Raw genomic sequence first — 72,089 nt, forward strand, 5'->3', positions numbered from 1 at the left:
CACTAAATCAACTCTTTTTAGAAGGATATAATGCCGGGTAAGCATTTTACGGCGTTCAGTAGAAACGCTCCATTGGAAGCGTTTCTAGATTTCGGTTTCGTATCGGAGCGCATCTACGCGCCCGCGGTCCTGCTCCCCAGTGGTTGCGACGCGCAACACACATCGGCCCTACTTACTCAATTCTACGAGGGAGGCGAGGGGGTGGCTTCGCGCCGCGACCATCTCCCTATTCTATGTGCTCTTGGCCGTATAACTTACCTGCACAAACCGCATAAGTGTAGCTTTCACGGCTTTTCTTGAACAAATCTGAAAGAATAAGTAGAAGAACCCTGTATATATATATATATATATATATATATATATATATATATATATATATATATATGGTGTTTTTTTAATTCTTCCCGATTTCTTTAAAAAAAGCCCTGAAAGCTAACCTTATGCGGTTTGTGCCGGTAGGTTACACGGGAAGGCGGACATTTTGTGGCTGCCTAATCTTTGCGATAAGTCGGCTAATTATTTAAAATGGGTTAATTAACTTTTTAATTAGTGAAAATAGACATATGGTTCCAATTAAAAACTTGTAGGGAATCATCGAAAACCACTAAATCAACTATTCTTAGAAGGATATAACGCCGGGGGCTGCATTTTACGGCGTTCTGTAAAACGCTCCATTTGGACACGTTTCTAGATTTCTGTTTCTTATCGGAGCGCATCTTTGCGCTCGCGGTCCTGTTCCCCGGTGGTCGCGGCGCGAAGTCACCCCCTTGCCTTCCTCGTAGAATGGAGTAAGTAGGGCGGATGCGTGTTGCGCGTCGCAACCACTGGGGAGCAGGACCGCGGGCGCGTAGATGCGCTCCGATACGAAACCGAAATCTAGAAACGCTTCAAAATAGAGCGTTTTTACTGAACGCCGTAAAATGCTGCCCCGGCATTATATCCTTCTAAAAAGAGTTGATTTAGTGGTTTTCGATGATGTTCAGCAGGTTTCTAATTGAAACTATATGTCTGTTTGCACTAATTCAAAAGTTAGTTAAAACATTTTACTTAATTAACCGACTAATAGTTGCGACTATCTCCTTATACTATGTCCTCTTGGCCGTATGTCTCACATGCACAAACCGCATCAGTGTAGCTTTCACGGATTTTTTTAAACAAATCTAAAAGAATAAATAAAACTGTATATATATATATATATGTATATATATATATATATATATATATATATATATATATATATATATATATATATATATATATATATATATATATATATATTTATTGATCTCAAATCCTCTATCCTGGTATATCATAAAATGAACATCCCTTAAAGGGGTAGTGAAACAAAATTTTAGCGCCGATCTTATTGCATAAATATGGTTAGGGACAGGCACCACCTCGGAAATATAAATATTGCGCGGTAAAACACAGGAGAACTAATTTTAAACATAATTAAACGATTTCAAATTCTCATCTGGTGGATGGGGGGAAGTTCTCGTGACATCACTTGTGCCAAAATAGCAGCGCCGTTCTGCGGCAATACGGCGTGCCGGCAGAATTCGCCTAGGCCTGAACGCGTTTGCAAAGCCTTGGCGGAGAAAGCCAAAGCTGGCCAAAGCGTAGTTGGCCACAGTGAGCTCGTTCTCGTTGCGGCTCTTTGCACGACACGGCCAACACGGCCCGAACATGCTTCTGGCACGGCCGGTATTAGTTGCTGCGAGTCGCGAGTTGCAAGCCGACGTTAAAAAGGATATGTTTGAACTACGAGGGTGTCAGCAAGAGCCACGCAAATGCCAAATACCTGTTCACACTCGGAGCGGACACGCGCGTTTGATCGAAGTGCTGGATTCGCTCTGTTAGACCGCGTTTCGGTAAGCGCTTCTGGACCGATCTTTTACGATTGAATCTCGATACTGACATGACACTCGGCAAAGAAAGGTTAGACCGACATCGCGTAGCTCCCACGAACTGCTATAGCTCGACACTGACGTAGCGTCGAGTCAGAATAAAAATGGCATACTAATAACAGAGTGTACATACCGAGTTGCCAAGGTAATCCGTATGGCGTTTATTTGAGCTCTATATCACACAAAACAAGGAGATAGAATCAATGAGAGTCCCTTTTCGACGACAGCGTTCGTCACCGCTGTCTCGGAAAACAAGGAGATCGAGATGACAAGGGGAAAATATTGACCTCTGAAATTTAGTTCAGGGATCAAACTACTCATCCGGTAAGGGTCCCAAGGGTCGCGCGGGCATATTCCATTCAGCAGGCCAGCCGGTCATGGACAGACGGTCTTGGCCAAGGACCGCCGGAGCAACGGTGCGCCGAGTCGATGTTGCTGCTAAACCTACTATATTCTGCCGAGCTCGCTCGGTCGGCAGAATCGTGGCTGTTGTAGCTCTTCTCGTGTGTTTGTGGATCCTGCGTTCTTGATCGTCGTGGTCTGTTTTAAGTACTCCTTCCTTTTTTCTTGCTGGTTGAAGTCGGGACGCACGAGAAGAGCACGAAGAAAAATAAATGTCCGTTGGTGGCCGATACCAAGTAACTGAGCGACGCTGTCGGCCTTGTTGATTTGATCGTAAAAAGTGCGTAAGACAGCTTCGGAGCTGTCGTAGGATTCTGTCGTAACCTGCGCAAAGGTTACGACAATTTCGTTTCGAGAGCACGGGTTTTCTCTCAAATTTGTCGTACGCACTTTTTTCGTCGTGAATTCGCTTTGAGAATCCGGCCTCGGAGCTGGTTTTGTCAGTGCTGCCGTGGTTGCCGACTTGCCGTGGTCCCGTGGTGCAGCGTGCGTGCAGCCCTTGCACATCTCAAACGGCCACGTTGTCACAGGTCGTAAATCGTCGACGCGTCACCAAGTGGCAACGCTCGTAACCACAACATTCACGCCGTAGCCTTTCCCGACTGGCACAAGTGACGTCACGAATGCGCCCAATATCCCAAGACGCATCGCGCTCTCCGATGGCCGATTTTTGAGCGCGCGCCCAATCGGGCCCATTAGGGTGAAAAATATAGCCATCCGTTCAAAATACAAACGCGCGATTATGATTTATGAATATCATTGATCATATTGAACCTATTTCTGACCATAATAGGTGTATTTCAAGTTTCGCTTCAGTATCCCTTTAAGAGCTGCGCTCTAATTTCGCATTATGAAGAAGCGTAAACGTCTGTAATTTGTTTTCTTGGTTTTCTTCTAGTAAATCATATACTTGTAGTCAGCGCCTCTCCTGTCATGTATGTTTCTTTTCCTTGTTCTTGTCTTAAAGAGCTACTTTCCCCTAATCATGTAGACCAGCTACCAACTATACTCAGCTCACTACCGCACTACCGTAGATATTGTTGTGGACAATTCAACAAAGTCAACAAGAGTAGGTGGCAAGTTTGAGTGCGAAGTGTGAAGGGCCGGGCGTAGGTCCTAGCAGGATAAATCATCTGTAGTAATGTGGTGAGTTAAGCCAGTAGGTATATTGACATCATATAGTACGGTGTTGTAATATGATAACTGTCGGTGTTTCAAGAGGTTGTTTTTTTGTTCTTGAAAAAGTCCTTTCCTTTGTCGGAGTTGGTTTTTGAGTGTGATTTTTCTTCTTCAGCAGTTCACTGGCGGCTTATTTGCATGTCTGACCCCAGTACGGTGAAAGACCGGGTTTCGTTTTTTTCTTGCTTACGCCGTTTTGTAGATTGCGATCGGGCGGTTGTTCTGTTAGGTGATTTTAACTGCGTTGTCAGAGCAGCAGACAGAACGCCGTCTCGACAGTGCGCTGATTTAAGTGCGGCTGTTCTGGCGGAATCGCTCGAAGATTATGATCTCATAGACGCTGGCACCGTTAAAAACGACACGTGCGAGATGCGCTTCACAACTTTCAAGCTTCATCTCATGCTCGGTTCGACAGAGTGTATGTTTCAGCCTCTATGGCCACGTTGTTAACAAAGTACCGCGTCTCACCCCAATGTTTTTGTTTTTTTTTCTTTTTTTTCTGGTAATTGTCTAATTTCAACAAAACTCGGTGAAAGAGCGCAACGAAGGCCAAGTTCAACTGGAGGCTTTGGAAATTGAATATAAAGTTTCTGAAGGATGATGCTTTACTTGAAGCAGCAGGTAAAACTTTCAGAAATGTTTTTGAAGGACGGGAGACCGCCATTTTTGAGCCGTGGGAACACGCCAAGCAGGAAATTAAGATGATCGCTCTCGAGAGATCTGCCGTTTTGGCGTTTGCGGCGCACAGCAGTGAGCGTGAGATGAGCGGGAATTTTCTAACGCTTTTGAGTGCGGAGTGTGAAGGGCCGGGCGTAGGTCCTAAAGACATACAAAGCGTTAGAGCACAAATAGAAGAGTTGCATAGCGAGCGGCACCGGGGTGCCATAGTTCGTGCTCGGTCAGAAAAATACGCAATGAGAGAGCAACCTACAAGACGAGCCTTAGCGGAGGAAAAACGCTACGCACTCCGCAATGAAATCGGCGAGATTGAGTACGTAGCACGAGCCCAGACCATAATCGGAAGGCTTTTTTGGACCATTATAGGAATCTTTTTGAGAGCCAATCTAATTTGGCTCTCCATCTAATTGAGGGCATTCTTAAGGCCCTCAATTAGACGCAGAGGAGCAGGAAAGGCTCGAACAGCCTATTACGCTGCAGGAGGCGGAGAGGGCGATCGACGACTTGCCGAGCGCAAAAACGCCGGGGCCAGACACGCTGGGGGGAGAGTTTTGCTAAACGTTTAAAAACTTCGTTGCTAGTGGTTTGCTAAGTGTAATCTCCGAAGCGTACGAGCGTAAGGGGTTCTCACCGTCGTTTGCCCGAACGTATACTGTTTTAAACCCCGAAAGCGCCGATGTTGACAAGCTTAGAAAAGTCACCGGTTATCTACGGATAACGCTGTGCAACGTCGATTATAAAGTTTTCGCAAAACGTTTGGCGCGCCGTTTTCAAAGCATCGCCTGCGAGATCATAGGCGAGCACCATACTTGTGGGATTCAAGGGCGGTCAATAGCAACAAATGTTGACGCTGCGCGCGGTTGTTTGGAGGCATAAGACAACGGCATAGATCACGTCGCTATGCTCCAAATAGACCTTGACAAGGCGTTTGACCGCGTTAAGGTGCAACCCCACCGATCAAGGCAATATGATTATTTTTGAGAGCCTTAAACTTTTTATGTATGGTATGCCGAAATTATATCCCTTGTACCAAATTAAAGAGCTGCCATCCATTAACAATCCAATGTCTAGAAAAGAGGGTTATCGTTAGCAGCCTCTTTTCCATTCATATTTTAGTGGGCCTCACTTTAAAAATTTAACATTTATTTTCTTTAGCTACAGTTATCCAATTTATACGAAACGTTATACGTCTAGCCTATCGAACTTTACAATCACAAAAACTAGATATTTAACTAAATGAACACTTCACCTCTCAAAATAAAAAAAAAAAATTTAAAAATAGCATTACTTTTCTGCGTTATAAAAACGTATGTGTGTCAAAAAAGCAAATTTTGAGACATTAAAGTGCGAAGCGTTTCCTGGTATTGCATTGGATGAAATTTACATATCGATAGGTTGCACGCTTACTTCATTAAAACTTTTCCCATTCAGTTACGACCAGCCACAGTTTCGTGATAACACACACATTTCGCCAGCTAACCAGGAATGGTTTTAATCGTGTTTCTCGACGTGCACCATTTGGAGCGCTACATGTCAGACCAAAATAACCCCCAAGCTCTGGGTGTCAGACGCCTGAAGGCTTGCACGGAGCACGGGCTAGCGATATCAGAACAAAAAGCGTGACGCTGCATGTTTGTTTGTGTGTTTGTTTATTCAGACTTTACAGTCTCCGATAACAGGGCGGGCAAAAGGCAGATATGCTCTACTCTGCCCAACGTGGCCCCGTAGCTGGTTAACAATGCTCAGCTCATCACCAAAAAAAAAACAAAAAAAAAACACGCACACAAATTACGAACAATAAACAGTGAATAGCAAAGAAGTACACAATCTTTATACAGTAGTTTCAACACCGTTGAGGTAGTTGAATATGGCAAAGAGAAAGGGAAGGCATTTATAAACAATAGAATTATAACATGAATTCACCCCAAAAGTGGTTTAATTTATTACACATATGTGTTTAAATATGTATTTCATTGCGCATAATAGAAGGTACTTTTTGAATAAATAGTTATACATGGTTTTAGACCCAGAGTTTGGAATAATTTCTTGAATGTTTGGATGTTTGATTAGTATATCAGGTAATTTGTCCTCGGCAAAGGTATACTCTATGTGTCATGTGGAGGCAGGCGCATACGCCCGTACGTTCCACAGTGCATCGGTAGCTTTTTCATTAGAAAAGGAAGCCGCAACGGGATTAAAAGCATGTGTTAATTCCAGAATTTCTCATCACGCAGGACAACTTCTATACGGGTGTCGCCTGATGTGATACTACGAGAACGCAGCACCTAATTTTCCGCCAGACAATTTGTAGAGTACAGACGTGTAGTTTTCCGCCAAATTAGTTGTAGAGTTCTCAGTAAGCGAAGAAGCTTTATCGGCGAAATTATTTGCAGTCCTCATCAGGTCTCTTTGTAGCGTGTACGGTAAATCTTCAAATGTGGTTGACGCTTGCTGCTGATGCTGTTGACAGTAGTAAGAGGACCCAGTTGCCATGCATTCCAAATATATATCTTGGTCCATTTCGCAGATTGCTCGCGAACTCTGGAGTTGTCTGCTTGAGCGTGTGGGTTGCAGAGATACTAGCTCCCTTTGATGCGGCTGTCAATCTTTATATCTCAATATTTGTCAAATGCTTTGCGTGACTTCCTCCTAAGCTTCTAATGTCACAGTGTGACTTGCTGTAGTTCTTAATGACGTGGTTAATGCAAGCCACCATTGTTATCAGCCTTCTATATTCAGCACTGGTTTTGAGGGCCTTTTCGACATTGGAATCTTCATCCCCACAACTCTTCTGTATTTAGGCCATGCATCTCGCGGCTTTCTCAAAATTCTTCGGCGTTGATATCAGACTCCGTTGCTGTTGAAGGCCCGTGCCACTTCTGAAGCAGTCATGATTGCGTGGAGTCTCGTTCTTGCTTATGTAAAAATTGCAAGTACTGAAATACTTGTTACAAACAAAGAGGTATAGGATTGTATTTGTTTGTGAGCCAATGATGACAGAAACACCTGATCTTAACGTGTATCGGTGGCCCTACCTGCGGTGGGCCTATCCAGCTTTGACGACGACCAGTTATGTACGGCAATCCATTCTCAATGTAGTCTCCGGATTCGCACTCCATTTTGTGGCCTTCTTATCCAGCCATGACCATTTCAGAAAGCAAAATGTCTTCTCACTCCAGCCTTACACTCCCTTAATATTTGCTGAATGCTTTCGGCGGCATGCAAGGAATGTTCAGGAGAGAGAATATTTCTTCTATAGAGCTGAACTCATTTCCGGTGCATAACGTACCCATTGCAGCTGCCTCGTTGCTGTTTTCAGAATTTATATTTTGGAATCGGCGGCCAGTTTTCGGCGTTCAATTTCATTATTTAATTACACAGTTTTCGCTTATTTAATTTTTCAAAGGAGTTCATTTTATTATTTTTCGTACTCATAGAGAATGTCGCTACGCTTATTAAAATATACAAAATTGAAAAGTCAGTTGTTAAGGCTAAACTCCATGAAACGAATATGCGGCAAATCACCGACGAACTTGCCCCGGCGGCATTCGCTCTTGCCGCGGCGTTAAAATGCTGGCTGTTCGCCGCATATCTATTGTACGCGTCTGCAGTTGTATGCAGTACAGGCGAAGCTAACAGCAGGTGAGGTGAGGAAAGGCAAGCGCTAAGAAGGCTTCCCAGGAGGAGAGAAATCTCTCTCTTACGTTACCAGTGCTTTCCTGTTCTTCCCTTGCCCTCCATTGCCCTCCTTCCCCATCCCGCCTTTTATGTGCTCACTCTTTTTCTCCTCGCCCGGCGTTGCCTTCGCCTGCACTGCACACAACACAGTTACACGAATTATAGATATTATTAGTCCGGTGAACGCCGCTCCTGGAAGCGGCCGACGTGCAGCGAAGGACACGAGCGAATCAGGACGTAGCACGCGGTTTGGCTTCCGCTGCACTGTACTTCCGCTTGGCAACGATACAGTGTTACAGACCAAGCATGCTCTCCGCTGCGTCTGGGCAATCTCTTTCCCAACAAGCACTTGAAAGCCTACAAAGACTGAAAACTACATCATTATAGATTATGCTCGTTTCGTCGAACCTCCTTATGAGCCCCGAGAAGTCTGCGTGGCGTCCCTTACGGCGGAGCGGGGTGACGTCTCGGAGAGTACAGAATTTTTGCCCGACTCGCTCCGCTCGACTTGTGGACGCTGCGACGACGTTAGCTTTCGGCGCGTTCGTTTCTATTTAATGTTTTCTGTGCGCAGTTTTTGCAAGAAGTGTAATTTTTTATATGTGCCTTTATTCAGGTATGGCCTCTATCTGCAGGCGAAATTTCAACCAACATCACAGCCATTGTTGACAGGACAAACAACGCATGAATCGCAGCTGGTATATGAAACTGAGCAAATACGGACACAATTGCAGGAGATTCACTATAGATTTGCATCTTACACATTCAATTCTACTGATTGTCTGAATGAATTGGTAGGAATTACGTTTACAGTTTTGTGTTTTTTTTTTTTGTATGTTTTTAAACAAAAACGCCGAAGGAGAATAGCTGCATGCTGCTCGCGCAACATGTTAAATGTAGTCTGGGCCATGGAGAGAAAATCACGAGTGAAGCACCCTAAGTACAGTGGCAAAGTAAAGAAAGAACGAAGACATGCATATAGAGTTATTTGTTTATATCAGTTTATATTGCTCGAATTTGACCTTTGCTGGATTCAGATAGTATTCAATGGACTCTTCAAGTAATGTACACCAAACGTAAGTGAAGGTGTCAAGCCCGCTAGTAGTCTCTTAGGATCTAAAATTCACATTTAAGCTAAACCAAATTGTCCTGAAGCTAACATACCAGAAGCTTTAATCACAGAAACTTTCATTCTTCACAGATTCCACATTATCTGCTATTAGTGCAGCATCTACCACTGGACAGCCGTTCGATTGCTCGATGCTCCTCCTGTTTTCCTTTGTTGTCAGAGAGTTCAGCTGCAGGGAGTTTGGAGGCTGAAGAAGCTTTTGGGCACCTGCAGCAATCTCTTTTAGTTGGAAATGAGAATTCATACTAAACGGTGTTTTTTTTCCAATACATGTTGCTGGAATAAAGGAAGAATGTTTGAAAAAGGTGTATACATTCCAAAGTACGGTACTATTGCTGCGCATATTTTGGGCAGCTCAATATATCTCCTACAGAAAACATGGGGCTATTCGGACGCTTTTCCTTTCTACCATACACACTTATCTCCAGTAATTGTGCGTCTTCTAAAAATAAAAGACGCCTGCATACGTGTACGAACTATATCATAATTTACGAAGAAGCTACATTGCTGTGAAACAACCCTGTTTTGCGAGCACTTAAAAGTTCTTCACACCGATGGCCTTTAATCTGCCAACCAGCCCACGCAGAGTGGCGCGCGCACAGTCGGGGTCGTGAGCCAATTTGCCAGACGCAGAAGAGCCTTTGATATAAATGCCATTTCAAGGGCCTGCAAAGGAGGATGTGGTATACTCCGAAATCTTGAAAATGCTAGGAATTGCACTCAGGAGTATGAAACACTTACGCCGCAGCTTCACCGACCCCTCGTACGATTGCCTTGTGCGGCGTGGACCAACAGGGAGGTTCATCGTCGGAACTGCCTCCGCCGATAGCTTTCGGGATTTTTAACCCAATTATAATGGTCAAAATGACAAGCACGCCTATAGAAGGTACAGAATGACGTCAGTATCGGCCTAACCCAGCGTATTGTATATCGGGTAAACAAAGTCCCGCTCCTCGAAGTACTTCCGGCACACAACGGCCAAGCCAGGAAACCAAGGCAGGGAAGCGAGCTGGATGCGAGATCGCGAGGCAGAGTCCTTTCCCTGACGACACGGCACACCTCATCCAATCAGGGCGCGGCGACCGCAGCGACGCTTGTGTTCGCTCTCGGGGCTAATTGGAAAGGCCAGTTCAAACAGGTCCCTATTGGAAAACCCCAATATGAACAGCGTATTATGTATATTGGTAAACAATATCTTTTTATTGCATTGCAATACAATATAGACAGTGTATTGGAAAACATTACATTTATTGTATTGTATTACAATAAGGATTTGTTATGGGATTCCAATATCCACAATACGCTGAAAATATTGGAATCCAATACCATATAAACCCTTATTGAATCCCCATGTGTCGTATGGGGATCCAATAAGGGTTTATGATTCCAATATAGTCAGCGTATTATGGATATTGGAATCCAATATATTATATCGGCCACCAATAAAACTATATACGAGTTGGAATATCACGTTCAGCGCAACATTTTTCCGCAACGCAGTCTCTTCTTGTGTGCATTTCTGAGTGATAAATTAAAAAAATGTTGCTGTTGTCAATTTGTGAATAAAGAAGCAAAACACTGGACTTATCCATACCAAATATAGTTAACATATTCCTGAACTGGAGGATCTGGCATTTACTGCAAAAGAAAGTTAATTGTTTAGGACTCTCATTCAAAAACTTGATGTTTGAAAACAGAATGTGAAATCCTCACCTTAATGAAAACAGCACCTGCTAGCTGTAGCCATATAGAAACTGCAAAATAAAAAATTGTGATTAGTTTGCGACAAGTAGCAATCCTTCACCAAGATTCAAAATTATGTCTGCGTTTGATTGTGGAAAAATATGCTTCAATGCCACTGCCACAGGTCATTCTGAGCTCGGTCAAATAAATATACGTATCCACTCGTCTGGCTTTACTATTCCTACTTCGCACCTAACTAGAGTATCTGGAATGCTCACCTTTGAGGAAAAACGAACTGGTGCTTGCTTGCTTGTAGGCTGTGGAAACTGGAAGAGAGATTTGCGGTTAGTTGCGTCCAAGTAGCAGTTACTTTCAGTAGCCACGTAAAGTACACTAAGTCCGAAAGATTCAAAATTACATACGCAGGACATAGATATCCTCGTGCGACGTAACTGGGCACGTGTCAATGTCGCCCGCTTGTATTACAGAAAAATAAGCTTCAATGCAGGAGCTCCCAGTCGTTCTGAGCTCCGTCAATTAAAAATGCTGTACCGGTCGTATGGCTTCAGTATTCCTGCTTCGGGAATCTGGAATTCTCGCCTTTGAAGAAAAGCAAACTGGGACCCGCTGGCTCTTAGGCTGTGGATACTGCCAGAAAGATTTGCGATTAGCTGCGTCTAAGTATCAATTTCTTTGACCAGCCACCTACAGCACACTAAGCCGGATAAATTCAAAATTACATGTGCGTGACATATTATGCCTCTAGTGACAAAACTGGGCACACGTTTTGTCGCCTACAGCAACACTGAAGCCAGCCAGACAAGCGGTACGTCACCTTTAATTGACGGAGCTGAGAACGAGTAGGGACGCTTTCACTGAAGCTTGTTTTGCTGCAATACACACGTGTATTGCAGCAAAACAAGCTTCAGTGAAAGCGTCCCCAGTCGTTCTGTCAATTAAATATGCCGTACCGCTTCTCTGGCTTCAGTATTGCTGCTTCAGAGAAATCTAGAAAATCTAGAATCCTCACCTTTGAACGAGAACTAACTGGCGCCGGCTGGCTTGTGGGCCATGAAAACTGCAAGAGAGATTTGCGATTAGTTACGTCCAAATAACAGTTTTTTTTAGTCGCCAACTATAGCACACTCAAAATTACATGCACGAGGCACAGATGCCTCATGCGACGGAACTCCCTTTGTTCTTGTTTTCTGTCAACTATGCTCACCTTCACCACTCGCTTCCAATTTCTGCGCTACTTCTTTAATCTCGATTCCCTGGTTCCCAAAGGCCATGCCATGGCTTGCGCCAGTCACGGATCTGTCAGCTCTGCGACTGGCGCTATTGTGGCAAAGACGCCACAGAACCTGGCGCTTGATGTCCTCTTTCAATATTTTGAGCACGGCTCAAAACAGGTGGATGGGTGTCTGGTATGCTCTTTGCTTATTTGCGGATCGTTCCGAATCAGAGGGTAGGCGCTTCTGCGACCTGGGCGCATGCTCGGTATTTTACAATAGTTGAAACCAAACTCTGCTGGAATCTTGAAACATAACAAACATAATGTGCACGCCAAAAGGCATAGCAACTGAAACACCCACCATCTGTCTATTTTCGTTTCTTGTCCGCAAGAAGCTGTCGTATATGTAGCCTCCCTTGCTTAAGCCGTTCCTCCCTAGTGTCCCGGTTGGGTCTCGTCCTGATGAATCGTCGGTGGAGACCTGAGGAGCGGTCAACATCAAATTAGACCTTTTTGAGACAGAACCATATACTTGCTGAGAGGACGTACACCCAAACAAATCTCAGGCATGTCATTTATAGTGCGTTTTAAATTGAGATGCGTGATGTAAAATGAGACGTCCATACTGACGCACCCCTTTTGCGAACCCAAAATTTTGAAGGCCTTGTCCCCCTCGCTAGGGGGACAAGGCCTTCAAAATTTTGGATGAAATTTTCACCTTAACATCCCGACTAAATGCCCATCCCTGAATATTTGACCACCACACTTTTAGAAAAAAAAAATTTTTTTTTTAGAAAACACCGAGTCATTTACCACCCCTACAAACGCCTGAACCAAGCATACTCGTACTGTGGCTTGTTTGCTCCGTGCCGCCCCCAAGTTAATTCGGGCTGACAATGTTTTTTTTTGTTTTTTTGTTTTGAAATGGAAACCACATTCTTAGTTTTGGTTTGTCTTGTAGAAGCACGTGGATACTTTTATAAAGCTTCCTCCCTATGCGCTTCCGAGTCAACATTTTTGCAATGGCCGACCCCCGGGCTTTGTTTTTGCGCTCCTTGATGAATGCTGAAACTCATATAGGCGGGCAATAGCTCGCCTTGAAAATACTTGCTTTTGGTGGCCGAGAACAAACTCGTGTTCCTGATTGGCAGCCACTTGCTGCCAAGAACTGCTGCACATATTCTAAAGATTAGTCTAACACAGATGCTTTGGCCGGACAGAGACACAAAAGCCTGAAACAAGACCACTATACAGACCGGAAATAGAGTGTCTGTGAGGAATGAAACAAACAACTCAGATAGGCATCAATCACTCACCTTGAAAACACTTGCCATGTGCGGCAAAAAACAAACTTCTGGCCTTGATTGGCTGGTTCTTGCCACCAAGACCTGCATGTATAAGAAAGAACCCGGTCTTAATTAAACTTGGGTGCTTTTGCAGAAGAGAGACAACAAAATACTAATGCAAGATCACTACACATAGGAAATGGCATCCAAAAGGAATGAAACACAAAACTGATATAGGTGGGCAATAGCTCACCTTGAAAATAGTTGCTCTTAGTGGCCGAGAACAAACACGTGTTCCTGATTAGCAGCCATTTGCTGCAAAGTATACCTGCAGATAAGCTAAAGAACCGAGTCTTAGTCTAACACAGATGCTTTGACCGGACAGAGACACAAAAGCCTGAAACAAGACCACTATACAGACAGGAAATAGTGTCTGTGAGGAATGAAACAAACAACTCAGATAGGCATCAATCACTCACCTTGAAAACACTTGCCATGCGCGGCAAAAAACAAACTTCTGGCCTTGATTGGCTGGTTCTTGCCACCAAGACCTGCACGTGTAAGAAAGAACCCGGTCTTAATTAAACTTGGGTGTTTTTGCAGAAGAGAGACAACAAAATACTAATGCAAGACCACAACACATAGGTTATGACATTCAAGGGGAATGAAATACAAAACTCATATAGGCGGGCAATAGCTCACCTTGAAAATACTTGCTCTCGGTGGCCGAGAACAAACTCGTGTTCCTGATTGGAAGCCATTTGCTGCGAAGAATACCTGTAGATATCCTAAAGAACCCAGTCTTAGTGTAACACAGACGCTTTGGCCGGACAGAATACAAAAGTCTGATACAAACCACAAAAAGCAGGAAAAAGTGTCTGCGAGAGATGAAAAAAGACCCAAGTGGAGAGGCTCGTTCTTTTTCACGTTAGTCAAATAGTGTAGCTCATTTTGCTAAAACGATGCATATTTGCTAAAAAAAAGTATCTATATTTTGCCCCATTTAGCAGAGTTTACTGCCAAGGGTACCTGCACACCAGAATAAGTCAGAATTAGTCAGTTTTTTTTTCTTCTTTTGATGAGCGACAACAGAATCCTAAACAGGTGATGAAACAAAATATGAACCCAGCAAGACAGGCTAGTTTGCCTTGATGCAAGCACAGTGCCTCGGCCAACCAAATGAAGTTCTCTTCTTTATCACTTGTCATATTTGGTGGGAATAGTAAAGTAAATGAAGATAAGGCAATCTCTCTTGCAGCCGACAGCTGCAAACAAAATTGATATACCTCGATGAACCACCTGGAAATAAAATTGGGTGGTGGCCAAGTGGTTTAAGGTGTCAAATTTCAAACTTACAGACTGTAGTTTTGGTTTAAGTCCTCCTGGTATATATTTTTATCCTTATAACTATATTTACATATCTTTTTTGTATTTTTGAGGCACAAGTACTTAATTTATGCGCTAATTCACCTTTAGAAGCGTTTTAATTACACTCCATGCCTTTCTAGTGCTCGTAATTGATTCTTGGTGAAAGCGGTCTTAAATTTTTCTTTTCTTGCTGTCGCTGCTGCTTGCTTTCTCACCTTTAGAATGCTGACAACTCGACACAAAAGTAATGAAAAATTTGTTTAAAATGTCATGAAGATCAGCATCTCTAAGCTGTACCCCTGCTTCATGCCCCGACCATGCCACCATACCATAGCTGAGTGCAGTGACAAATGGTCCCCGGTTTGTCACCCGACCGTATATGGGCTTACGGTGTGGCGCGACTCATGCAGCACCTATGCTTCGCGATGGAGCCAGTGAGCAAGGTGTGACACACTAGAGCTGTGCAAGCCACAGCTTTACAGCCTGCAAAGCCTGGGAAGATCCCTCTCCCTTTGCAGAGCTGAAATTAGCTCACCGAGAAGCTATTGCAATCACAAGAAAGCCACAGAGTGTGAATAAAAGCATTTCTGAAAATGAATTAGTGTGTAAATTATGCATCTATATGTTAAAACTTAAAAAAAAGTATATATGTATATATATATATATATATATATATTTAAATACTAAAAAAGGCAAAAAAGAAAAAAAATGTTTCCACGTGGGCTTGCACCCAGAGCTCCACGGCCCTTGAATTCAGTTCCCTAAAGCCCGCTTCAGACTGAACAATTTCGCCCAGCAACTTCATGTCGCAACACCAGCAACACGGGCCGCCGGCGTTCACATGCAGCAACCGAATTGCTACGACTAGCCATCATCATCATGAAATTTTATTTTTCTTACAGTATTTAGACGCACAGTTATATCCTAAAAACATGTTTTTATATCTTTAAATTGCGCTGAGAGTACTAACTCACCTTTTTGAAAGAGTTTATTTTCAAAAATGATCCATTTCAAACCAGAACTAAGTCCTCAGTTCTCATCATCACGACCACAGGGGTGTCACGTGAAAATATTGCATTCCCGATTGGCTGCTGCCGCTTCAAACATCTCCGAGTAGACAGAGTTGCTCGTCTGCTTCGAGCCGGACCTGATCTCAGCAAATCGTGTCGATCTAGGGAAAACTAGGGAACAACCCGCCAGCAGCCCCAAAATTGCTGGAAAGGTTGCCCCGTCTGAAGCGATCCTATACTCTGTTTCATACATAGAGTGCAACGCAGTCAAAGCTAGCGCACCGGTTTGCATTGCTGACCGTGCCTATGTTCGCCCCATAAGATAGTGCGTCCCCTGCAAAAAAAAAATTTAAAAAGTCGAAAAATGTGCCTCCTCGGGGCTAGTAACTGATAGGGGCGTTATGATTTCAACGGAGCACAAATGTTTTTTAAGAAAAAGGAAAAGATAATGTAAACCACCTTAAATTGTTTTCGTGTTCATCCGTGTGGCAGCCGCTGTGGGCTTTCGGGTTGTGTGGCACTGGCTGGTTTTGAGAAGATGGCGTCTTACGCAGCAAGCTCAAGTACCTCTCCTGCTCGGATGTTTTCGAAGATTCGTTGTGCGAAAATCTTGAAAGAGTGCAAGCAGATGATCGCCGATGTGTACGGGAGTATAAGAACACATTCCCCGGAGAATTCGGTCGTGAAGTCCTGGAGGCGGTCATTAACGACACTGGAGTGTGCCCTGTACTGTCGCGAAGTGCAAGGCGCAGTGCCTATCTGGCAAGGTGGCGTCCCCGAAGCAAAGACCTCGCAACGTGAAAGTTTCGAGCACGGGGACCGTCAAGCATGACGAGTTCACACAGAACGCCATTCGCCTGAAGGTGCATCGCAAGTGCTCCGAAAGGGAGATTCCTACCCTTGACAGCTATTTCAAAATAAACTGTACAGGCCACAACTATTGTCGATTAACGTCTTATTATAAATTTTGGGACAAGGCCGCTATCAGGGCGATTCCTCATTCCACGCTGCACGAAAGAAAAATATAACTCGGTGCTGGAGGCAAACAACACTTGCAAAGCGGCAGACCAGATGGTAGAAATCTGGCCTCTCGGCGACTTATAAATAAACATCAGGGAGGAGGAACTGAAATATGCACTTCATCAATGCGCACAATCTTGCACAAAAAGTATGTCTAAAAAATAAAAAAAAGAAAACCAAAAAACTTTGCGCGTAAAACGGGTTCGAACCCCGGCCACCGAGACGTCAATGTCGCCAGAGCAGCGCCTTCTACCGCTCGTCCACGAAACGCGCGGAGTAACACTTTTTCTATTTTTTCATGCGCACCACTTTAGTACCTTTGACAGCGTTGCACGCTAAGTATGAAACAGAGAATAAGACACCCTATTGTCTGGTACAGAGGCCATTTATGAACGCTTGGGTGTTTAAACGATGTACTACAGATTTTACAAAAAGAAAAAAAAAACATTGGGTGTTTAAACGTTGTACTACCCTTTTTTCAATAGAAAAAAACAACAATAAAAAAACACATTTCCGACGAAAAAGTTAAGGAAACGGAATGTACCATTATGTTCAGTGAAGTTTGGTGACAAGACTCGGGACTCGAGCAGGAATGCAGTTATCCTTGGTGTGACCCCATGAGACTGTCTTGCTGCCTTTGCTGGGGTTTATCTAACTGAAGTACCTGTACGAAAAGTAGAACACATGTGCATACCACACATTATTCACAAGAAAATTTGTCAATGTCCAAAATGACCCATGAAGAAAATTATGCAAGGAATTTTCATGCTGCGTTGGCCGAGTCACCTCTCGTGGCCAATGTTTCATAGCAACTTTAATTGTAGTGGACAGTTGTAGGGTATATTACGAACAAAGTGCAATTTGGTTTTGTAGGAAACTATAACACACAAAACGACACTTGACTACAGTATGTTGAGGTACCTCTAAACAAACTCCAGGGTTTCATGGTGCCTCCTTCAGATACCTGATGTTGAACATGAAATATGTGCACCAAGGAGTGAGCAAACAGCGACTTCAGATTTGTCTCTAACACCAGCGACATGTCGCCAAGGAGTGCAACGTGTAGAAGGTCGTCTAGAAGTGTGCCAAGATGAAAAAGCAAGATGTAACGATATCAGAATAAGATCACACCAACGAGGCACCATTGTGGTGAGACAATCTACGATGTAGAGACAGTAATCGGGAGTCAATCGACGTACGGCCGCGATTTACTTTGCGGCGACTGAAAGGAAACGTGGCAAAAAAAAGAAGAAAAGTTGTAAAATTAAAAAAACGCGTTTTTTTGTGTTTTTTTTACATTATTCGTTGAGCGCAGCCGGTAGCAGAGCAGTTGGGCGGCGTCACGAAAATCTGACAGACTCGCTAGCTTTACTCAACTTCGTACGGCGCCAGTCGGCACCACAGATGAATGGTCGGCACTCTTAGTCTACCAGGGAAGAAAAAAGTACGAGCTCAGAGCCCAGCGTCGATCGCGACTTTCGTAAAGAGAAGCGACGGTAACACTTTGGCGACTCGTGAGCGTTAAACAACGCCTCTTCGAACGAGCCCACGAATCCAACACGTCGAACGGCTTGCGCCGGTAAGCACGCTGGAAGCCAGGGGGCTGGAGGTTGAATATCCGAAAGAGACGAGGCGCTGGTTTTTACGTCTATTTCGCACATGAGATAACTAGATAGCGAAGCTAGCCGAGTATAAACACTGACTGACGTTACATCAGAGTACACGCAGTCGAAATGACGTCTGAAACAGAGCACAGCCAGACGCTTTCAGCAGGGGACGCATGTGTTCAAATAAGCTGCGATTTCAAAACATCATGTCTCCCTTCTGTCCTTCAGTGTTCACTTTGATCTGTGTATACCAAAGCACTCAATGCTGCCAGTAATAAAGTCGTCTGTACGTACCTTTCGAAGCGATTGAAAGTGCGTTGGTTTTACTTGGAACCCACAAGCGAAGTGCGCGACGAATTTGACGAGTTGTCATCCGTCGGTCCTGCCATCGCCGCCGTCTCGCCAGGTTGGCGCGGTCGCGGTCGCTGCGCAATGGCGCAATCGCGCAATCTCGGCGGCTCGGCTAGGCTTGGCTGGATCGGCGGATTCGGCCACTCGGCGGATTCGGCCACTCGGCGGCTAGCTCAGCTCAGCCGCTCAGCCACTCGTCTGGCTCGATGGGCTACTCGCGGCTCGCTCCGCTCGCCTCCCTTCGGAGTTCGAACTGCCTCCGAAGCTCGAGCGCTCGAGCTTTCGCGCGCGCGGGTTGACGATGGAAACTTTTCTCATAAAAAGAGTCTGTAACGTATCGTTTGATGGCGCAAATGCACGTATTTTTCCCGTCGTTTTTTTACAGTGTGTGAATCTTGCGAAACATTCGACGAAGAGTGGTGGGTGAAATGTGCTCGTGTGTGGTTGTGGATTTTGTGTACGACGTAGGATTACCCAGAAAGGTGGGTCAATATCGATAAATGTGCGGGTAAGAAGCACGTGACCTGTCAAGCCCATTAATCCTCATTATTTTATCGTGCGAACTGACATTGTCACGTATCGTGTTCGATTTGGGTTCCAACATCGGTAACCTAGCTTTTGTTGCATTAAAACTGCAATAAACATTTGCTTAAAACGATCACTCCAATGAGCACGTCGTTATTGGGCTTTCTCATTGAAAGGTAGGTCGCGGGTGTCCCAGCTAGTTATTCTGAACGTTTTGTGGTTGTCTAGCATTTCAAGCGCTCGAGGCTGTGTGTACTGTGTGCCGTACGTATGTACACTTGCGCTTTCGATCAATGTGAATGTTTTGGCAACGCGGAACGTTTGTGTTCTTTGTGTATCCACCTCCAATATCGTTCTCTCTCGTATTGCCGTGTAACTCCTGTTGTTCTACGATATCATTCACGCGATGTCGTATATGTGGGCGTACCGATATCCACATGTTGCTCCACGGGCGATCAATACTGTGTTACGTATCCTCTTAGTCCGCGGTATATGCCGACGTAATTCATGTTGGTAATTTGGAATTCGTTCTGAGATTTATCCACGCGATATTGTATTCTCCTTTGGGCCCGTGATCGACGACCGATATTTATATATCGTGTGGCCGCACAGTATGTCCATGTCGGTCACCAATATGCACGCGGTGTCGTATTCTATTCCAATAACCGTAAGTTCTGTCGGGATATTGTGCTTCGATATCGTGTTGTATACCAATAACCGCAAGTTATATCGGGATATTGTGCTCCAATATCCTGTTGTATACCAATAACCGCATACTATATCGGGATATTGTGCTCCGATATGAATTCCCGTCGTGCGTATTGGGTTAATGGAATAACAATAAGTTTTTATTGGTTTCCATAAACTTCATTGGAATACAATATTTCCAATAAGCCGAGTTCATATTGGCCTTTTTCAATAGGGGTATCAGTTTCAAACGTGGTTATTGCTCCAGTTTGACCAGTTTCATAATGGTTGAATTGTTCAAGGTGGTTCGAACTGGTCACACTGGTTGACTGGTCATGGCGGTTGAACTGGTCATACTGGTTGACCGGTCATGATTGTTGAGCTGGTCATAATGGTTGAACTGGTCATGGTGGTCAAACTGGTCACACAGTTTGACTTGTCACGCTGGTTCGACAAAAATATTTTCTTTTGTTTACGCCACCACTGCGCTTCGGGAATCTTTATTATGCGCAAATGTAGACACAATACGCCTACTACAAGCATCGGCTGAACATGCATTGAGCGCATGCAAATACACGGCACATACAAACATCAATACAACGGCACACTAACCCGATCACTACTTCCGAGCTCTGCGTTTCCGTCTTTTATACTGGTCGTTTTGAACGTACGGAATTTCTCGGTGACCGCCTAAGCAATAAAAATATTTCGAGCATGTTGATTTTTTTCCAGCAATCTCAAACCACTGTATTTTGAACGGCTCAGGAGATTAATTCCTTACTAAAAGGTAAACGGTCGATCATACCGTCAATATTTGAAAGCCAATAAATGAAAGCGAGAAAGCCAATAAATCAAGTGAGAAAGAGGGGTCAAACTGGTAGTTAGTTGGACCAGGTAGGCCAATATGGTGACCAGTTTGGTCAATCTGGTTACCAGATGGACCAGTTTGGCCAGTCTGGTGACCGGTTCGACGTCTGGTAACCAGGTCGGCCAATCGCTTGACCAGTTCGGCCAATCTGCTGACCAGCTCAACCAATCTCGTGACCAGCTCGGCCAATCTGCTGACCAGTTCGGCCAATCGGGTGACCGGTTAGACCAATATGGTGACCGGTAAGGCCAATCCGGTGACCAGTCAGAAGGCAATCTGGCGACCAGTTAGATTGATATGGTTACCAGTCAGACCAGTCTGGCTGCCAGTTGCACCTATTTGATTTGCTGTTAGACCAGTCTGACCAGTCTAAATACCAGTTTGACTAGTCCAAATAACAGCCTGACCACAATGATGTTCAAACTCGTCTTTCCAATCGGGAGTTGTTTTGCGCCTTTTACGAATGGGACGTGTTTAAACGAAGCTTGATAAGGGGTTGCTGTTTGTGCACCTTTATTTTCCACCTTGACAACACTGACAGTCGCGCTGTTCGCGTCGACGGCGTTCGCAGCTTGCCCGTCTCATGGAGTTCAGTGGTGAAAGAATAGCGAAAGCGCGTCGTTGTAGATTTATGTCGCTTGCATTTCGCCGTAAATGTTTGCTTCATGGAGTCCAACCTGTACGGTCCACATTGTAAACAAAATGTTTAAAGGGTTAGTGCAAGGATTTTAACGTTGAAGAAATTTGCAGCTTGTATTTTTTATATTAATTTCACAAGTAAAAAAGGAAGTGGTCCACCTTCCCCTCAGTACTACAATTTCGCTGAATAATCGCAAAAAAAAATATTCACCGAATTACGGTGCCTCTTTATTTGAAATACACAGAAGCCAAACAAAACCATTCCTCCTCCGCTGCTACACTGGCCGTCAGCGCTTGGTGAACCGTTTTTTGTCTCGATCGCTTGCCGCGACATTTGGCGATTCCAAGTTATGAACAGTAAACAAACGCGAATGGAGCGGCTGGGGGATTCTGCAGTCAGAACCACAGAACCCAACGGGAAACCGGGGGTGGGGGGCTATCGCCGGTGGCACTCACTAGAAAGGCGGCGTGAAACGGAAGGTGTGCTCCGACCTTCAACTGGTTTTGTTTTTCTAAATATAAAAATCATCCGCACAAGAAAAAAATGCGTGTTACTTGTTCCACAAACAGCACATTAATTCCCCAAGTTAACTGGAGAAAGTCAGAAAATTTCACATAGTCTTTTCCCCTTTTAGTGTCTTGATCGGTTATTATGAACATTGAGAATACCCTCTTCCCATTAGTACAAAGGATCGGAAAAGCAATTTTATACAGTGCTGCACAAAACATGACTAAAAAGACGAGAAACAGAGAAATTACATCGGCTATTTCTTGTGGAACACACCACATGTGCTGAACCAATATTTTTCGAACCACTTTCAAACTGTCAGTGTTAGCTCGATAAACTCTAACCTGAACATACCTGACCCTTCATTGCGCCGTAAAATATCTTTCCCTTACCTATTCAGTTAGATTTGTCCAAGCCAACTGGACCCATAGCGCCTGTTGCTTTGTTCGACCATCGTATATTTCATTTCGCATCGACCACCAGTTTAATTTTCGCGTGACGTGCAGCCGCATAAATTTTAACTTTGGTTCCTTCCCCCCCAAGACTTCGACCTACTGGAATCACATCCCTGCTTCCACCGCCTTGATCACCAATGCCGGGTGCTTCAAACTGGCCACTGATAATAATTTTGCATAGTACTTTTACCGTGTTAGGGGGATGGATGAACGAGTGGGCTAGCCCACACCATGCAGCTCGGAGAACGTAGAGCGAAAGCTCGCGCTCCAGAGCCCAAGGGTCCTGGCTTCAATCCTTACCTTTGCCCATTTCGATATGGATGAACATCGTACCGGCGTGCGGTCGTGTATCGCTACTGCGTGATTCGCGGTAAAGACACCAGGCTAGCGCAGTTGTACTGCACTGGCTAAATTGCTCATCTACACTGTTTGGAAAAATAACACACCAAGGCGTGTAAACCGTTGTCCCATAGCAGACAGGTCAAAACGCGTGTTGGTTTTATACGCAGCCATGTGTGTTTGATGAAGAAAGCATATACAAATAACACTGGGACAGCACAACCACATCTTTCAAGATGTGGTTGATGAGGTAGATGTGGTTGTGTTGTCCCAATGTTACTTGTTTATTCTTATTTCATCCATCACTTGAACCAACACGCTCTTTTTCAAAGCATATGTGTTATTTGTCTACACATGAGGTGCCGTGTAACCTTTAACACGATAGACCGTGTCTGCTTTCCGCGAAACACGACTGAGCGTGTTCCTCATAAAACATGGCGGCCAGCAGCCGAGAACAGGCGAGACGAGCCCTGCGAGACGCGCGGCTTTCCGCCGAAATGAAAGCACACAGGACACGCTTGCTCTCGTTCGATATCTTTTGTACACATTAAATACAGTCTTCAAGCGCTAGCATCGGGCCTACACAAACGGCGTCGCTGCGTAGGACCCGCCGACGTAGCTACGTGTATGGGGAGTACGTACGTGCATCGGCGGCGTCGGTACAGCGACCAACATTCGCTGCGACTGGCTACGACGGGACTGCTAGACAGACAAACGAATGCCGAACTTAGATGGATAAATAACTCGAGAACATATTCGGAATCGGGCGGTAACTTGCGCCACCTAGTACGATTGCTAGCAGCTAATAAAAAAAATAGACTTTGTCAGTACGCTGCGAACGACCACGAGTAGATAGCAACCCTTCATGCATCACAGACAACATGAGGACCACATCTTACACAGCCCCGACCACTGATCTCAATGACAATCGCTGGATCGCACTTCCCGCTCCCAAGAGTGAAGCCACCATACGGCCATTTTGCTCGTAGTCGATTTGCGGTCTTGCTAGCGTTACAGAGGCTGGCGGCAGCGTGCTGAAGACACGTTTTCTACTCATTCGTTAACATTCGTCGAAGAAGATTTTTAAGACGCTATGTCAGGGTTGAGAATTGCCGTTAAGCATACTTAGAAATTTTCACTAAATCGCAATGCAGCAGGAAAAAGCCACAACTCGTTGAAAGCAAGATACGCCGGTCTCGCGGCGAGATCAAAGCTTCCTTGGCATGCCGAAGGACTGGGTCTCTGTAAGATTGTATACTACTTATTTTGTAAACTTATTTAATTGCCATAAGCGTCTAGTAAACAAACAAAACAAAAAACGCGCCGCTGATGCCGTTCCCCTTTAGCTTCCCCTCTCCACCGTCGCCACTGGACATCGGATCAAGCTCGTTCATAAAGTGCGAGTGCCGTAAGTTACAAATACAGTAGTCAAAGTAAAAGTACAACGCTGCTCCGAAGGTACATACGGCTTCACACACGTAGCACTCGTAAAACACATACACACGGCGCCAAACTGAATCTTTATCGGTTCCCGAGCGTGCGAAGCCACAGAGACGCAGCACTTCGGCATGCCAAAGAAACTTTGATCAGGCCGCGAGACCGGCGAAACTTGCTTTCGACGAGTTGTTAGTTTACATACGGCTTCACGTACATTGCACTCCCAAAACACATCCACATGGCGTTGATTCTTGATCGGCATCCAAGAGTGCGAAGGCACTGAGACGCAGCACTTTGGCGTGCCAAGGAAGCTTTGATCCCGCCGCGAGACCGGCGAAACGTGCTTTCGACGAGTTGCGCCTTTTTACTGAGGCACTACGCTTCCGTAAAATTTTCCACGTGTGCGCAACGGCAAGTCTCAATAGTCACACAGGGTCTTATAAACCGTCTTCGGCGAATGGCGGCAAACGAGTAGAAAGCGTGTCTATAGCACGCTGCCGCCAGCCTCTGCAGGGCTAGCAAAACCGCAAATCGTCAACGAGCAAGAGGGCCGTCCGGTAGCTTCACACGCGCTGCAGCGAACAATTGCCCTATTGGAAAAACCAGCATGAAAATCAAACTGGTCAAGCTGGTAATTAAGGTGGTCAAGCTGGTAATCAAGGTGGTCAAACTGGTCAATGTGGTAATTAAACTGGTTTAGCTGGCAATCAAGCTGGTTTAAGCTGGGCAAGCTGGAATTTAAGCTGGTCAGTCTGGTCTAAGTAAAAACCAGCATGGTCTCACTCGAATCTGGTTTTAGATTCAATCTGGTGTAGCTGGGAGCCAGTCTGGTCTTAACTGGTCAAACTGGTTTTCCATGGAGCCAATGTGGTCAAGCTGGGAGACGAGCTGGTCATGCTGGGAGACAAGCTGGTGAATCTGGTCGAAATAATAATCGTGGTGGTCAAGCTGGTCATGCTGGGAGCGCGCACGCCAAGGTCGGCTAGAGATAGCCGAACTGGCATTGCTGGGAGCGCGCGCGACAAGGTCGGCTGCTGGAACGAGGCCACGTCCTGTTCTTTGTCCTCTCGTTTTTGGTAGACCACCGGGCGCGTCAGGCGCGCTGCAAGCTACCTTTGTGTGCGAGAAAAGAGAGAGAGAGAGAGAGAGTGGTAGAAACGGAGAATCGAAGACGCGTTTGGATAGCTTGGGCAGAGGGCAGATCGAAGGGACGGCTGTGTGCGCGTTGTTTGGAGACTAGTTGAACGACGGTGCAAGCGAAGCGGGTTTTGAGAAGACAGCGAGCGGCAGTCCGTTCAGTGCGGGAAGATGTCAGACGTCCCGACTGCGGCGTCGCTTCGTGTCTTCGAACGTGTGTGTGCCCAAGAATGACGGCGGTGCCGAGGAGTATCGCCAATGCCATCCAAGCCACACGGATTTCCTCGCCTCTGCCGACCACGCAAGTTGCCGCTTCGCCCCCATCGCTGGCGGGACCCAGGTTCGCTTCTCTCGTCCGTGTAGTATTTTCGTCTGCTATTGCCTGTTTTTGGCCTGTGTCTAGTATTTTTTTCGTGTTGAGAGATAAGCAATCTGGTTTTATTAACATTGTAGACAATTTGCACCGAGAATCTGTGCGTCGGTTAGTACTGTGTCAGCGCCGAGGATGTGTAGCATTTGAGTTCATGTGAGGCTGCCGCAAGTACGAAAATAATAAATTGGATGCCGAGTTGGCTTTTCTGACGAGCTTGGCTTTTTTATTCTGTGTATTAATTTAAACAGGTTAAACTGGTTGGGAAGTTCACCAGCATGACCAGTTTAACAGCATGACCAGCATGCCAAACTGGGCATGCTGGGGCAATAACCCAGCTTGAAGCTGGGACCAGATCAACCATCATGACCAGTATGACCAGATCAACCAGCATGACCAGCATGCCAAGCTGGGCATGCTGGGGCAATAACCCAGCTTGAAGCTGGGACCAGCTTAAGCTGGTTTTTTCAATAGGGTGGGAAAGCGCCATCCAGCAATTGTCATAGAGATCGGTGCAACCAACATATACATACACACAAGCGCTACGACGACACTGCGCCCGACACGTCCCAATCGATATACTCGCTGATATCCTCTTCTCCCCACGGCGTACATAAGCTTGACATGTGCTGGGGTGCTATTCTGGTCGCAAACAGAACCTTTCGAGTTGTGACGTATCGAGAAAGAAGGGGCGGAGCCTCAAACTAGAATGATTCTTGTTTGAGGCTCCGCCCCAACGTTCGAGTTCGCGCACGTGGTCAGCTAGAATCTGACGATGCCCTACGTCGCGGTGACGCGTCCACCCAGTTGGGGCGAAGAAATCCCTGCATTTCCCCCTGTTCTTTTTGTTATCTTCTTCCTTTCCTCCGGGACTTAGAACGAACGAATAACGGAGAAAAGGCTACCTTCCGGAATATGAAAGGAAACAGAGAAAAGTAATATTATCCTTTTATAAAATGCGAAAGAATATTTCAATAATTATGACGTAAAGTAAATTTAGCTAAGATATCTCAGCTTTTTTTCTCGAAGTCTTTCGCTACGGTCTTTGAAAAAAAACATGGCGAAAACCGCGGTAACGACCTTGTGGTGTTTGTGTCTCGCTTGCGTGGTTGCTTTCCCTGTTTCTGCACGATACGAATGGCATTACGAGAAGAAAATGTTATGTGAAGGTACGCTGCGACACCTACCATCCTTTGTGAAGCCGCCGTGAACATAAGCTCCAATCGAAATTTCCTGTTCGCCTGTGAGGGAGACTCCAAATGGATACAGAGCTGACGACGACTCTGTGGTAATATATGACTAGTCATGAGATCGGCGCAGGGTGCACCGGTTGTGAACATGCTGCGGATGATGCAGGAAAGTTTCTTCGTGCAGTTTTAATAATGCTTTGCTCGCTTTGCTCACCGCAGTGATTACGACGGTAGTCCCCATAAGCCATGCTCTCCTCTTTCGGCACTGAAGAAATGGACGCGACCGCATAATCTCGGGCAGTCTTTTTAACTTAATTTTATATTTGCAGAAAAGCTCGTGCAAAACAAAAAAAAAAAGAAAAGAAAACGGCTTCCACGTTTTTACACGTCCCTACATAGGTACCTCGCTCTCCCATTGGCTTCATTGCGCGTGACGATTCAACGCTCTTTGCCATGGAAACGTTCGTGAAACTAGAAAGCCTCTGTTTGCCGCTAACAGTCATTTTTCGAGTTCGGGTTGTGACGACAAAATGACGTAAGAACATGCACGGGACTATTTGCATTGTTTTAACTCGACAACCGTACCCTTGGCGAGTTAAACTCGAAAGAACATGGCCGCGATGCTCGTCGGATCGACCGCGGCTGGGGTTTGACATGCGATCGGTCACTCGGTCAACGCGCACACGAAGGCTTTCGTGTTGTTGGATGACCCCATTCGGCGGCAGGACCGGGTCGAAGAGCACAGTGAGCTGGCGTTGAACGTCTCCGATATAATACTTGGCGAGATGCAAAACTTGGCTTCTATTTGTGCCGGTGTTATGAAGCTTGAAAGTGGTGGTGGTGTTGTGGCTCGTACGGTAGCCTTGCTGAGATTATGTAGACAGTAATGTACCTTCATTCGGCGTTGCCATGCATCAAGATTCAAAACCTCCCTTTTACACAAAGGAAACCACGTTTCCGCGAGCACGGAGGAAGCAGCCAACGGTCTGAGAAAGAATTGTGCCGCCGCCACGACCGCCAGCGATCGCCCCAACGGCAAGAAAACAAACCACAAGCTCATTAAGGTTTGTGTAGTGCTGACTGCTGATTCATCGGACGACAAAGGTGAATGATGTAGAACGCAACGTGAGTTTGCCACCGTTTTGCAAAACTAATGCATTTCGTCGAAAATTTATTTTTGTGGAATTCGTTAACGCCTTGAACGTTTGACGGGGAATGCATTGTGAACACAGGCTTCACACAAGTGTTTTCTACAGTGTGTGCTTTGGCTGCACGCATATAAAGACAGAAACACTGCCTATATGGTGCATAAAATAAAGAAAATTTCGCTTATCTTGATAATGTTGACTATCAGTTGAGTGCTGTTGATAGTAGTGGCGTAGCCAGGAACTTTTAAGGGGGTGAGGGTGGAGGGGGTTTAAGGTGGCTGGGTTGTTTATGACGTGGGACGCGGGGGGGGGGGGTGTCGAAGTTTGTGTGTATATTCTAGGGCCCGCCGGATTTGGGGCCCCCCCCCCTGGCTTTGCCCCCCCCCCTGGCTTTGCCAGTGGATGATGCCATAAGGGGAGCATCCTACATTCACAGGCTGCCATAAGCATGCCCTGTTGGAAAATATCGATGATGGAAAGATGATGGAAAAGGCTCATACAAGCGTAACCGTAATATGGGACATCCTATACAAGCGAAAAGGCAGCTCCAGTATAGTGGATTACGGTGGAACGATACAGGTAGGCGGAACCATACAAGCGTGTCGTATTATGGGACATCCTATACCGGCGTAGTGGATTATGGCAGAACCATATAGGCGGACGGAACCATACATGGATAACGTAATATTGGACATCCTATACCAGCGAAAAGGCGATACCGGCATGTTGGAGCCATATGGCTCCAACATGGTGGTTTCGCCTTTTCACTGTTGTACACGGCAATTTAGTTTTAAGCTTTACATATATGTTTAGAAAGGCCGTGAAAGCTAAATTAATGCGATTTGTGCAGGAGAGTTATATGGCCAGGCGTACGTAGTATAGGGACCTAGTCGTAACGATCAGTCAGATAATTAAATACAATTTGTTAATTAACTTTTTAATTAGTGAAAATGAAACTATGGTTTCTATTGGAAACTTGCTGAGTCACTGAAAACCACAAAATCAACTCTTTTTAGAAGGATATAATGCAGGGGTAGCATTTTACGCGTTCTGTAAAAATGCTTTATTTGGACGAGTTTCTAGGTTTCAGTTTCTTATCAGAGCTCATCTTTGCGCCCACGGTCCTGTTCCCCAGGGGCTTAGATGCGCAACACACGTGCGCCTTGCTTCCCTCCATCCTACGAGGGAGGCGAGGGGGCGGCTTCGCACTGCGGCCACCGGGCAGCAGGACCGTAGGTGCAAAGATGCGCTCTGGTAAGAAACCGAAGTCTGGAAACGCGTCCAAATTGACCATTCTTTTAGAACACCATAAAATGCTGCTCTTGTCTTATATCTTCACAAAGAAAATTGATTTAGTGTGTTTTGATGATGCTTAGAAGTTTCTAATTGGAACCATGGGTCTATTTTCACTGATTAAAAATTTTAGGAACATACTATACTTAGAGAGAGGCTGAAGCGGTTTTGTATTTGAGAAAACACTTTTAAATCTTCTTCATTTGACCTCCAGAATCTCAAATATCAAAATTATTTGCTAATTTAATTAATCGAGGCTGCATAGAGTCATTTTTAAAGCGCTTTGAAAGCACTTCCCTAGAGAGGGACGTCACAAGAGCAGCTTTCAAAATCTTTGTTCACGCATCTTCAGTGCCTATGAAAGCTATGCACGCACATGCTATTTTTTAAAGGGGCAGAAAAATGTGTCACGACTGGTGCCAATGCGGGAGAATATACCTAGAAAACTTGCGACTGGACGCGCGGCCCTTAAGCGACATACACTTGGCGGCTGAAAGGTCTTCTTACGATGTCACTATTGGTAGGATGTTTTTTTGTGTTTTCTCACGTTTAGTTATATCTTTGTGGAAAACGAACGGGATATTCAGATTCGCGGGATAAAACCACGCGAGAATGAACCTCCATCTAGTTTTCTGAAAGAAGTCTGGCACATCTCTGTAATAAGCCGACTGATCATTACAAATCAGCCTTTTATACTATGCCGCCCTGGCCATATAATTCACGTGTACAGACTGCGTAAATGTAGCTTTTACGGCTTTTTTTAAAAAAAATCTGTAAAATATACAAAAAAACACTCTGTAGAATGTCCCCCAATACAATATGATTGTATGGTTCCTTTCCCGCTTGCATTGTTCAAGAAAGACTTGTGGATATCCAGCGTTTCATTGGAATGCTGGATGTCAATAAGTCTCTACATCAGTGAGTGGTTTCAAACAATTATGATGTTTGCACCCCAGTAAGCTCTCATCCGAGGCTCACCAGGAGCACTAAGAGCAGAGGCAAAATGTCGTGACCTGGTAAATTTGGTTGCAGGTATTTATTGTTAGAAGAACTGCATGCAGCAAAGCTTAACTTTGCTCAAAAGAAGATAATTAAAAATTCAATACTGAACAATGGTGTCCCTTGAGCTGTCAGACCAAACTCCCACTCTTGTCACTCAGGAGTTCCTAACTTGTGCGTAGAGGATCAGCACAACCCAGATTTGTGCTGCAAGCGCACCTGCAATATAAAAGTTGAAAAAACACGAGATGAAATATGAGACGTTTACAATTCTCTGTAATGAGAAAATACAGTACAGCTCTCGAAGAGGAAGATGGGAGGGTATGCCCCTCCTTCCCCTCCCCTCCTCCTCTTCTGCTCCCTCCCATTTAGGGGGAAATTTCCCCACTAAATTTAGCGGGTTAAGTTTCCCAATAAATTTAGCGCGGAAATTGATGTCACATGACCTCAACACAAATGCAGTTTTTCCGCTAAAAGTAGCGGGGAAAATGACGTCGCATGACCGTGTCACGTCATCCATAAAAACACTCAGTTTCTCAGCTAGACTTAGCGGAAATATTAACGTCACATGACCACAACATTAATTCAATTTCCTGCCAAGTTTAGTTGGGCGGTTACGCCGACAGCGACGCCGCGAAACGCGGAAACAGGTGCTAACAGCTGCGCTAAAAACTAAATGCATCAGGCGAAATAAAGTGAACATTAGATATACTGTAAGAAAAAGGAGAATCTAAGATACCGTTCTCAGATCCTTCCTTTTGTCCGTTCTCAAATGTTTTGATATCAAGAAATGTTTATCTCTTTATTCATACCCAGAGAATTCCTCCCAGTTTCAGCATGAATGCAATAAATCAATGCAGACTAGACCTAGTAAACTATAATGCACATGAAAATGAATGTTTGCCACATAGTCATGTATCAGTCAGTGGCTCAGATCTCAAAATACATTTGTATTGAGGAACATTCTTGAATAAAACTTCTGGGCTTCGAATTCAACAGTTTGTACTTCCATAAGGAACACTGTATGGCACTGATTTTTTTTTGTTTTTTGTGACACATCAGAAACAGCACAACACTGTCATCCTTGCATACCTAACAAGAATTTGTATTTTTTTTTTAGCATGGCATGTGCTATTCTAATGCCCATACAGCCTCCTTTAACGAAATTTCCTTTGTATAGCTTTTTATTGGTTTTTATTTAGCTCGCACGACAGATTCGGTACCTTGAATTCTCACTCGGCATCAACAGTTTTATATATTAATGTAATAGCGAAAGACAAGATGTATGGACTTGAGTATGGTTCAACAAGCACAGATGTTGAGAAAAGTACTGAGGAAAACTCAAATGTCAAAATAAAAATAAGCTGGAATGTGGATACAATCATGGACATGGTCATGAATACACTTAGCAGATTCAATATAAAGAATATGTGTTAGACACACGCTCAAAGAAACCTGTTGCATCATTATTCATTCAAATTACTTTGCAGAACCCAGCGCTGCAGTCTCAGGTGGGAGTTCGCTGGATGAGTCTACTGAAAATGAGTGTAGACGGAAAAAGCAGTTTGATCTGCGATAATGAGCATTACATAAGTGACATGTCATTATTACTGTTACAGTGCCGAATGTTCCAAACTGTCAGTCGCATCATTCTGTGAATTCCCTCCGTACATTACAGGGTTTGGCTCTTTCGAATGCTTTGCGAGAAAAATGATGAACTGGAAATATCTAGAGTAGTTCTAGAAAAACAATTTCCAGAATCTTATCTCAGCATCGCAAAGAATATAAAAAGTTTCTAAAGACAAGGTTAGTGCAGGAGTTGAATAAACTAAATACTTTGTTTTTCGAAACCATCTTGCCGTAGTAAACGTATGAAGTTCCCCTAGGTAGAGCTAGTCATTACGGATAATTGTGCCCATTGCATACCATAAAAATTTAATTTGCGACCTACAATATTTACAAACTCAATTAACTGTGAATAAGTGGACCACTTGGCATTAAAGATTGGCCTCACCATGACTGTCTGCCAACATCTACATAATAATTTTCATGAACCTATGTATTTCAAGAAAATATTTGGTGCGAGCTGCTTAAAACACAATAGCACTTATTAACAAGTGCTGATTGTTGGGCAAGTTCGTACGGTACGTTAGAAAACATAATTGCGCTTTAAAGACGGGGACATAGGAAGGACAGACACCACCGAGTGCTAACTTTCAACTGATTTAATTCAAGAACCTCGGCGTAAAAACACACCGCGTCACCGCACCACATCTCAACCAATCCGTGGCCCTGCCACGGACCGCAAGTACGCCAACTCCTTATCCGCCAAGTCAATTGACGCCACACTGACACAACACGTGCCAGAACTATTTATAGCATCAGCCTCCATAATCTCTCTAACAGTCATATCTTTGTGCCTAGCAAGAACAGTAGACAAAGCAAATAATGGTTTGCGCTCGCAGTGATGATCTGTCGTGTCACTGTCATGACTGCGGGTGCAAACAATTATTTGCTTCGTCTACTGTTCTTGAGAGGCACAAAGATAGGACTGTTAGCGAGATTATGGAGGCTGACACTATAAATAGTTCCGGCACAAGTTGTGTCAGTATGGCGTCAATTGACTTGGCGGATAAGGAGTTGGCGTACTTGCGGTCCGTGGCAGAACGGATTGGTTGAGATGTGGTGCGGTGACAAAGTCCGTTTCTACGCTGAGGTTCTTGAATTAAATCAGTTGAATGTTAGCGCTCTGTTGTGTCTGTCCTTCCTATGTCCCCGTCTTCCAAGCGCAATCTTGTTTTCTACCACACTTTTTAACACTAATAGAAAGCCTGTAGTGGGCCACAACTTAAGCAGTTTTCCCTTCATTATGAAGAGCAATTACACATATGTGAACCATGAATATAGGCCTGCACTGAATTTTTTTCTTAAGCTGAACGTGCTATGCTCTGTTTACTGTATAAATCTTTGCAGAGCTGACAATGTGCAAGTTCCTGTTTTTTTATATTTCACATGTCCCGACTGCTGGGTGTGGTAGGGACATAAGATTGATGACACCAACGAAACACAATAATTATTTTAAGAATTTGTTTGGGTATAGCACGAGCAAAGCGATCTGCGGGGAGTTTTTTCTGTGACACCGTCGAACCTACATCCGCGGGCTTTAAGTTCACATGTTAAACATGTCTGCAGACTCCTTTTTGTAATTGGAACTCCATCCAACCTAAGATTTGAATATTTTTTTTGCATTTTAGGCTTAGTAGTGCTTTTGCTGTTCTAGTAATAGGTAAGAAAAATGCTTATTTCAAGTGGCATACCTAACACCTGGTGGCACGAGGACTCCCCTGTCGTGACGCTGATCGAAAGTCATAGGCAGGGAGATACTGCGATGCTCTTGTTGCTGGGATTATCTCCCCCATGGTCCTGGCCAGACCACAGAAAAAGATTGAGTCCAAGCTTGTGGCCACTAGGATCTCCAGATCTTGAGGCACCCAAGTAGCTGAAAATAAAAACAAATCACAATCACATACTTGGCAGAGCTACATTAGAATGGCTAGCATATTCTTTCGTGATCAGCACATAGATCCTCTTATTTTAGTCATAGTCACCCCCCAGGAGGAGGCCACGTAGGCGTTAAAATGATGGGTACCGAATTAAGGCGAATGATCAAACGCATTCATTTAACCCTCTTTCGCCCCAACCTGAGAGACTTCTGTCAAATATTCACATTCAACTGTAAAGACTACAAATAAAACTACTACTGCAATGCAGAGCCGTATAGTCTGTTCTCAAATGTTTTGATTTTAAGAAATGTTTATATCTTTATTCATACCCAGAGAACCCCTCCCAGTTTCAGCATGAATGCAATAAATCAATGCAGACTAGACCTTGTAAACTATAATGCACATGAAAATGAATGTTCGCCACATAGTCATGTATGAGTCAGTGGCTCAGATCTCTAAATACATTTGCATTGAGGAACATTCTTGAATAAAACTTCTGGGCTTTGAATTCGACAGTTTGTACTTCCATAAGGAACACTGTATGGCACTGATTTTTGTTGTGACGCATCAGAAACAGCACAGCAGTGTCATCCTTGCATACCTAACAAGAATTTGTATTTTTTTTTTTAGCATGGCATGTGCTATTCTAGTGCTTATACAGCCTCCTTTAACAAAATTTCCTTTGTAGAGCTTTTTATTGGTTCTTATTTAACTCGCACGACAGATTCGGTACCTTGAATTCTCACTCGGCATCAACAGTTTTATATATTGATGTATTAGTGAAAGACAAGATGTATGGTCTTGAGTACGGCCCAACAAGCACAGATGTTGAGAAAAGTACTGAAGAAAACTCAAATGTCAAAATAAAAATAAGCTGGAATGTGGATACAATTAAGGACATGGTCATGAATACAGTAGCAGATTCAATATGAAGAATACGTGTTAGACGCACGCTCAAAGAAACCTGTTGCATCTATATTCATGCAAATTACTTCGCAGAACCCAGCCCTGCAGTCTCGGGTGCGAGTTCGCTGAATGAGTCCACTGAAAATGAGTGCAGACGGAAAAAGCAGTTTGATCTGCGACAATGAGCATTACATAGGCAAGTGACATGTCATTGTTACTGTTACAGTGCCGAATGTTTCAAACTGCCAGTCGCATCATTCTGGAATTCCATCCGTATATTACAGGGTTTGGCTCTCTCGAATGCTTTGCGAGAAAAATTATCAACCGGGAATGTCTAGCGTAGTTCTAGAAAAACTACTTCCAGAGTCCTAACTCAGCATCGTAAAGAATATAAAAAGTTTCTAGAGATAAGGTTAGTGCAGGAGTTGAATAAACTAAATACTTAGTTTTGCGAAACCATCTTGCCGTAGTAAACGTATGAAGTTCCCCTAGGTAGAGCTAGTCATTACGGATGATTGTGCCCATTGCATACTATAAAAATTTAATTTGCGACCTACAATATTTACAGACTCAACCAACTCTGAATAAGTGGAACACTTGGCACTAAAGATTGGTCTCACCATGACTGTCAGCAAATATCCACATAATAATTTCCATAAACCTATGCATTTCAAGAAAATATTTGGAGCGAGCTGTTTAAACTGACTTAACACTTTTTAACACTAATAGAAAGCCTGTAGTGGGCCACAACTTAAGCAGTTTTTACTTCATTATGAAGGGCAATAACACATATGTGAAGCTTAAAACTAGGCCTGCACTGAATTGCTTTCTTAAGTTGAACGTGCTATGCTCGGTTCAATATATTATCTTTGCAGAGCTGACAATGTGCAAGTTCCCATTTTTTTATATTTCACATCTCCCGACTGCTGGGTGGGGTAGGTACATAAGATTGATGACACCAACGTAACACAATGATTATTTTAAGAATTTGTTTGTGTATAGCACTAGCGAAGCCATCTGCGGGAAGTTATTTCTGTGACTCTGTCGAACCTACATCCGTGGGCTTTAAGTTCACATGTGAATCATGTCTGCAGACGCCTTTTTGTAATTGGAACTCCATCCAACCCGAGATTTGAATGTTTTTTGCATTTTAGGCTTAGTAGTGCTTTTGCTGTTTCACTTCAAGAAGAGGTAGGAATGCTTATTTCGAATAGCATACCTAACCCTTGGTGGCATGAGGACTCCCTTGTCGTGATGCTAATCGAAAGTCACAGGCAGGGAGATACTGTGATGCTCTTGTTGCTGGGATTACCTCCCCCATGGTCCTGGCCGGACCACAGAAGAAGATTGAGTCCAAGCTTGTGGCCACTAGGATCTCCAGATCTTGAGGCAACCAAGTAGCTGGAAATAAAAACAAATCACAATCAAGTACTTGGCAGAGCTACATTAGAATGGCTAGCATATTCTTTCGTGATCAGCACATAGATCCTTTTGTTTTTATACTTTGTACGTGCACCTATTAAAAAACTGCTCCTTCACAGCCACAGTCATAGACACACCCCAGGACAAGGCCACACAGGCCTTGAAATGATGGGTACCGAATTAAGGCGAATGATCAAATGCATTCATTTAACTCTCTTTCACCCCAACCAGGGAGATTTCTGTCAAATATTCACATTTAACTCTAAAGACTATAAAAAAAACTACTACTGCAATGCAGAGCCGTATAGTGGAGAGTTTAACCAGTGGGTGTGGTGACAAACGTGACGGAGAGGAGGAAAAGGAGGAGAGCGCCGAAGGAGGGAGAGAGAAGGCAGCAAAAAGGAGACGACCGCTATTTTGACGCAACGCTGATGGCGCGAAGCACTGCTGAGGCTATGTGTCGTCTGCTACTGGCTTAATTGATTTTTGCCTTTATAAAACTTTGTGTTTAAACATGAAGAAACTTCTTTCTTTAGGTTTTTAAGCCACCGAGGAATAACACTGTATTATTTTATTGCCAAAGCCTGCCAAATAAAAGCAAAGGGCAGGTGTCTGGATAGAAAGAGTTTAGTTGGCGCACCAAGAGGCTAACCAATAAAAATGGGTACCACTCTGCGCAAAATGCCTAAAAAGCGTGCATCTCTACTTGACACTAACAGCAGCACACACTATCTATTTTACTGACTAAAGGGTACTAGATCATTATTTTCAGCTAACTAGTCAAAACAGACAACGGCTAAAAAAAAAGCAATGGCAAAACCAACAATCGAATTCGCCTGCTCTCCAGTAGCACGACATCTATAGAAGGCAGACCTGCAGAATGAACAAGCAGTCTAAAGAAAAGTATGTCCCATGTATAATTTGTTTCCATGCTGCAAAGCAAGTGCTGGAAAGAGGTTTCACGACATTAACACAAAATTTCTTTCAATCAGTTAAGAACAAGTTAGAGCAGTGAACTTGTCCTTGCCCTTGGCATAACGTTGTTGCCCATGGAAACTCAAATAAATTTGTGAATAAAAACAAAAAAAGACTAACCTTCATAAAAAAAAATCTAACTTTCGCAAAGAAAAGTTATCTTGAACAAAATATGTGGGATACAGTTGTACAGCATCCATTTTTGTGCTGAACCAATTTTGAGGCAAATCTGCGACAATGAAAAGAAAACGCCCGAGTACAATTAAGGGAAAGACAGAAAGGATGCATACCTACAACAAAAAAAATTTAGAACGACCACGGGCAGGAACCTCTGGTGAGGCTCTCGGAGTGACTCCCTGCAATGGGCCTGCGAAGACCAGAGAACAAGATCGGTCAGAGCTTGCAGCCATAAGGTGCTTCATACCATGAAGTTTCAGAAGTAGCTGCACTTGGAAGCAAAGTGCATTTCATTTCTCTGCAGAATGGAGAGTTTAATAGCTAGTATGCATTCATAAGGTGATACAGTCACGAATGCAGATTTTTCAATGCAGCACTATATCACCAAATTGTTAACCGTGCCGGGCAACACTAAAAACCCGGAGCATTATTCCAAACTATCTCAGTTTAAAGTTAACCACGGCAGAAGCTGCAAGCCATGTGACCTTCTAGTTGGATGCCATGGTACGTCGAGCTTATAATCATGTCTCACACTGTTTTTGCTGCAATGGCTTGTAGTGTCAAAAGTGGTCCAGCTTAAAAGAGATGCAAAGTATAGACGTTTGTGAGTGGGGCCCTGACCTAGTCTTCAGCTACATTGCGAGGTAGGATGTTCCAACCGGGATGTTTGCTGCCTGTAACCACACGACCAGCTTGTGCACAGCGATCGCTCGAGCCGAGTACATGTCCTCGACAGTGCCATTATTTGACAAGCAGTTTTATGAATGTTAAACATGACTGACTTGCAGAGAGACTGCATCTCAACGACTAATGACTTGGGATACCTAACTGAATACTGATATATTAACTGAATGCAAAACAAATTACCTGGCAGGCATTAAATTTATCAACAGGGTGGGTTGACTCCACATTAAGTTGGAGTCGATGCGTCAGGCACGTAGCCAGGATTTTGTTTCAGGGGGGGGGCCCCCTCATGACAAAACGCTGTATGAGGGGGAGGGGGGAGAGGAGGACCCATGCAAAATGGAAGATATCGGGGGGGGGGGGGGGGGGGCGGGCCTCATAAGCTTCCCCCTGGCTACGTGCCTGCGATGCGTAATAGGACAATACAAACAAAGATATGCCTTACAATTCCTTTTGCACCCCCAAAATGATGTGTTTTTGAAGGTAAGATACACAATGTTCTTGATTCAGAAAGTGCCCCAGCTGTACCTCGGCTATTCTACCTCAGCATATGCAGTAAGGGCACTCGCCAAGCCTATTCTCCTCAGCTCTGTGCAGGTTAAGCTAAGTTAGAGTATAGAGGTACACGCTCACTGACAGCATGAGAAAGGCAGGGAGAAGTCTCCGTTGTTCCACCACCAGCCCGTCTGCTACCTTCGATGACGTTTCAGCGCCTCATGAGCCTGGAGCAAGCACATCTGTCCAAAGTGGGGTGAAAAGCACAAGCACGTGCTGGAGGACGCCCAGCCATTCTCTTTTTGTCATCGGCTATTCTACATATTTTAGTATGACATATTTTTAAGTGAGAAAAAGTATTGCAAATATGCAGTCCAACTTTGACCATAATACAGAAGTCTGATAAAGATAACAGTTGCCATTCACCATTTTCCAAATAAGTGCTCCCACCTATCAGAACATCTACACATGTGGTGCGTGAGTGGGTTCAGGACTGAGACGCTAGAAAATGAAGCGCTCACAAGGCTTGTCTGGCCCTTCCAACCATGCGGGTACATTCATCGCAAATCCCAGATTTTTAGACAAAATGATTTAGAATAAGCAAATCTTGTCTACGCCCGAGGTAGAACATTGAATTGTGATTCCCCCATATTGTGCCAACCATCCTTCAACCTGCGGTACCACCTGCAAATGAACTATGTTGTGCTGCGGCACGCGTCCATGCTGCCTGCTTGAGAAGAAAACCACTGCTCGTGTTGAAGACGACATCCCACAATGTACAGGCAACAATGTTTAACGAACTAAAACAAAATTGATATCATTCAATAGACACAGATAGGCTTACAAAGTGTCGACACCATGATTGTTGTTGTTGGTTTTACTCCTGCATACAAACATAAGTGACTTCCTCTTTCCTCCGATGTACAGTAAAACCCCCTTATCTTCGTGGCCCCTATTTCTTCTCGAATCGGTCACAGAGGACATAATCGCAGCCACTGAATTCTGCAAAATTAAAGGCCGCGAAAATTAAAGGTTCGCCAACATTAAAGAGTTTACTGTTCTTCCGTGTGTCACATAATGTTAACATTTCAAGGAGGCCGAAGGTATTGGTTTAAGGAAAAATTGACCTATGAAAAAAAATGCCCTTCTCCAGGTTAGGCACGCGAGGTTCTTTTGCACTACCTATAAGGCGGCAAGTTTGTTTTGCAGAGCTTTTGGTTAAACGGAGTCACAAATGTAGCTATACTTGGAGTCAACCATTTTGTGCTGCATTATAAAGCTAGAGTAAATTCCACTGTGCTTCTGCACAGCACTGTTTGTTGCGAGAGCATATGTGGTTTAGTGTTGCATCCCATTTGCATGATCTAGAGAAACTAGCGCTGACAGAGTTAGAGCACTAAAAAAAAAACAAAAAAAAAAACAGCCGACTGTGGAAACATTGAGAGATGCACACATGCGAACTGTGCATTTCTTAAAAGTGGATTCGAGCAAAGGTAAAAACAATATCTATAATTACGGCGGCCATACTTGCCTTGCCCAAGCACGACCACTTTTCCCTCGGTAGCACCATCCAGTAAGGGGAACGCTAGAGGCGCGATGTCGAAATCCGACGCGCGACCGGCCACCGCGGGCGCCGAGCCATTTCGGCAACCAAAAGCTTTTTGAAACAAGAAGCGGCGCGGCTCTACGGCAACGCCGGCTCGGTGACTCGATAGCTTCATGCCTCCGGTAGGGTCGCAAAATTTGGTCGCGAATGTAGGTGTCGAAACTCTTTAGTCACAATTTCAAAAAAGAAAAAGAAAAAAAAAAAAAAAAAAAAAGGTCGATTTATATTGAATAAACACGACAGTCAGCCGCGCGACGAGACACACATTATGAAAGCGATTGGTGCGAGCGACCGAGGCGATGAGCGACGTTTTCTAGAAGCCCAAGAACCGAGCGGCGCAAGCAGCGAGAGTGAGAAATCTTCGGCGCTCGGCGCCGGCTCTCGTAGCTTCTCGCCGTCGCTCGTCTCGTTGATCGCTATATTGCTAACATGCCGTTCAAAAAGGCGCTCTAAGTGCTTACCATTGCATTGGGACCAGCCTCGCTTCCAACCGTAACCAGTCTTTTTTTTTTCTTAGCCGCCCAGGTAGAAGTTAACATCGTACCCTTAGCGAAAAACCGGGGCTCTTAGAGTATACTTTATTTGCACTTCCAGAAGTATGCTTGTTGCTCTAAATTGGCCGGTTTTTAGTATACTTCTGACGCACTTCAAAGTAGCATTTCGCCATACTTTTAGTATACTTCTAAGCATACCTGTAAGAGGCATTTTAGTATACTTCTTACGCACTTCAAAAGTAACATTTCGCTATACTTTTAGGATACTTCTAAGCATGCCTGTAAGAGGCATTTTAGTACACTTCTTACGCACTTCAGAAGTAACATTTCGCCATCCTTTTAGGATACTTCTTCTAGTACACTTCTGAGCAGAATTTTAGTATGCTTTTATGCAGGCCTTTAGTACTATAAATTGTACCCCGGATTAAATTTGGAAGCAGGCTTTCAAATATAATCGGGGGTACACTTAATAGAACTTTTAAAGCATTTCACCAATTTATTCCTGACCAATTCCAGATAAGAAAAGTAGAAAATTATATTGATTTAGCAATTGCAGTGGTTTGCAGTTATCGAAACTGAAATGCATTATGTTACAGGCTTTAATGTAGACGAGTTCAAAGTGATGACAAATTAAAGTAAGAACTTTTTATTAAACAAATATTTTTTTCAATATAATGAACACATGTTGCCTAAAACAAACACTTACGATGGAACAAAAAACGTAATACTTTTAGTGGCTTACAAATATCACAGATGCACTTAAAGCTTTATAAACAAGCTCTTATTAGAAGAAAAAAATAATTACAAACTATCATGATGAAGAAAAACGAGCAAAAATAGTATTGCACCTGTTAATATAAAACCTACAATATTTATCATCTACCATGACTGAAGTAACATCACCTACATGACTGAAGTAAAATGAATGAAAAAAGTTAATGCACTTGTTAATAAAATCTAAATTAATCGCTAATCAGATTTAAGAGAAAAAAAAAGCCAATGCGCAAAATAAATGAAAATGAAAGCTAATTTTTTTTTTTTTTTTTTTTTCATTCTGCAGTTTTCTTTTGTGTGTTGGAGGCTTTGTTTTGAGTGTAGGAAGCATTGCTGCACTTCCTTTACAGGTATTCTTTCACGGACTTCCGAGTTTCTCCAGGGAATTGGCAGTAACAAAAGCTGAAAAGAGAAGACAATAGACAATTAAGGAACTTGCCTTAAGACTCCATATTTACTTAATACTACTTAAAATTATACTTCAGGTCCACATAATTTTAGAAAATTTCACAAAAAGAAACCAACAACAAAAAGTTAATCATCTAAATATATTGAGCACGGGGACCAATGACTATGTTTATTGGCAACTGTGAAATATTGCTGCTGTGAAATAATGTAAAACAAGGCATTTCGTCAATTTGCAATGCATTAAAGGGATCATGAAACAAGTTTACTGTGGAAACAGTCTGGAGCTCGTTACTTTTATTTCTTTTACCTTATCACAAGTACGAGAAAACACACCGTGATCCCTCAAAATGTCGCGAGTGCACTGCGTAATCAGAAAGGAAAAAAGGGTCCATTTTTCATCATGCAGCTTATGGTGGCCACAGGAACTACTGGCTTGGCGCCAATAGTGGTTGAGTTTGCGGGTTGAGCAGGTATCTGCCCAATTTGAAGCTAAGGTTTTTATAAAAGTTGTCATTCACTCATTTGGCCCCCAATTCATGTCACACGCACGTGACCTGGAAAGGACTCTAAAGGTTGAGGGGCCCCCCAAGCTTAAGTCTATTTAATTTTTTTAATAAAACTAGTGCACCTTGGAAAAAATTGTTTTCTGATCTTCACTGCACATGCGATGGTGAGATACTGCCACACTTACTTGGCCGAAGTCTGAGGACTATTTCATAACCCCTTTAAAAGCCTGCAAACATAACATTCTTTGTGACAGGGACTCTCAAACTTTCTGACATCAGCGAACAAAAATTTACTAATGTTATTGTTAGCCGAGGAGCCCCTTCCACTCTTGGCATTGTTGCAATTGAGTGTATGACAATGGTATAGGAACGATTGAGGAAGTTCAGGTGCTGAAAGAACCCTCAGTATACTGTACTAGGAACCCTGTTCGAGAACCAGTGCCTCAGGATATTTGGCTAGAAAGTCGGAGATAGCGTAGCTAGACAATAATTTTAAACACACAGATGACCACATTTTTTTAATTTTGATTCTGACATCTATTTTATATTATAATTCAGGGTTTACTGATATAAAACCAACTGAGGCCATACTGTACCAAACAATTACTTTAAAAACAACTGAACAAGCTGAAAGTTTTTGAAAGATTCAGCAGCCTAAAGCTGGGGTAAACAGTCAGCTATCTTCAGAAAATTGTACACAAAAGTAAACAATACTGAAGTTTCGTTAAGTTTAATCGCTGATATAAATCGACGATCAAAATTAAGCAGAAGGAACATCAGAGTGAATTATAATCTAGGCAAAAATTAAAGTATGCTAGAACTGGGGCACATTATTGCAAACCAGAGGTAGCGCAAGACGTAATGACACAAAAAGACAAATACCTCCCCCAACATAAGCCAAAAAGAAACAACCATCCATGAGTACCGAGACACAAGTCCAATGGTGACCAGACAAAAGCTCACCGGACAGAAGCTCACCCGTTTTTTTCTTAGACCCACACAATAGCTCACCCCCTTTTTTTGGCTACCCGGTGAGTCACGAGCTGGGCCAAAGTGCGGACGCAATGGACATTGCACTATTTTTAGAAGAAGTGGTACCCCATCTCATGCAACGGTGTCGACAGGTAAGCCATAACAGGCACAGAAGCAACGATTTGGGACAAAAATTTAGGTCACCAAAATGAGTGGAGCTGAAGCTGATAAGATCAATCTGGGTTGACTCAAGGTATGCCACAACCGTCTGGAAAATATTTGCAAGGGGCTCCAGGTACACCGAGATCTACCAAGACTGCTGGAAACAGCCTGTACGGGACTGCATTTCCTTCTAACCAATCGAAAAACTTGTTTCCAGTCTAATCAACAAACCATGTGCCTATCAGATTTAATTCATTGTTGTGTTTTAGTGTCGCACGCATGCACCTAAGTTGTCTGCACTCGTGTTAAGACCAACATGAAATTTTCACGTGGTGAGCTTTTGACCGGTGAGCTTCTGTCTGGTGAGCTTTTGTCCAAGATTTAAGTCCAATATATGTCAAGAGTAAACTTAGTATTTGTTCCTGTTAAGTTTGATTGCAATAGTGCCTTGCCATTTCCTCTTTATGGCAATTTACTCACCTATCAAGTCCTTAACTCCCTTTTTAGGAAGCTTTCCCTTCATTGCCGACCCCGTAAGGCAGCAGTTTGTCAGGGCCTCAGTTTCAAATACCATGACCGCGAGTTCCTGAACGTAAATGGATGGCTGCTTCGTGTCGACATGCTTCAACTGCGCTTCAGGAAGCGCAATGTCTCCAAAGGTTATCTGAAACATAAAAATAGAACCAAATACGGTCATTACATCCATATGAATGCCTTTTAGATGAGCGCATGTGCACGAATGGCCGTGACATGCTGGTGGTAAGGAGGTGTTTGATGAAGAGAGCTAGCTAATAGTAAAGAGGGTAATAAGGCTAGTTTGAACATTTACTATATAAAGTCCACTGGTCAGGCTAGTCACCATCACATTGGCGCAAAGCATTTTTGTTTAATAGGGTGATTGATGCCTCACTCACACGCTTTTTTCCTTTTTCCCAAATTTCATATGCTTCATGCAGTTCTCTGCTTGTTCTGTCATTGTATTTGCGAGAATCTTAACATAATGCAATACTAGGGAACAGAGGCATCTGCTGCAGTGAATGGCGAGGTGGCCAGACAGGCTGGCTGGCGTGGCAGCCACATGCTCACGGGCAGGGTCATTCCCACATCTGGCCCATATACACTGCCCCTCACAATATTGGTATCTGATACACAACGCCCAAAACACACCCAGCAATTTTATCCTTGTGTTTTATGCTGCAAGGCTAAGACGGCGGGGCTTGGGCCTGTTGATTCTGTGGCAGAGCCAAGCCATCCTATTGTGTGCGAAAGACATCACAGTAGTGCGGTACCGCTGACCGACTTCCTTGAATTCTGTGACACTGAGTGTACATACCTGCCAACCTGTGGAATTTCAAATTCATAAAAGTCGCGCGGCTGCGGCCGGGGGGGGGGTTACGCGAAGCGATGTGCAGCTTAATGTCAGCCTGGCCAGCGTGCGAAACGCTTACATCACACGTGTACGTGCTACACAATCCAAACTTCTCTTGCTTTTCGGGCGGCATGAAGCACGGAAATTTCGACGTGTAGGACTTCAGGAACACCTGAAAGTACCTCTTTTGAGGTTTCGAGTTCGGCATTGCGCCGCGAAGCCACAGTGACAAGGAGAATGCTACAGTTACACGCGCAACAAACACAGACGCCATACTTTTTGCCTCGAAACTGGCCGAAACAACGAGGCCCCAGCAACGTCTGAACACGCCGAACCAACTTGCACCTTTGCACCGCCGAACACACGAACAAAGGCTTTGAGCTTTGGATTGGTTTTCGATTCGTGGCCACCGGATAGACGGATAGTAAAAACCACGACGCTGCTGTGGACGGTACCTATCGCCCTCTTGTGGCAATACAAGATACCACCAACAACGGAGTTACAAAAACAACAAAAAAAAATAAAAAAATTTTTTTGTAAGATTTGAAGCAAGATTTGTAAAACCGTAAAATTAGTCCCAATTTGTACATTTTACGAAAAATTCGGAAGAGTTGGCAGGTATGAGTGTAAGTATGGTACCACATCTGGTCTCACATTGGGCCTCTCACGAGCAGGCTTGTTTATGCCTCAACTTTATTTAACAAGCTTTTGGCGACCTGAATTATACACATCTGCAGGTAGCTTGCTTCTGGATAAACAAACCCACTCGTGAGAGGTCCAATGTAAGACCAGCTGTGATACCATACCCTCAGTTTCACACAATTAAGGAAAGTCGGTCAGCGCAACCGCATTCCCGTGGTGTCCTTGGCATCCAATAAGATGGCTCGGCTCTGCCACAGAATCAACATCATAGAGCAGCCGTCTGAGCCTTGCAGCATAAAACACAATAATAAATTTGTGGATGCATGAATGAACGTGCCCATGAGCACGTGGCTGCCACGTGAGCTAGCCTGTCTGGCCACCTCGCCATTCACTGCAGCAAATGCCCCTGTTCCTTGGTGTTGCACGATGTTAAGATTCTTGCCAGATACAATGCCAAAACAAGCAGAGAACTGCATGAGGAATATGATATTTAGGAAAAAGGAAAAGAGTGTGTAAGTGGGGCATCAATTGCACTATTAAACAAAAATGCTTCGCGCGAAGTGATGATGACTAGGCTGGCCGAAGAGGCCTACATAGTAAATTGTCTTTCCAAATAAACAACAGTTGCGAGTGTGCCAAGGCTAATAGTAATCAATATTATTGATTATTATTAGCTATATTCCTAACAGCCATGTAAGTTTCAATGATTGGATCGTCCAATCATTGAAAGGCCCAGTTCTGTGACGTCGGTTAACGAGGATAGAAAAGCTTCACCGGCATCTTTCCTCTTCAGTGGGCGAGGCGATAGCAGCGAGGACAGTATGCTCAACCGCTGTCTGCTTCTTTCGCAGGTATGTTACCTTCAGAACGCTCATTGTGTACGGTCCGATAATCGCTTTTTACTGCTATTTCCTCGCCCACATGGATACGATCACGGTATTCGTTGTTTTGTTGACCTGTGCTCTCAGCTGGTGTATTGCATCAATAGCCTTCTCCTTAGTGGAGACGTTGAAACGAATCCAGGACCACCAAAAAAAGACAGCAAAAAAACAAAACAAGATAACGCAGTTTCGGTTACAGAGGACTCGAGGGCTGCTAATTCGGGTGAGAGCGATAATGACGGAAGAGATATCGAGAGACAACCCACAGTTTCGGATATGTTTGCTGAATTGCTGGCTGGCCAGAAAAAGATGGCTCAGGACATAGCTGAAATCAAATTATTCCAACAGTCAGTTAACTCCCGATTTGACGCTCTTGAAGCACGAGTGGCTGCCCTCGAGTCGCCTTCTGCCACGCCAAGTGTCCCTTGTACATCTTGTGACAATCTGCTTATAGAGCTTAAGTCATTGTCTGGTGTGGTAGACAGACTCGTCGCGAGGAATGACGACATGGAAAACCGCTCGCGCAGAAATAATCTAATCTTATATGGCCTCACCGAAAGCGCAGACGAAACTAGTGAGTCATTACTCTCTAACGTATCAAAAATATTCTCGGATAAACTGATTATTGACTGCCCACGTATTGAAAGGTGCCATAGAATAGGTCGAAAACACGACGATCGTTCACATCCTGTCATTATGAAACTCCTTGATTTTCGCGAAAAAATGGAAGTATTGAAAAATTCTTTCAAGCTTAAGGGTTCAGATATTCGTATATCGGAAGACTTCTCTGTTCATGTCCGTTCTGTTCGAAAGAAAATATGGGATGCGACGGCCTCTTTCCGTGACAGTGGCTCCTCCGTTCGCCTTCGATATGATCATGTGTTCATCAATAATGAGCGATATAATTGGGATGTTAAAACTAATACTCTGGTTAAGTGTTCCGACTACTCCGCCCAGTCTACTACCACCGCCCCATCTACTGGTGGTCGTTGACTCGGCCGCGGTTTAAAAGACGGTTTAAGTGAAAATCTTTGTCTTGAATGTTAACGCCAGAAGTTTAGTAAACAAGTTCCTCGATTTTCTGTCACTAATTTCTTCCCACTCTGCTCACATTATTGGAGTCACTGAAACATGGTTGCATGATGGCATATACGACACCGAAATTACACCCTCTGGTTTCTGCGTGGTTAGAGGTGATAGAAAGTACGGGCGTGGCGGTGGCGTCGCACTCTTTTTAAAGTCCAATATTAAATTTTCAGTTATACAGGGTCCTCCCCAGATTGAATCAGTGTGGTGCAAACTTAATGTGGATAATATATCTTTAGTTGTTGGCATTGTCTACCGCCCTCCCGGCTCTCCCATTGATCAGTTACATGCTTTATGTGACTTTATGTACAAGCATAACCTGTCTTCTTCCAATTTATTATTAATGGGTGATTTCAATTTACCTGGCATCCAGTGGTCGTCTTTGTCGCTATCTGGTCCTGACGTTCAAATATCTAGAGAGTTAGTGAACTTTTCTTTGTCATTTGGTTTAAAACAGATTGTTCAGGAGAGCACGAGAGAGTCGTCAGTTTTAGATTTGGTATTTCTTAGTATACCTCTTCTAGAAAACCATTTTGAATGTGAAGTCGTTGACGGTATATCAGATCACAGGGCAGTCTTTGTTTCTGTTGCTTATCCTGTCCCTAAAACACGTTTTGTTTACCACACTTTTCCTGATTTTAACCGTGCCGATGATGTGTCCATAATTGACTCATTAAGCTATTCCTTCGAAGTGTTTGAACAACTTAGTATCTCCAGTGACGTGAATGAACTCATTACATTTTTTTGAAGACTTGGTTAAATCGTGTATCCAGCGATTTGTGCCACTCAAAACTAAAAAAAGTAACATTGCAAAACCTTGGATAACAAGAGAATTATTACATTTATCGCGACGGGTCGGCAGACTGCGGAGTGGAAAACGTTGCGCTGACCCAGTAAAGTCTGCTCAGTTTATTCAAGCTAAGGAGGAACTCCGACTAAAAACTAATTCCGCGAAGGACTTCTATTTCCGTGTTACCTTACAAAACTTAATAAAATGCAACCCTCAAAAATTCTGGAAATCTATTTTACCAGGCAGCACAATTTCAAACTCGTTTATAATTAACGACGTAACTACTATGGACGCGCTGACAATCGCTACAGCGTTTAATACGTACTTTCAGTCAGTATTTACAGTTCATAATTTCGAAGTTCCTCCTTTTACTCATGTTTCGCAGTCTGCGGTTGACGACATAGATGTGAACGTTCGGGGCGTACTAAACCTGATTTTGAAGTTAGACACTAAAAAAAGTCCTGGTCCTGATGACATTCCTAATTCATTTATTGTCAGGTACTCCCAATGGTGCAGTCGGTATTTCACGGTTATTTTTCAGAAATCACTGTCAACGGCCACAGTTCCTTCATCATGGAAACTCGCAAAAATTATTCCCGTATACAAATCTGGCAACTCACAATCACTGTCAAACTATAGACCAATTTCTATAACGTCACATTCATGCAAATTATTGGAACATATAGTCTACAGGCATGTAATAGAGTTTCTCGATACTAACAATATTTTATGCGATTTCCAACATGGTTTTCGACGCGGTTATAGTACTATGACACAACTAACAGAGTTTGTTCATGATATCGGTCTGTCTCTTGACATCGGTAACCAAGTTGATGCGATATTTATAGATTTGTCAAAGGCTTTCGACACCGTTCCTCATTCTAAACTCCTACACAAGCTTAACCTAATTCTAAATAATCATCACCTTGTGAACTGGATATCCAGTTTTCTTTCCCAACGGTCTCAGTTTGTCTACTTTAACTCATCCAAGTCTAGTACAGTTGACGTATCATCAGGTGTTCCACAAGGGTCAGTTCTTGGACCGCTACTTTTCTTGTTATATAGCAATGATTTGCCACGCTGTATTTCCACTAAGGTCCGACTTTACGCTGACGACTGCGTACTATATCATGTGATAAACTCCTCAGATGACCATATAACTCTTAACAATTCTTTCGTGAATTTTTGTACGTGGTGTAAAACCTGGCAAATGAACCTGAATTTTAGTAAAACGGTTTTTATGACCTTTTCTAGGCGTTCATCACCTTCTGTGTTTAATTATTCATTTGACGGGTTATGCCTAGAAAGAGTTTTTGAATATAAATATCTTGGCCTCCTTTTCACGCCTGATTTATCTTGGTCTAAGCACATTGATACGACATGTAACAAATCTCTTAAAAGACTTGGATACCTGCGGCGTACCTTACGTGTGGCACCACAAGATACTAAGCTTTTAACTTATAAAACTTTGATTCGCCCAATCCTCGAATATGGTTCTATTATTTGGTTTCCCTACAAAGAGTCCGATATAAAAAAGGTCGAATCAGTACAAAAGAAATCGGTACGTTTTATTTGTCGTCGGTATGACAGAAACTTTTCTCCTTCTTCTAATCTTTCCGTGTTAGGTCTAAGACTTCTTTCTGAGCGTCGTTGTATCGAGCGCCTAAAGTCTCTGTATTTCATGGTTAACTCATCACGTTTTGACTCGTTACATAACTACATAAAGTTTCTCGAGCCAACTGCAACTAGGAGCCACCATGAATTAAACATTTTACCTTTTCATCCTCGTACTGATATGTTTAAATACAGTTTTTTTCCTCACACCATTGAACGCTGGAATTTATTACCAGGAAACATCCGATCACTACAACCAGATGAATTTCTGTGTGCCGTTGACAATGGTCCACAGTGATGTCCGGACCGTCTGTGTTTACCTCCCACTCCTGCCATAGCCCCAGTGGGGCTGCAGTATGTATAAATAAATAAAATAAATAAATAAGTGTCCCTTTAAGAGAACATGCACATGGACTGTAGTAAGTGCCTCCAACTATAATTACGCTTCACTCTGTGATTGCAGCCTCCGGAAGTTCTGAATTGGCAATCTTGCAGCATGCAGCAGTCGACTGGGGAAGTGTTATCGAAGCTGAAGAAAACATCCGCTGTCGAGCACATTCCAGGCTTGATCTGCGTCGTTTATTAAAGCAGTTTTCTGATTGTTTTTTTTTATTTTGAAAATGCTAGTCCTTAAAGGCAACGCCCAGAAATTTTTAAGAAACTTCTACACATTATGCGATCGAGAATGAAATGTGTCCCACAGTGGATACAGTAAAACCCCAATTATGCGTCCCCGGTTTATGCACAACTGGACGAGTCAGCAGAAACTCACTGATTTCTTTTGAAGTTCCAATGTGATAATAAAGATTGACTGGCACCTCTATTACACAATTTCTAGGTTACATTCATAGTTGCATGAGGGTTCTAGCTTCTTCAGATTCCAGCAGATTATCAGCTTAAAGGCTGTTTGGAAGTTCTGTATGTCTTTGACCCGTAACTGTTGTTTTTTGGATTATCCAATGTTGTCGCGCAGTCTCCTGAAAGTCACATAATCGAGGTACCACTATATCCTCCAGCTTTGAAAACGCCTCAACCGATTGAATGCTGCGCGTCCTACAGTGGCTGAATGAGAACTTCCGCTGGCCGTATTCGTGGAGTGTGGCAGCATCACTCGGAAAATCATCGAAAGATAGTGGTGAACCTAATACACTATTTCCATCCAGTTCCCAGAATATAGAAGGCGTGCGTAGAGGCAATGAGGGATATATCTGTTGCAAAAATTGTTCCCTGGGTTCTAACTGAATTATATTTAGGTTATGAAAATGATCAGCAGAAAGCAGTTCTGACATTGTTGGGATGGCCTAAGCCTGCATGAACAGACACCCCATATACAGCATCTAATTAAAAAAAAGAACCTTTTAAAAAAGAGGACGGGTCTGCTGAAACCTTGCAAACCACGAACAAAGCAAATCACTGAGATTTAAGGACACGACAGAAACAGAGACAACACAAAACAATTCAGAAATGAAACCAACAATACGGTTAGCACTGTTTGAAGAACCATTACCTTTCTATGCCTCAACATTGCTAAGCTTCTTCCATAGATTCCAATGCTTACCTCTTCGCACATCCTGGTGGAATGTGGAAACTTAGGCCTCACATTAAAAGGTCAGTAAGTATAGCTATGGTTCTAATAGTTGAACCTCTCTAATAGGCACATTTTTTGCTAGAACATATGGTTCGTTCACACTTTTAAAAAGCAGTCTTGCTGCCGACCGAATTTGGTCACCAAAAAAAGACCGAACTGTTCAGGCTTAGAAGAATGGACAATTGGGCGAGTTTACGGTAGAGATCATTATAACTTACAGTGCGACTAGGACAAAGAGAGACAGAGGAGAAAACACAGGCCAAGCGCTTAACGAGCAACTGATTCGATTGAAAAGGAAATACATATGATGATGCTGCTGCTCGTCCAGGCATGCCCCTCCGTGGTCCTGGCGCTTTTTCTTTCACTTAACACGATACCAGCCGAATTATCCGAGATACAAAAAGCCGATCTCGCTCTTTATCAAAGTCACTGTGGGCTGGCTCACACACAAGGATCCGTTTTGTGTTATGTAGTACGTCTGCATCATTTCTCGGGGTAGTTTCTGGTTGTGTCGGAACATCACTGTCGTGTTGTTCAAAAGGGGTTGGCATCCGCAATCCCGGCAATGCATTGTGAGATGTGTGTGAGCGGTTCCTTTCATAGAACTGTGGTGTTTTCGTAGTCTTATGTTGAGGCAACTCCCAGTTTGTCCTATGTAGGCACGCCCGCAGGAAAACGGGATCTTGTAGACCACACCTTTTATGCAGGCGACAAACTGCATTCCGTGTTTGATGCTGCAGCGGCTGTGAGATGTAGGATCGTCATTTCTCGCACGTTTGTTGACTGTGGAGCACACAGATCTAAGCTTGTGGCGGGCGGAAAAAACAACATTCACATTGTATCTCGTGGCAGCTTTCTTGAGTCCGTGGGAAAGACGGTGGATGTACGGTATGACTGAAGTTTTCCTTTTCTCTTTCTGCTCGAGGTCACATTGCTCGATCTCTGGATCTGTTTTAAGGTATTTCATGATTTTTTCGCAAGCTGAAGTAATGACCGAATTAGGATACCCCGAATCCTTGAACCGTTGAATTTGGGACATGAAGCTGGAACTCAATTTGTGGATGCATGTGCTTGTTAAATCTGTCCTCAGACAGGAAAATGCGATGCCTTGTGTGACGAGTTTGGAGTGGGCTGAAGTCCACATTCATCGGATGGCAGGACAAGGTGTACCTACAGAAGTCCGGAGTATGCATAGGGTCGAGGGTAGCCTCTGTGCTCAGTAACATCTTCCTAGGCAAGATCCATCGGGATCTGGAACCTTGCTTGGAGAAAAACACCAAAAAAGTGTTTAGGTACGTAGACGATTATTTGGTCTTCGTTGAGAGGGCTAATTTCCATCAGAAGCTTGACGATGTGCTGAAGATCTTCACGAAAAAAAGGCAAGGACTTCGATTCACCCATGAAGCCCCAAAAAAGAACCTTATTGAGTTCCTGGATCTCCGCATCAAAGAGGGGGATGATCATGTTTGCTGGTGTTACAGTCCCAGAACAGCAAAGGCTCTTCTAAACTTTCAGTCAGCCCACTCTAAACTCGTCTAACAAGGCATCGCATTTCCCTGTCTGAGGACAGCTTTAACAAGCACATGCATCCACAAATTGAGTTCCCACTTCATTTCCAAAATTCAACGGCTCAAGGATTTGGGGTATCTTAATTCGGTCATTACTTCAACTTGCGAAAAAATCGTGAAATACCTTAAAACAGATCCAGAGATCGAGCAATGTGACCTCGAGCAGAAAGAGAAAAGGAAAACTTCAGTCATACCATACATCCACCGCCTTTCCCACGGACTCAAGAAAGCTGCCTCGAGATACAATGTGAATGTTGATTTTTCCGCCTGTCACAATCTCGGCTCTGTGTGCTCCACAGTCAACAAACGTGAGAGAAATGACGATCCGACATCTCAGCCGCAGCAGCATCAAACACGGAATGCAGTTTGTCGCCTGCATAAAAGGTGTGGTCTATAAGATCCCGTTTTCCTGCGGGCGTGCTTACATAGGACAAACTGGGCGTTGCCTCAAGATAAGACTACAAGAACACCACAGTTCTACAAAAGGAACCGCTCACACACATCTCGCGATGCATTGCCGGGATTGCGGATGCCAACCCTTTTTTAACAACACGACAGTGATGTTCCGACACAACCAAAAACTACCCCGAGAAATGACGGAGACATACTACATAACACAAAACGGATCTCTGTGTGCGAGCCAGCCCACAGATGAAGAGCGAGATCGGCTTTTCGGATCTCGGATAACTCGGCTGGTATCGTGTTGAGTAAAAGAAGAAGCGCCAGGGCCACGGAGGGGCATGCCTGCCTGAGCAGCAGCAGCATCATATGTATTTTCTTTTCAATAGAATCAGTTGCCAGTTCAGCGCTTGTCCTGTGTTTTCTCCTCTGTCTGTCTTTGTCCTAGTCGCACTGTAAGTTATAATGTTGAGGCTTACTACTCCCTGCCGTTCCCATATGATGCATTTGGGAAATCAGTTTCCTTAGTACAACCCTGCCGTGCCAGTGTGCGTCGGCGGAGGAAGTTAGGAGGTCAACTTTTGACAAACACCATGCATTACTTTGAGTAGGTTACCTATGCTCATTGCTCAGTGACAACCAAGAAATATGCGAGCACCGAACGAAAGCTGTCCACAGCACGGGGTCTGATTTTCGTCTTGGCGAGAGTGAAGGAGCTAAAAGACTGTTTGCAAATATGTTGCCTGTCTGTGCGAGAAAAAGAAGAGTTTGGGAAGTCAACGCACTGGATTTTCTGTGACCAAAAGGGGGACCGAGCAGAGCACAGATTTAAGATTAATAATTAGTGAAGCATCATCAATCAGGTGCGACTCGTGTTCTCACCGAATGGGCAGTCAAGGCTGACATGACACTCGTGTTCAATCCGCGCTTCACACTGACTCCTTTTAGGTAACATGGAAAATCGGTGCTAAAACCTCAAGTTCGTCTAAATTGTGTTGGTTTCGCCTGCCATGAAGTGTCAATCACCGACGAAAACAGAACAAAAAAGACATTGATGTATCGTCTGCTAAACGAGATTTAAAATGATTCGTGAACGTCTGCTATATCACAAAGGATGCAATAGACCTTTTTTAAAAGCTGCATCTACCTACCCTGGCACCAAAAGGCAGTGTGCTGTCGCAAACCAACTGTAGCTGAGGACAGAAAAGGCCGAGCAAGACAAGGAAGGCAAGCGGCAAGGCCATTGCAAGCTGAGGAGGCATGTGACAGAGCCTTGCACGAGACATCCTCGCGCCGCCGAAATTCATTTTCTTGCTGCACATAAGCTGACATTCCCTGGTGTGACATATGGCAATAGAATTCCTGCCTTTTGTTCTAATTAAAAAGTTTTCTCCAGCAAAAAAGAAAAAAAAAGATCAAAAAGGTCTTTGATCGATCCGCTTGCCACAGGATATTCCACAGAGTTCTGACACCCAGCGTCAAAAGTCTGCGATTGTGGTTCGAGCATCAAAATAATCTGATCAAATTTTGACGCCCAGCGTCAAAATTTCGTGTGAATGAGCCATTACAGTTAGGAAAAAGACAAGATAAAAGATTCACACCTTTAACTGCGATGTGAAGAAAAAAAATTGTTACATACCATATTCTACACAATATCCTCTTGAACCACAGGGCCTGCCACTCCACGAGTCTCCATAGCCGCAACAAGGGGTGGCACACCTGCCGGTAGGAACATCAAATTATAAGAAAATTACTGGTTCAACAGTCAACCCTGAAATCACAGGCGCTTTGAAGTTACACACATGTGACACCTGGTTTAACATTAAGGAAAATTAAAAGTGCACCCGATTAAAGCAAACACTGCACCAAACTTGCTCCTAGACTTCAAACTTTTAATATGAATGGTGGGAAAGCATGAAGCTGTGAAATCCAAGCCTGAAATCCTATGCTGGACATGTGTATACTCACCATAAAGAAACCATTTGTGAAATTATCCGAGCCCTTTAACTTGCACTAGAAATATTGCTCTCCCTTCAGACTGCTTCGCCACCCCAATACCCCTCAAATCTCATTCCCTGATCTTAGTCAGCTCAGTTCAGTGGCTGTCACTTTTATTTTCAAAATTTCTCTCCTAGTGCACATTCAGTATTTTTGTGCATATTTCACTGCTTTCGACACGGGCACTCACTGTCAACACGCCGCTTCACAAACCGCTCCCAAATCGAGTAAGAATGCTGCTGCCACTCTATATCATACTATGAGTGGCCCCATTTCACCTATGTACAGCTGCAACTTTAAAGAGAAATGCACAAGCTATTCCTGTAAGGAGAACAGCAAATTGAGGCATGAAAATTGACACTGTGTGTAAACATAGAGACAGTCAAACTCCAAACCCAAGCAGGGTCAGCTCTCGCATCAGGATTCAGTGCTTTACCATCACAGATATTGCCTACCCTGATTTTGAAAAAGTCTCTCCTGTATCAGCATTCAGTTTAACGAAAAAAACTTACAGAATCACAAAGAATGGTAGCAGCAGTAGTACTCATTTTGGTATATGAAGAAGCTTGTTGACCATTTAAAGCAGGGAATTAAAGCAAAGTGTAGATAAGAAAAATGTTTTAAACTTTATTTTTTTTGCTTTGTATACATCTTTGTAAGTATGGCCTATGGGCACCGCCATCTTGCTTACTGGGGGGTACTTAGGTACACTGTGGGCCGCGCCATAATCTGACTACGTCTTCTTCTCAAGGCATCGTAATTAGGTTATGGCGCAGCTCACGCGCTCTCCAGCTAGGAAGATGGCGGCGCCCAGGGGACGTACCTGCAAATGTGTATATGTAATCGATCACTAAAGTTATTTTTGGTGCAAATGAACTTCTAAGCAAAAAATCTTTTAGGTTGCAAATTTGCGACATCGAGCAGTTAGGCCTGGACAAATAGGTTATACTGTTTCACCTTACATCCGGATGCAGAGGACGCTACGTTACAACCTCGACCTCCTGTGCTCTGGCCTCGGCCGCCCTAGCCTCAGCGTCCCCCAGTCAGGTCGGTCCTGGTCTCAACCTGCTCCATGCTGGCTTCAGCCTCGGTGGCCCTGCCCTGGTTTCGGCCTCGTTGGCCCAGGCTTTGACCTTATTAGCCCTGGCTTCGGCCCCGGTCTGAGGCTCACTGGCCCTGGTCTCGACATTGTTGGCCCAGGTCTCGCCCTCCTTTATCCGGGACTCCTTGGACCTAGCAGAGGCCTCTTCAGCAGAGGCCAGGGCAGGTACAGCGAAGACAGGTCCTCGAGCTTGTGATGCAACGTCCTCAGGATCCCCAGAAGATGCACGGAGCTATAAACAGAAAATATAAGCTGTAATGATAGATTATCAGAGTTGTACAACAAAGTATAACATTGGAAGTCCTAAGCAACTGCTTCCCAGAAGTGACCTCTGACTGACCCGCAAAGCTGCATTCCCGTTGCCACCAACTTTTTCTAATGCTGAGGAAAATAACATCATATGTCATCTGCCCTCACAGTGCAAAGGTTACTGAAACAGTATATCTAGTCTCCAATTACTTCAGCATTCTGAACAGCTTGCAGTTTGCATGAATGAATAATTGATAAGTACACTTGAAAAAGCAATAATGACATTGATTAAAATATATCTAACCAAGCACCAAAATGGCAACATTATATAAATCTGATGCGCTCTCCATAAAGCTAACACTTTCTAACAAAAATGTTGTTATACATACCCTGTGACCTTTCAGCCCCTGGCGAAGCTTTTTGAGAAGCTTGTCCTCCACAGTGTCTTTTTTTTTTTTCTTGTGGGCTGCTTGTTCTGCAACGAGTGATTTCAAGAAAAAAAAATCAGCAAGTTTTTGCAAAATTTCGAAAGACGTTGCGAACGTCGCTGTTGAAGCCGCAGGATCACAGCGTGGTTCATGTTCCGAAGTTCCGCGATTATAAGCTGCGCCATTGTAAACTCATTTCCTTGACGTCACACTTCGAGCAGAAGAAGCTCTTGTCGAAAAAATAATCAGCGACGGACTCACCCGGTCTGTGTCCGCCGGAGCATCATCTCGTAGAGTGCGAATCGTCATCATCGGGGAACACCATCTGTAGTTCTTCAGCCCATTTCGACCAAGTTTCCAGTCGCTTCCCGGTCGTTGGATGCCACTCAAGCCGTCCCGCTCACCTTCGATGAAGCAACAGCGAGCGTTATTTCATCGCTCCACCCGGACTGCGTTGCGCCGCCACCGTGTTGATATGCGCCTCCCAGTCCCGCGCACTTCATGGCGCTCGCTGCCGACGACGAGTCAGAGAAGGCGGGAATGGACGCCGTCAAGTCTGGCATCGCGGTCACCGATGCGAAGCCCGGTTGCGACGCCAGGGTCCGTACGAGCTCACGGTCCGCGGCCATGGCTGTGCTTTCTCGTCGAGTCAACGGGAACACTGAACGGCCTCTCGTCGGTGGCGGAAACAATGGACGCGCACCACCGCCCGCGAAGAAGACTCACGTTCGTCGGCGTGAACGTGGCTGTCGCAGCCACCACTGTTCCGGGAAGGCTCAGCAGTAATCCCACTTCGGAATGCTAAAGCTTTCGAAGTAACATCATCGAACGTTCATAAAAAAAACTGGTTTATTTAAAGACAACAAAACTGACGGCTGATCAATCCGGCACCATCTGGATGATTGTATGGGTATGGATACTACTGCGGCACCTTGCAACGCACTTTGTAACGGGCGGTAGCTTGCGCCACCTAGCTTAAGTCTAAAAAGCGACGTATTTGCAAACGTGGTCGGTCACGCTCGCGACTGATAGAAATACCAAGAACTCAAACGCGTCACGACAGCAACAGACCCCAAATCATTCGAATTTTAACACTGCAATGAAACCACGCGGAGCTCTCAGACGCAGACACGATGAAGCTTGTTTTTTCTGCGTCGACGAAACTCAGGAGCATCGATTTCGCGACCCGGTGCACCACTACACAAACTGCACTGCTTTATAATCCGACTGAGAACTATCGACGACAGAAGATTGCTCGTCGATGTTGGTGGGGCAAATAACACGTAGCACTGATGATTAAACGATGGAATCACAGACGTAGTCGGTCATGCTCGCATATTTGTTGATTGTCACCAAGCAATCACTTTCTTTGTACGCGGTGTTCGGATTCATCCGCCAAGCGCCTGACTTTTGCGGGTTGCGATGTGATATCAGCCTCCCGAAGCTGGTGGATCAAACGGTAATAGCGTATCTCACTCGCTGTTGCAGGCTGCTCACCGCGTCCGTGTAACCAGAACGAACTGGAAACGACAACAACTACGCTGAGACTGCAGCGGCTACCTTTCATATTCCTGAAGATATCAACTAAACGTACCTTTCACAGTTTTTCTTGCGCTCTTGTGAGGGGTAACCACTGCGTCAACGCAACTATTGTTGTCGTTTCCAGGCGGCTCATTTCTTGATCGCCACGCCGGGAAGCTACGCGTCCACAGCGTGTGCGCAACTTATAATGGTCACTACACTCATTCTGGGACGGTGCAATCGCAGACGTAGTCGGTCACGCCTGCCACCGGAACGCTGAGAACTTGATCAGGGGGCTCACGTACAGCACTGAAACGCCACAGCGCTCGAAACAACGCGAGCTGCTGACGCCATTTCATGACACAAACACAGCGACGAAGCACAATGTTGTCCTCATTTCATGGTGAGCGCAGCTAAGCATACTCGGTGCATGCTCTGATTATCCTTTCAGCGCACTTCCATAGTAAACTTTTCGTTCACTAAAAGAAACCTTAGAGAGGCAACTGATAAGTCACTGCACGAATACTTACAAGATCCTTCCAGCTTACTTCCATAACGTTCTTCTAGTGCACTAAAAGATACCCAGGACAGGCTACTAGTAAGACGCTTCGCATGAACTTAGAAGCTACTTAGGTCTTAGCTAGTTTACTAAAAGTATACTATTACAGTACTTACTTCAAGCATACTAAGAAAGGACACTAATAGTACAAGCCTACTTCTGGCTAGCATCCTTTAAGGACAATTTTAGTATACTTCTTGAGTATGAGTATCTTAAAAGACCGTAAAGTATACTTAAAGTAACCTAGTTTTCGCTAAGGGTACATACACCGTTTTCAAGCATGGCTCCTCGTTTTCGTTTTTCGGCAAATGACGGCAATGAAGCACAATTATTCTAGTTCAAAATTGTCACGAACACTTGGCACGCATGCTTATACTGTAGCGCACCTAACGTAATTTAAAAGTAGAACGAAAACGGGACGAGATTCGCTTACCCTTTCACGGATCCTAGGCCTAACGGCCGTACTTGGAAGTCGCCTGCGGTCCGGCGATCGGACGAGTCGAGCCGGCCTGACGCAGGCTGACCACGCCTGGTTGAACTATGAGAGGTGCCGTCCAGTTGAGAGCCAGAGACGCAGTAGAAACGAACCGCAAAACATCTGTCCCGTAACCGTAAACGAGCCAACGAACCCCCACACCGCTCTATCTTCGCCATCTCCGCGACGACCGGAAGTGGAAGCCGCGAAGCTAGAAAACCCACGGCAGCGGAAGCCACTGGGCGGAAGCTTTAAGTTTCGGTTTCGCTTTTCTCCAACGCAGGCTACGGTCGCTACGGTTTCGGGATGGTGGGTTTGTCGGGTTTGTGGCTGGCTGCGACGACGCGAAGGGGCCACGAAAAGACGCCAAGTTGGCCGAGTACGGGTCACGGCCCACGATACGAGCAACGGGCCGTTTGCCGCTGTCGACCGGCGATGAGGTATCCGCGGCTTGGTGTCACGATCGGTTTGTTGCCGTGCACGTTGACTCAAAGCTCGAAGTTATGCAGTTCCGTTCCGGCACCAGCCGCACCACGTTTTCCGGTGCATCGCACGTGGAGGCCTTTCGACGCATTCAGTGAACGTAAAGATCGTGCCCGCTGTCTTCGGTGCTGTGGAAGAAGTTGGGAGACGGAAGGCGTTTAGGACTCCAGGCCGGGCCGCCGGTTCACTCTGAACGAGAGGCGACGTGTGTGTGCACGCTTTGAGGAAGCCTCCGCGTTTCGCCGCGCTAGACCTCGCCGATCGCGACCAGACCAACCGGACCCCGAGTCCGAGAGGCTCTTGCGGAGCCAGGAACTGCACCGAGGTAGGAGCTGCTCGTTCTGCGCTACCATGCAGTGCTCTACAGTGCTCGGAGCTCTCGGTGTCATTCGTGCTTGCACCGAAGCCTTTGTGACCCCTTCGGACGCGCAAGTCGTACTTCGCAAAGGTTTGGACGGGGCCGCCCTCACCGAGCAGCTCCGCTATATTCCGCTTACTTATGATCGCAATAAAAGCTTGCGTTCTCGGGAAAAAAATTGCGGGACCGCTCTCCGCGCCGCCGACGAGGTTGGCCGCCGCCATGTTCTCAGCTGTTCACTCGCTCCCGCAGCGAGCGCCTTCCGATAATCCTCCTCGTTCCAAAATGTGATGCGCTTTGCGCATTATGCCGTTTACATGACCGCATATTGAATGCGGCAACTGGATTCAATACGACTAAGTCGCATTCGTGTAAACGTGGCTTATGTTCTTTTTCGACATGTATGGTGTATGTAACGATAGCGGTGGTGAACGATGGACGTTTTTGTTGGAAGATGGCGGTCGTCTTTCTGCATGTATGATTTGGTTATACCGGTGGTCCCGTGGTATAAGCGTTTTGTTGGAACGACGGCAGTCGCCTACGTCATCGGACGCAAAATCATACCAGCCACACCGAATCATATCGGCAAGCAAAGTGGCTGCCAGTATAGACAGACCCGGAGCCATAGCGGTGCCGGTATCTCCAGTTATGCAGAACGCCAAACCAAACTAGCTGCATGCGTAACACAAAGAAATTACGGTGGTGTCATACCAGAACTGTACACGCAGCAGGTTTGTTTCTTGTACGTTTTTCCAATAGCGTGTGCAGAGCCACTGAACTCGTACCACAATGGCAAGATAGTTGCTGACATTTTTCACGTTACGTAGCGGTTCTTTCTTTAGTACATATGCTCGTTTTTCCTTCACACATCTACTCTGCTTCAACAGTGCGTATTTGCTCTGCATTACAGGCAAATTTTAAAAAAAAAATCCAGCTCACACTACTCTATAATTTCAACGAGTTAGTGTCACTTTTGAAACGACAATCTTTTTAATTTGTATGATAACCTTTATATTAAACACACGGGTGTTGAATGGAGGACAACTGTATCTTCATTATTTTTCTTGGTCATGGAGATGACGACCATCCACAAGATTGCAGTGGCTAAATTTCCCGTCTACAGTGGGTAACAGTGTTACCATGCTCCGTCAGACTAAACTCCTGCTGTCTAAATAACTAACGATTCATTTTAGGACACACTGTTCGTAGTTCATTGCAGGGCATTGAAAAGTGTTTCTTATGACTGTCCGATGACTGACATGCAATTCCAGAAGCTTGGCGTGAAAAGGTAAAATATCTAGTTGATACAATAAAATGCCATCAGCAGCCCATCCAGATTTTATTGCGTGATTGACAGTAGCTACAAACCGCAACAAATGGTCAACTGAAGACATAGGTACTAAGCGTGCACTAACTTCGAAGCGGTAGAAACCCTGAAGTTTGAACGTAAACTTACCACCAAGTTGTTAATGACAAAGTGGTGTTTGCGGAAAAGTGTTGGAGTCCTTCAGAACGGTGATGATCTCCTTCAGACCGATGATGATGGTGACGAAGGTTCTGTTAGACTCTAGGTTCCGTCAACGCACCCCACGACGTCGGTGTGCTTGTCGTGATGGCGACAAAAGCCTTCTTTCGCACATGCCTCAGCTGCCTCGGTTGGGGGTTTCGTCGACCCAGCCGTCTCTTCCCAGCCGGTTGACAGCGACACTCGCGACGGCCGTCACGGCTCTGATCACCATCCACTGGGCATTAGCTATGTGATCATCGGTGGCAACCGCGCTCTTGTAGTTCCCCGCTGCGAAAAATCTCAGTGCGATTCAATTAGTCTGCTGCTGCTCGACGATCATCATCTCTCATCGTCGCCGTCTCTCGTCGCGCAGCTGGTCACACTGCGATCACATGGTGCTTTTCGACAAGCGATATTGCCGTCAGAAACAGTCGTCGTGCATCGCGAAGGCTTCCGGGTGCTCGCGGAAAACCCGTCATTTTACGCCTTAATCGAGCCATCGTTGCGCAACAAGCATCGCCGCCATTTTCTACGCTCTAGAATCCTGCCCAAAGCTTGTTCCCCTTCGTGCAATAGAAACAGAAGTTAAAAGCACGAGCACATCACCCTAAACGATGCCTCCACGAACGTTGGTTTGCACTGCGCAAGCGCGCCTGCTCGACAGGGACGTTGAAAGCCCGGAGCACGTTCCTGTAGCTCCTACACCCGCACTAGCTCGCACTCATAGTGAAACAGAGAGTAGGGTGTGTCGAGTAATACCGCAGTTAATCTAGTTACGCGACTTCCGCTATGTGCTACGTAGGTCGGACGTGGTCATACGTCACTTTGTCGTCACGGTCCGAGCTCGAAGAGCGACAGTTACGGCAAGCAGTTGCTTTCGTGTTTCGCAAACGTTACCATGGGAACCGCGTGCAATTATCACGCGGGCTGTGGCCAATAGGAGCGCGCGGTTCGTAGGGGGGAGGAGTTTTCGAGAAACACGAACGTGACCGTTTGTGACCAGAATAGCACCCCAGGTGAGCTCGTTAATTGTCCGCTGACCGGTACAGATTTATAGAAGACGCAAAACACGGCGCAAAGGAAAGCCGTGTGTAAGAACTGTTTGCATTTAAAAAGTATGAACGAAACATCGATAATGTGAATTCGTTGCGGAAAATAACGATGTATTAACAATAATTCTAAAACCTGTTTTGAAAAAGTTAAATTTTTTTTATATTTTCCTGCTTGACCAGTGTTATGAGCAGTCCGACTAGCTGGAATCAGATAGAGAACCAAATTATTGGGACTTCATCATTATGTATCCAAAAATAAATGGAGATGATCCTTCCGCGAAGCATTTTTTTTATTATATTATTGCGAAGGACATCCGCCCAGCACTTCACTTCCGCTAGTACCAGAGCAGACGCCTGCACTTTTGGGGCGTTTGATGCTGTTGTCGTATGTCGTTTCGGTGTCGAGTGGAGCGGCGGGGCTTGGGCGTTTGTGACCAGTGCTATTCGTGATCACTGGTGTGGGGGCGATGCATTTTGTTTAATTCTTTTCATACCGCCACGGCACCCCCCCCCCCCCCCCCCCAAAGATCTGAAGATTCACAGGCCCGTGGCATTGGATTATGTTGAATCGCGAGCTCCTTCTCTGTTGACGTCATTTTCCTGGTACCAGTCGTGGATACTGCAAGCGTTCTCCCCTACGTCACGGGGTACGTAGGGGAGACGGTGCACACTGTGTGCACCGTCTCCCCTACGTACCCCGTGACGTACTCGACCTGCTGAATCTCGCTCGAAATTGCTCCCTCATACGGTGCTAATTAAAAACGAGGGTCGTGTCGACCCCGCGAAAGTCGACATGATTCGACTATGCCGGGAACCGAACCCAGCCGCCTGGTAGCCGCTGGTGGACTGGGTGCGCGCTGCGCTGCAATCTGGGTGCCCAATCATAGCAGCGGCAAGAAGAAGCCTCATAGCACTTAGGACCTATATGCATGAAGCGACCAGCCATCGGCGCCGCGTCTCGTCTAGTCTTCTAGTTATACGGGCCGTTTTAACTGTGGTTAGGCAAACGGCAGTTGGCGGCCGCTAACCCTAGTTTGGCCAAACTGAACCGAGATGGTGTTACACGGCCATTTCGATTGCAGTTGAAGGGTTGAAGCCCAAACGAAAAGAACTGTAATGTCACGTGTTCAGATCAAGTACACGGTTTTATGTTCATTTTAACTGGTTAGAACCAGTAATTAGCCCATAATTTTATTTGTGGTGCGTAAGGAACTACTATCAAGACCATAGAGATCATACATACTAACTCTAGAGGAACAGGTCCGCCATTTTCCCATGCATTCTGGCTGCCGCAAGCGGCGGAGCATGCACGCACACCCTTAGGGTCCCACACATGGTTACCAACTGGCTTCGATTTTACGAATATAATCATGAACTTCAACAATCCACAAATTACCGGTGGAAAGATATTCGCGTTCCTTTTTAAGCTTTCTTTTTGCATAGCGCGCAGATGTACGGCCTTTCGTCAACAGTAAACTAAACCACATAACCGGCTTCGGGGGTAGCCGCGCCCCAGGAATACGAAACCGCGCAACCTCCGGATTTCGACAGAAGGGAAGTTAATGCAGTGTAATGAGTATACTGCTCTTTATAAGCGTTAGAATAGCTCAAAATTTAGTTTACAACGTTAAATTATCACTGTTTATATTGCTGAGAGTTTTCAGTCTTCACGATTACCTTTGCGACTGTCGTCCTTCAGCTGGCAACATTGGTTTCTTTCTCTCGTGTTCTGTCGCTTTCTTTCGCGATCTTTCACTCGGGACCCATGATGTCGGCGCACGGGATTTGCCACTCCTCCTCACCCACCTTTACCCCCCTGATCAAGACCCCTAAAATAAATACAAACATGGGCGACATGAGGGAAGCCGTATTGCCATCGACCAGAATCGATGGCAGCGACCAAGGAGCGCGGGCTTCGCCCCGTCCCGCGACATGGCGTAATTGCTTTTGCTGCGTATCTGTCTCCGAGACGTGTTTCTTTCCGCGGCATTTGTCTCCACGGTCCCTTCTAGGTGTGTCCACTAGCATTCCGGTGCTGCGGTAGCCGGCAATGCTGCGGTCGTCGCCGGGGTGATGCGTGTTTTCGAGGTCGGCTACGCGGTTATGCGTGTAAGATCGAACCAAAACACGTTTTCGCAATCTTGCATAATTTTTAACGAATTATTTATTACGCAACGTGTAAATTTATGCTGATTTGTGTAAATAGCATGTTTTTTACCCCAAATATTCATTAAATACACGAAACTTGCTAACAGTGTACATCTTAGACATTAGACGCCCATTGGGACGTCTAATTCCTTTAACACAACGATCTTTAATGCTTCGGCGCAGAAAGTAAATTAAGAAATTAACGAATTAATTCTTCCTCAAAGATCGGGAGAGTGCCATCGTTGTATACAATAATGTGTAAACAAGAAAGCGCTTGAATCGTCCTTAAAGTTCATCTTGCATGAAATGTAGCATTTCCCAACCAACCATGAGCGTACGGAACAATGAACAGTTCGAGGATAGTGCAGCGTTCCTTGCTTTTCAACCGAGCTCCAGTTAAATAACAAACATTTCGGCTTTCTTTCATAGAAGCAAATACAAAACAATTGAACAAGAAATAAATGTCAGGCACGAAAACCCTTTCGGCTAAACAGAAATCACCAGATGTTGGCGCTGAAAAGAGCAGAAGTTTCGAAGAGGCTCGTCAGTTTGTAACATCTAGTTGATACATTCGATACATGAAGCACGGCATCCTGACATTTGGCAAACGCCTTTTCACAAACAACTTCTACGTCGTCCTACATCCTTTTTCTGCGGCAGGCTTTTGTCATTTGTGGTCAAAACGTCGCTGCAGTCTCCGCTAAGTGTTGAAAATATTAATTTGTACTTTTGTTCATTTGGACGCTTCAGACGTTCTTCATTCTGGCATTTGCCAGTAAAAACCGAATTTCACAAAACCTATTCAGTGGGCAATGTTCAGCAATATCTGGTCCATACTGTATAATAAATACACGGATATATCAACAGTGAAACACTCTCCAACAAACAACATCAGTCCCGTCACCAGCCACATCGAAGATGTATTAAAATTCAGAAGAATAGATACTTGGGAGAAAAACAAAGAAACAAATTAGTCGTTAGTTGTTTATACATCAGGAGTTTAATCTGCCACAACATGGCGACATTGTTAACCGCTGTAGATAAGTAATTTAGCCAGTGCGGTACAACCGCTAGCCTGGGGTCTTTAACGTGCACCACGCAGTAGCGATACACGACCGCACGCCGGTACGATGTTCATCCAGATCGAAACGGGCAGGGGTGGGGATTGAAGAATGGATAGTTGGGCGAGTTGGTGGGAATTCACCTTGGGACACAGCGCGAACAACAGACGTGGACGAAGAAGAAACACACAGGACGAGCGCTGTGTGTTTCGTAGGAAACAGCGCGCAAAACAGACGAGGATGAAGAAGATACACACGGGTGGAGCACTCGTCCCATGTGTTCCTTCTTCGTCCTCGTCTGCTTTGCGCACTGTTTACTCCGAAGAAAATGTATCTTTGTGTGAGGGAGGATCGGTGGCCGGGATTCTACTTCCGGCCGCCGAAGCGTACGGACGTACTATCATGAGCTCCGTTGGAGCGGTTCCAGCGGCCCAGCCTGGCCGCGGTATCAGGAGTGCTGACGCTGCATCTCAGGATTACGAACTTCTTTTGCCGACGCTGCCGTCAGGACCGTCCGTTCAGAACACCGTTTTTTTTACATGCCGACGTGAAAGCCAGGCCGTACCGTCTGGAACACTTTCGAGACGCCCTCGCACTGGCGGCACTTCTCCCCGAGGTGCTTGCCTTGGGGGCGTATCAGTTTAACCATGTGTGGGCAGTGACCTTCAAAAGCGACGAGGGGAAAAAGAGGCTGCTTGCAGCTGACGAGTTCAAGGTTAAAGACCGTCGCTGCGTCTTGGTGGACCCGTGTAACCAAGACGTCCGTTTGAAGCTCCACTGGCTGCTGCCTCACGTCCAAGACGACGAGGTACGTGCGGCCCTGGCACCCTACGGAAAGGTGACGGGGGTTACACGGGACAAGTGGCGCGTCTCAGGATGCACAGACATGGCTTCGACGACGCGCTCGGTATCCCTCAAGCTGAAGCCCGGAGTCACGGTGGACGACCTCCCCCACCAGCTCCGCATCGCAGGTGACCTGGCGCTGGTGGTGGTGCCCGGCAGGGCGCCACTTTGCCTGCGGTGTAAGGGCAAGGGCCACATCCGACGGGAGTGCCGAGTGCCGCGCTGTGCGCTCTGTCGCCGCTTCGGCCACGACGAGAGCCAGTGCGTCCGTACCTACGCCAGCGTCACGGGACCCATGGGGCTCGATGATAATTCAGAGCACCTCATGGACGTTGCAGACGCCGAGGAGGCCGCATCGGGTGCCTCGGACGGGGCAGACGTCAAGCCGGCATCGGAAGCCAAAGAGAAGCAAAGCAAGGTCGACGCTGCATTGGGTGCAGACGCTACGCGGCACGCTGGGGAGCCTGATGCTCCACCGGCTGAGAGGGCTGCAACGAGCAGCGTAGAAACCAGCGTCGTCGAGAAGTCTGCCGTCGACGCGACCATGCTTGACGATGAGGCCTCGGCAAGCTGCCCTAACATCAAAAGGTCTCGCGAGGACGACGTCACGAACCCTAGCACAGCAAGCCACGAGGAGCCGCCTCCGAAGGCGACACTGCTCAGGCGACCACGGCTCAACATGAAGCCGAAGGTTCCTGTCGACGACCCAAGGGTGGCCAAACCACCCCCGTGACTGTCTGCGCCGACAGCTCGTCTCGGGACTCGGTACGGTTCAACGCCAGTTCCGCGTCGATTCGAGTGAGAGGGCCTTCGACCTAAGGTAAGCACCATGCGGTCTCTCTCTTCGTGGAATGGCCCTAAAATTAGGAGCGCCCCTACGTGTTGCCACAATTAACGTCCGTGGGCTGGCAGCGAGACGTCGGCAATACCAACTCAGTAGATTGTTTGCGGAAAACGAGCTCGATATTGTGGCTGTTCAAGAAACAAAAGTTGAGAGCCGGGAACAGACGGACCGCATGGTGCAACCTTTTCGAACACTTTTTAATGTGTGCGTTGCGCATTCAGCGGGGATGTCGGGGGGTTGTTGTCTGTTCATTCGCCAGTCGGTAGGCATTACCGAAACGGCCGTTGTTTCGTGTGCGTCCGGGCGATTTGTCTTGTGCGATTTTTCTTTTTCAAATATTGAATGGCGTGTCCTTTGTGTATACGCGCCGAATCGGGAGCGTGAACGTAAGGTTTTCTTTGAAGGTCTGAGTGCGTACCTCGATAGTGATAAGGTCATCATTCTTCTCGGAGATTTTAATTGTGTTTGCGCGCCTGAGGACCGTGCGAATAGTGTCCGTATTCGAGATCAAAGTGCTTTGTTTTTAAATGATATGGTCGCGGAGAACGCACTCGAAGACGTAGCATGCCTTTCTTCCAAAGGTAGCGTTCAGTTCACTCACTTCCAGGGCTTCAGTCATGCCCGATTAGACAGGGCCTATATCTCGCTTGATCTGGTTCCACTTTGTGATCACTACAGCGTCCAACCTGTCTCGTTTAGTGATCATGCGTTGGTAATGTTTACGCTTGGTCACAAAGAAAAAATGCCTAAGTGGAATTGGTCGCTGTGGAAACTCAACAGTAACCTAGTGAAGGACGAATTCTTTAGAGCTAAAGTAGATGAATTATTTAAGAAGTTACACGAGGATGAACAAACATTGTGGGGTGTAAAGTGGGAACTATTCAAAGAAGAGGTGAAAATGAAAGCCGTTGAAACAAGTAGCACCTTAAATTACGAGAAAAAGAACAAAGAAAAAGAACTGCGGCGTCAGTTAGAAATCTTTCTAATCGAAGATAGCGCCAAACCCGGCGAGTTTGCGTTAGAAATAAGAGATATAAAAAACCAGCTTGAAGTCATCGATTGTGAGAAGTACAGAGGGGCGGTTGTGCGAGCGCGTTCTGAGAGGCTTTGGTCGAACGAAAGACCGACGAAGCGCGCGCTTAGCGATGAAAAAAGGCAAGCCCAGCGCAACGAGATAAAACAAATACAGTATAAAAATACTATCACCCGCGATAAGAAAACGATTGAGCGAGCTTTTGTGGAGTACTATCGGGAGGTTTTTGGGCAAGGAGCACCAATAGGCGATGGTTTCGAACGCGAATTTTTATCGCTCATGCCTAGGCTGGAGGATCACGTTCGTGAAAGTTTGGAAGCACCGATTAACGTTCGCGAGTTCGAAGCGGCCATTGACGAGCTAAGCGTGGGAAAGACGCCCGGACCGGACGGTCTTGGCGCTTGTTTTTACAAAGCGTTTAAGAAGGAGGCTGCAGAGTCCCTATACGAAGTGCTGAAAGAGGCGTACGATAAAAGTATTTTACCGCCGTCGTTTTTGAAATCGCATACGGTTCTCATTCCGAAATCTGATGACACCGTAAAACTTTTGTCCGTGTCATCCTTCCGACCCATTTGCTTAACGAATGTAGACTACAAACTTTTCATGAAGGTCCTGGCTAGACGATTGCAAAATGTTATAAAAAGTCTCGTCGGGCCGCACCAGACATGCGGTATTAAAGGCCGCACTATTTTTACGAATATTCACGTTGCCAGGAGTGTCCTTGAATGCTGTGACACCTTTGAACGCCGAGTAGCGATGTTACAGCTAGACCTGGAGAAGGCATTTGATCGCGTGTCACATGAGGTTCTTTTTCGGATTTTAGAGCATGCGAATGTAGGTTCTGTAATTCTAGATGGTTTAAAAATGGCATACGCCGGGTGTACAACATCGGTAATAGTCAACAAAAATCTGAGTGCCGGTGTGAACGTTAATTCTTCTGTAAGGCAAGGCTGTCCCCTGTCTCCCTTGCTCTTTGCGATCTATTTGGAACCTTTTTGTTTGAAAATAATCAACAGTAAAAACATGCATGGCTTCACGTTACAGTCATGTGAAGTGAAGGTTCTCTCGTATGCAGACGATGTGGCTGTCTTTTGTGTTGACCAAGAAAGCGTGCGTGAAGCCATTAGTGTTGCCTCCTCCTTTTGCAAAAATACGGGCAGTGTAATTAATTGGGGTAAATGTGCAGGTTTCTGGCACGGCAGCTGGGACACAACGCCTCATATCTTTCTGAATGTTCAGTGGACGTCCTTGCCCGTGAAATATCTTGGTGTGCCACTCGAGCACTACAGAGATGGCACCCAAATGTGGAACGAAGCCACGGAGAGAGTGAGAGAAAAAGCGGAGAATTGGAAGGGCAGGGACTTGTCAATGTTTGCGCGTGCTACAGTATGTAATTTATTTTTAGTAGCAAAAGTGTGGCATATACTGCAGGTTATCGCTATGTCGCGCCTCAACGTACAAAAGTTGCACAGAGTTTTTGCAATCTTTATCTGGGGTTCAGTCTGGGAGCGTTCTACTCGTACAAATTTGTTTCGCGCTGTTCAAAGTGGTGGCCTGGGATTGTCCCACCTGTTTATTCGGCAGATTGTGTCTAGGTTTATGTTTTTACGTGACCAAAGTGATGTATTCTTACGTACTGTGCTGCAAGTGCGATTACAAAATGCGTTGCCGGAATTTGTTGTTTCGTCCAGTAACCTATTGTGCCCTAGTGTTCAAGGCTTTATGCGCGAAGTTGTTCTTTCATTTCGAATGCTAAAGGTACGTTTTTCTTTAGATTACCTCAGTTCAGTCACTCGGAAAAGACTATATAAAGATTTAGTGGATGTTTTGTTACCAGTGCCCCTCTACAGGTCATTGTACTGCGAGGGCGATGGGCAGGATGTTCTAAAGAGAGTTAAAAAAATGCCAGTTGAGCCATCCGTGAAGTCTTTTTTCTTTCAATTGCATAGTGGCGTCCTGCCAGTCAAGCCTTGGCTGAAGGACAAAGGCATTTTTGTACCGTGGTCTATAAACTGCATCCTATGTAAGAAACCTGAGTCGATTGAACACGTCTTCGTAGAATGTTGGGACGCCGTATTCCACTGGGACGTTCTTCAGCGTACGCTGAAGAAAGACCTTCCTCTAACTGCACAAGGCACCCGCTTTTTACCTGTCGAGAACGAGAATTGTGTCCCTTACGACATGTTCATGCTTCTCGGCCTCCATAGTCTATGGAAGACAAGAATGAGTGTACGACATGCGGACGTTAATGCGCGCCCCGCAAGAGAAAACTTTATAGAAAGTGTAGCATATATACGGGAAGTCTATCGAGCAATGTCTGAACCTCCTGATTGGTTGCCAATTCTGAATGAATTAGTGTGTCTGAAAAGATTTTAACGCAATAGTGTTAGCCCCAAAGTGGCTGACATGTTTCCTCTTTGTGAGCATTCTTCAAGTGTACGTGTGTGCGTGCGTTTTGTCGCCAAAATGTAAACAGGAAATAAAGAAAAAAAAAAAAAGGATCGGTGGCCGAGTGGGCTAGCGCACACCAGCTCAGAGCGAGTGGAGCGAAAGCTCGCGCTGCAGAACCCAGGGATCCAGGGTTCGAGCCCCACCCTTGTCCGTTTCGATCTGGATGACCATCGTACAGGGGTGCGGTCGTGTATCACTACTGCGTGGTGCACGTTCAAGGCCCCAGGCTAGTGGTTGTACTACACTCGCTAAATTACTCATCTACAGCGAGTGACTCGTCGCAAGTTTAAATGGCTGACCAACTACGCGCAGTATAAATATCCCCATAACCCAATTTTTATCTTTGTGTGGTACGACACACCCGTCATGGCCGCCAAACATATCTTGGCATCTCGAAATGTAGATGCCTCTGTAGTTACTGATAATCTATCAAACGCAGGGGGTGGCTAGTCACAAGTATTTCATTATCGCTGCGCTTCGCACAAGACTGTGATATTTTGCGATGACAACACACAGTAGGATTCACAAAACAAGACGCGCAAATATAATAAGCCAAGCCCCGCCTTTCCTAAGCTGTCATTTACTTTAGTTTAAGAGCGCAGCCCTTAGGCGCCCGTTTACGGCTTGAGCGGCGTCGCCGTCGTCAATGTTGTCGGCGTAACCGCGCGTTGCGTTATGACGTGTGACGTCACGTGTGACGTCACGAGTGTCACGAGTGACGTCAATCGTAATGTCACCGCGCGTTGCATTATGGGTGAATTTCCCGCTAAATTTAGCTGAAAATTTCCCCGCTAAATTTAGCAGAAAAAATTTTCCTCTAGCGAAAAGA

The sequence above is a fragment of the Ixodes scapularis genome, unplaced genomic scaffold, assembly GCF_016920785.2.
Source record: "Ixodes scapularis isolate PalLabHiFi unplaced genomic scaffold, ASM1692078v2 PGA_scaffold4__175_contigs__length_147842914, whole genome shotgun sequence".
Taxonomy (NCBI): Eukaryota; Metazoa; Arthropoda; class Arachnida; order Ixodida; family Ixodidae; genus Ixodes; species Ixodes scapularis.